This window comes from Diabrotica virgifera, chromosome 6 (assembly GCF_917563875.1).
Source record: "Diabrotica virgifera virgifera chromosome 6, PGI_DIABVI_V3a".
Classification (NCBI taxonomy): domain Eukaryota; kingdom Metazoa; phylum Arthropoda; class Insecta; order Coleoptera; family Chrysomelidae; genus Diabrotica; species Diabrotica virgifera.
Genome location: NC_065448.1, coordinates 195,517,604 through 195,589,692, shown reverse-complemented (window position 1 = coordinate 195,589,692; position 72,089 = coordinate 195,517,604).

The following is a 72,089-nucleotide window of genomic DNA, read 5'->3' as shown; positions in this document are numbered from 1 at the left end:
TTATCTTCAAGATATAAATCTAATCCATACATTGCAAATTTCTAGTACCGATCATAGGCGTCCGGTTTGGGTAGGGCAACGGTTATTTTATCGCATAACTTTTTTATCTTTAACTTTTATGCATTTCTGACATTGTATTATTAAATTGTGAAGTATTCTAGTACTAAAAGGTACTCTTGTTTTAAATCGGTAGGACACACCGTTTTCTAGAAAAATCGATTTGAAAATTTTTCACTTTCTGAATTACAAAAAAAAAAATTTCAAAAAAAAACTGTTTAGAAAGACGAAAACTGGTACATTTACTTATATTCCAGAGATAAATCGATTTCATTAATTGCGAATTTCTAGTACTGGTCATAGGCGTCCGTTTTGGGTAGGTCAACAGTTATTTTATAGCATAATGTTTTTGTCTTGAATTTTCGAGCATTTTTGACACTAGATTATTAAATTATGAGGTATTCGAGTACTAAAAGTTACTCTTACTTTATGTTGGTAAAATACTTCGTTTTTTGTTGAAAAGTTCTTTCAATTTTTTTTCAAATTCCAAAAACGAAAAATTTTCAAATCGATTTTTCTAGAAAACTGTGCATTCTACCGACTTAAAACAAGAGTACCTTTTAGTACTACAATACCTCACAATTTAATAATCCGGTGTCAAGAATGCATAAAAGTTAAGGACAAAAAAGTTATACGATAAAATACCCGTTGTTCTACCCAAAACGGACGCCTATGACCGATACTAGAAATTTGCAATCGATGGAATCGATTCACCTCTGAAAAGTAAATATGCAAACCAATTTTCGTTTTTCTAAATAGAAGCCTTCTGGAGGTATTTAAGAAAAACTAATTTCATGACGCCATCTTCAAAGAGCTCTAGCTCCCTTCAGAAGCATTTTCGAACTAGGTGAATTGGGTTGAATTGTCTTAAAATTATCTGAGGAATCTCCTGTCTTCGTTTGTCGGTAGAGTTTCTGGACACCCTGTATATAGAAGTACGTAGTGTGTTATGAAAAAAACAAACAAACATTGTCCAGATGTCACCGTATATAATGAATCAAAACAACAATAGACAAATAACACTATAAAATATAACAAAAAAAGAGTGTGTGTACTTTGTACGCGAGTAAGAAGTTATACTTCTATTATTATGATTCTAACGAAATAAATATATTTTAAACAGTTTAATTATATTTTTATTTAAATATTACACTAATTTTAATACTTAGAATAATACCAAAAAAAAATAGCGTTAGTATGTAAATTTTTATGAATTGTTGCCTCCGCGCATTTGCTTTTCCCTCGATGAATCGTATAAAATGTAAAAACGTCAGATTTTCTACACAAATTTTTAATTTTTATTTCATTATATTTTAATACCAATTATCCTATTCCCAACTAAGATAAATACATAACTGTTATTGTCACCGGTAAACTAAGTTAAGGAAGTCAAAGTGGAAATAAGTAGTGTGCTATGGAAAAAAATTGAACTATTAGAAGTATTAACTTCAAAAAGTCATCACGTGTCAAATTAAGTGTCAAATCAGTAAAACATAAAAAATCGTTCATTGATGGTTTGTTGCGGTTGGTTTCTATTAAATTTTATATAAAATTTATACAGAGTGAAATTCAAGATGATTCTTACAAACTAAGAAGCATTTGATATGATAGCCACATTCTTTGAATGCATAAGAAATGCAACTGTTGCGGCTAGAATATATGCAATTAAATATCCCCAAAGACGTCACCCCAGTAGTAGAGTTTTTCATAATTTCTTTTGATTTAATATATACGGTGACATCTGGAAAATGTTTCTTTGTTTTTTTTTCATAGCACACTACTTGCTTCTATATATTTTCACTTATATGACAGCAACAGTTATGTTTAAAATTTATACGTTTCTTAAGATATCTCGAGATAGAAAAAATGTATAGACATGCGGTTTTCGGTATTCTGTTGCTAATTTGTTCTAATTTTGTAATACAGGAAAAAATACATACTTGTATTTAATATTTTCCAAAGAAAAACTAGATTTCTAAAAAGAAAATAAATAGCGCCTCCTAGCCTGCATATTACGTAATAGGCTGTTTCCAAATTATAACTATTACATTGACGAAAAAGAGCTGTTTTAAACAAGACCAAGTTTGCAAAAATCGATTAAGCAGAACCGGACTTACAGCGATTTTTTCATAACAAGGTTCCCACTCACCCCCACCTCTTATTTGCACAGGTAGACTTAAACTTGTAAAATACAATATGCGCAGAATTTTATGAAGAATGCGATAATCGGATTTCCAGTGCCCTTTCATTAGGCAAATTTTGTAAAATTTCGATTTTTTAATTTTTGATATTAAATTACGCCCTCTAGCGGTGGACTTACAATTATAAAAATAATTTCCAGGCTTTTCTCGAGGCAACTTTTGTTATAAATTTTTTTTTCTCGAGCGCCATTCTTATTGGGACACCCGGTACTTACATAAATAAATTACAATAAAATTTTGGTTTTGAACAGTTTTATTCATGAAATAATCGCAACAAATTGCACTTGAACTCTAAAATTAATATAGAATTTTAGAGCTCTTGTGCAATTACTACTGATAATTTTTTCACTAACTATGTATTCAGTGGTTGTAATAATTTCTATACTGTACAACAAAAACTAATACTCAGTCGAGAAAAGAGGAAAAGTGATAAAGTGATTTTTTAATAATATATTGTTACTATGGAACGCTTACAATTTTGAACATCTTTAACAACAAAACACTTGGATCACAGAATATATCCTGCTGTATTCTCTGCTTGGATCTTCCATCAATAATTAACAATAAATAACTTTTTTTAAGTTCACGTCTTAAATCAATTATTTTATCAAATACACTATCAATATTATTTAATCAACAACTCAAAATATTCCCGATGCCATGTCAAATATTTAAAATTGTCACTGTCTTGTCACAATATTCTATTCGACTCGGTGCATTGTATGACAAAGATAGCGAATGTTCGATTTGGAAAATATCACCACGGACATATTGTCCATTTTTTTTTCGAATCCTGTAAAAACTGATAAATATTTTAAAAAATTTAAACGCAGAATGAAAGATTAAATTATTATCGAGAGTCGAATATCTCTTAGAATAAATAAAAAGTTTCTTTTGAATGAGATATTTGAAATTAAAAATCACACTACATTTTCTCTTAGTTTTTCACCCGCGTAACTTATTAAAAAACATTACAGAAGTTTTCAGGGACTTTCGGCCCTCGGTAAACGTAATCTTTCATTATGCGTTTAAATTTTTTAAAAATACTAGTTTTTTTAGGATTAAAAAAAATTAACCCCATTTAAACAACATTGGAGCCGAAACTACGTACCCATTCCCTTAAATCATTGGGTATTTAAATTCCCAGTAAGTAATTTATGGCTTGTCCAATAAATTAAAATAAATTTTTAATAAGAGTTTTCGCAATATATTGTTCCAAGAAATTTAGCTCTTTAGGAGGATAAAACATTTATGAAAGAAAATTCCCAGAATGGCCCCCGTTATATCAGACACCACAGGGCACGAAATAAAAAGAGTCGTTGTTGGTATAAGGTATAAGCTGTTCTATTTTTAGTTTATTTATAATAGCATATAGTCGGAGAGGTAGAAGCGGATTTTGTGCGTGATAAGTAATATGGAAAAACTATACGGGGATATGTTGAATTAGTTGTGTACATGACTTTCACCAACGACCGGAAACCAGAGTTGGGGCCGAGGGTAGTTATAAGGGGTCAAAGTGGCGGATTTTATTATTTTTTTTATGACGCTCATGATCGAGATAGTGCACCAAAATTTGGGAATAAGTAGGTCATGACGTAAATAAGTAAAATCTCTAGGGGCGGAACGCTGCGTGGCCGACAAAGGGGTGGCGGTAGGGGTGAATATGAAAAATATAAAGGGTTTTTTGCGACGTTCGTGATTGAGATAGTGGACCAAAATTTGGGAATAAGTAGATCATGACATTACTAAGTAAAATCCCCAGAGCCGGAAACCAGAGTTGGGGATGAGGGTAGTTATAACGGGTCAAAGTCGACGTTTTTATTATTTTTTTTTGTGACGCTCATGATCGAGAGAGTGCACCAAAATTTGGGAATAAGTAGGTCATGACGTAACTAAGTAAAATCTCCAGGGGTGGCACGCTGCGTGGCCGACAAAGGGGTGGGGCAGGGGTGAATACAAAAAATATAAGGGGTTTTTTGCGACGTTCGTGATTGAGAGAGTGCACCAATATTTGGGAATAAGTAGACCATGACATAACTAAGTAAAATCCTCAGAGCTGGAAACCAGAGTTGGGCATGAGGGTAGTTATAAGGGGTCGCCGATTTTATTATTTTTTTTGTGACGCTCATGATCGAGATAGTGCACCAAAATTTGGGAATAAGTAGGTCATGAGGTAACTAAGTACAATCTCCAGGGGTGGAACGCTGCGTGGCCGATAAAGGATTAGGGGTAGGTGTGAATATAAAAAATATAAGGTGTTTTCTACGACGTGCTAGATTGAGATAGTGCACCAAAATTTGGGAATAAGTAGAACATGACTTAGCTAAGTAAAATCCTCAGAGCCGGAAACCAGAGTTGGGAATGAGGGTAGTTTTAAGGGGTCAAAGTCGCAGTGTGTATTATTTATTTGGTGACCCGGCACAACATTTGTCCCCCACGCGGCGTTCCGCCCCTGGAGATTTTACTTAGTAATGTCATGATCTACTTATTCCCATTCCCAAATTTTGGTGCACTATCTCGATCATGGACGGCAAAAAAAACCCCATATATTTTTATACTCACCCCTGCCTACCACCCCTTTTTACCCCAAGCAGCGTTCCGCCCCTGAAGATTTTACTTAGTTACGTCATAACCTACTTACTCCCAAATTTTGGTGCACTATATCCATCATGAGCGCCACAAAAAAATAATAAAAACCGCGACTTTTACCCCTTATAACTACCCTCTTCCGCCACTCTGGTTTCCGCCTCTGGGGATATTACTTAGTTATGTCATGGTCTACTTATTCCCAAATTTTGGTGCACCATCTCAATCACGAACGTCGCAAAAACCCCCTTATATTTTTTTATATTCACCCCTGCCCCACCCCTTTCTCGGCTACGCAGCGTTCCACTCCTGGAGATTTTACTTAGTTACGTCATGACCTACTTATTCCCAAATTTTGGCGAGCTATCTCGATCATGAGCGTCACAAAAAAAAATAATAAAAAACGGAACTTTGACCCCTTATAACTACCTTCCTTCCCCACTCTGGTTTCCGGCTCTGGGGATTTTAATTATTTATGTCATGGTCTACTTATACCCAAATTTTGGTGCACTATCTCAATCACGAACGTCGCAAAAACCCCTTATATTTTTTATATTCACCCCTACCCCCACCCCTTTGTCGGCCACGCAGCGTTGAGCCCCTAGAGATTTTACTTAGGTACGTCATGACCTACTTATTCCCAAATTTTGGTGAACTATCTAGATCACGAGCGTCATAAAAAAAATAATAAAAACCGCGACTTTGACCCCTTATAACTACCCTCGGCCCCAACTCTGGTTTCCGGCCGTTGGTGAAAGTCATGTCCACAACTAATTCAACATATCCCCGTATAGTTTTTCCATATTACTTATCACGCACAAAATCCGCTCCCAGCTCTTAGACTAATACTGTTTTACTGAATAACACATTAAATCGACATCATTAGATATTACATAGTACGTACTGTTAATGTGTGTAATAAAATATGAGCATTAGTATTAAAAGTGTACCTAATAGACTAGTATTATTTAGTGAAATATAATCATTTAATTAAAAATCTTTAACATCGCACTAAAAACTTCTGTTGCAATTGATCTATTTTAATTAAAAATTAAAATTCAAAATCCAAATTAGTCCAGGCCGTATCGTCGCCCCCGTTAGGTAAATTATTCCGATTCTATTTTTTTGCACAAACTTACTCAAAAAGAGGTCCTTATAACAAATTCACAAAGTGCCAGCGGTACCGTGGTCGAAAAATTTGCAAAAATAATTTTTTCACTTCTTACAAATTTTTTTATATCATTTGAGTCATTCTGGGCAAAAAAGTCTCTTGTGATTTTTCTCTAAAATTGATTGTTGTGGAGTTATACGAGATTAAAGATTTGAAAAATGCAAAAATGAACATTTTCAAGGCTTAAAAACTCGGTTAAAAATTATTATTATGAAAGTCAGAAAAAGGCCAAATAAAGCGCCTCCTACAAGATGTTTTAAAAATGTTTGTCAATATTTTATTACTAAGCTGTTATTTTTAATTATTAACAATGAGCGCTATGAGCATATTGAGGTGGTCGTCAATGGTGAGTGCGAAAGAGATGCACCATTTCGGCCGTCCAATGTTGAATCTCACTTGTACTCACATTGACGGCCGCCTCAATATGCTCTTAGCGCTCATTGTTAATAATTAAAAATAACAGTTTGGCTTTAAACTTTTATTTGGTCTCTTTCTGAGTTTCACAATAATATTTTTTAACCGAGTTATTAAGCCTTGAAAATGGTCATTTTTGCATTTTTACAATTTTAAATAGCGTATAACTCGACAACAATCAATTTTAGAGAAAAATCACAAGATTTTTTTTTGCTCAGAATGACCCAAATTTAAATACAAAATGTTTTTTCCAAATTTTGCTATTCTAAATGTTTTTCTTTAATTTGGAACTTCCTTAATATCAAGGATTTTAAGTAAGCGTTCCTTCGTATTGAATTCTTTAAAAGGGCTAGTTTATTAAGGAATGGAAGGTCAGGGCTTACGGAGCTCATAAACGGAAGGGCATAATCATAAAGACAAGCATTAAGAGTAAACTGTAACATTTCGTAAAAAAAAGGAACGTTCTCCATTTTCAGATAATAAAACTGAAACTAGATTAACGTGTTTGGATTTTGTAAGTACATAGTAGATATCTTATAAAATTGCCTTTTCACTCATTTATTTTTTAAAGAATAGTAATAACTTCTATAAAAATACTTCAGGAAATTCAAAAAATTAGTATAGGGATTGTTTATCTTATCATTACTAAATTCATGTTGTGGTTTTCCGTCACCCGGGTCAGTTCGGCGGTGTCAACAAGCGACAGTGTCTATTCATCTTTAAAAGTATGTACAGTGGAACTTCGTTAACTCGGATTAATCGGGACCACAGCCGATCCGGGTTATCGAAAATCCGGGTTAGCCGGAGAAAATGGTAAAAATTAATAAAATACGGTATTCTTACACAGATAGTTGGCGTATTCCATGACGTATTTTTCCATCTATCCGGATAAGCGTGACTCAGTGAAATTTGGTTCACAATCAGGTAACATTTTATTCAGCTGCTGATTCTTGAATATTTGGTCCACACATGCAAAGCGTCGTCGAGAGTCTCATTTTTAGCTTTATTAGCTTTTCACCGATTGTCCAAACTGTCTTTTGTTATCATTTTTAAACAAAATTCTTCGATTTTAGTTCTATTTTTCTTCCAATCCAATACTGTAGATGTGTCGACACCATATGATGCTGAAGTTGTTTTTAAAGATTCGTCTTTATCAATTCTACCTAATGCTTCTAGTTTCTTTTCCGTTGCCACTACAACATTTTTAGGTTTTGTTGCCACCACGTAGACAAAAAAACACGCAAATACAAAATCTGAATAGATTTACGAACGATTACGGAACGAAAGCGAACAATACGACTGTACTACACAATATGGTCTCATTCGCAACAATGATTTGTTATTTAATAACAGTGAAGACTAGACCATTGTTTAAAAAATAATTTTTTAATAGTCTTTTAGTCTTTTTTAAACAATGCTAAGACAGTTTGAAATAAATAAAGGATACTACAGGAGCCTGTTGTTTCCAATGACCCCATAAAATGAACGCCGTGTGCCATGAGTCATTGTTACTATCGTACACTTATATGTAGTTCAAATTACACAAATACCCATTATCTCTCAAATAGTATATTACATACATTTTTATTGTTGAAATGTTTGTCTGATAAGAATCGGTCCGGGTTAGCTTCCGGGTTATCGGGGGCCGAGTCCACGGGGGGGCTCCACTGTACTCCTAATAATAAACTCATAATCTTTAAAGTTGCTTTTAAGTACGAAATATAACACATGATTTCTGCTAACTCTACAAGTCCGCGCAAAAGGCTTACCGACTGTTAACTCACGTTATTTTCATCCACACAATCTTGTGGTTATTTTGATGGTATTAGAATACTTATATTTTGATAATTTAATGTAGTAGCATATATATTAAAAAGACTTGTTTGGAATATTCCACATCTTCCGAAAAAAAAAGCTGATAAATGTTTCTTTCATTTTCCGTCTATCCTTTCATTTTCATTTGTGCACATATAACATTAAGGGAGTAGGCGCAAAATTTCGCGCCAATGTGTTTCGAATCCTGAGAAAATAATAAGTATTTTTGAAAAATTTAAACGCAGAGTACAAGATTACATTATTACCGAGGGCCGAAAGTCCCTTAGTTAGAATAACCAAAGATTTATTTTTGCATGAGATATTTAAAATTAAAAATCGCACCAAATTTTCTCTTATTTTTTTCATCCCTATAACTTATTAAAATAAACATTATAGAAGTTTTCAGGGACTTTTGGCCCTCGGTAAGAACGTAATCTTTCATTCTGCGTTTAAATTTTTCAAAAATACTGATTAGTTTTCTCAGGATTCGAAAAAAATAATGCATTTAAAACACACTGTCGCGAAAAATTGCGCCTACACTCTCAACAATAATATTTAGATAACGTAGATATTAATCTTACAAACGAAAAAAAAACTTAAAATGAAAAAAAAATTATAATGACTTAATTAATATTAATTGTTAGTAATAATAATACGTAGTTCCATTTTGATTTTCTTCACACAATTAACCACTCGTATTATATCCTATTTCTTTTTTTTAACTACTAAGTATACAGTTTAACATTATTTTTATGAATGACTACGAGTTTCCTATAATAATTTTTGTTTATAGTAATTTTAGGCGTTTCATCATCAATAACGCCATACGTCGGCCTTACGTGAAAAATGCATTAGTCCAAAATACCTGACTTTACATGAGAGGCAAAAAACTAACAACTGTGGCTAACTCCACTTATATACAAATAAATATAATGTGAAAAGTGCACAGTAAAATTCAACGTTTTTAGTAATCAATTTGTTTAAATATCAAACAATGTTATGTCATTTTAACCTATACACTGTAAGACCCGTTTACAATGAAAAGACGTTTTATTGTATAAACATCAGAATATCACCGATAAGTTTGAACGGTTTAACCACTAACACAAGCGGACTTGTGCAGATTTCATATGATTTTCAACATTAAAATGGACTTATTCATATTTCATTTTCACAATTTTAGCAAAATCCAGTAAACTATATTAGAACAAATTAGAGCTGTAGCTTTTGGATAATTCTAACAGATGCTATCAAAAGTCTAAAATTGAATATTTTGGACTTATTCATTTTTCATATTGGCTTCAAACACAAAGGGTTTAGTTTTGAATTCAACTCGTTCTTGACTAAGGTCTTGTTTTTTGGTTAAAATGTTATTTGACCGGTTTAAATTAATCTCCGATTGGAATTTTTTCAGATGGGTAAATGTAAAGATCTTTCTGTTGAACAAATCTCTTCTGTTACTGCTCTATTAGAAAATTCCACATATTTTATCCATATGCATAGTCAGAGATAAATAGCAAGAAAATGTGGTATTATATCAATCGTCAGCTATACAAATGGTTAAGTCAAAAAGTTAAAGAGAAACGTCCTGGTCAGTTTGGAAGGGTCGGTGTGGCAGAAAGCTTTCAGTCATCCCCAGGTGGCAACGAATTTTAAAGAATTTAACTGTAAAACACAGAATGGTCACCCATACAAATAAGGAATACATTGGAAGAAGGAGGGTGTTCAATATCGCTGGCTAGTGTACGCCGAAATTTGCACAGTATGGGGTTCAAACCTCGTAGGCGTGTTAAGGAACCAACATCACAAAGCTCAAAAAACGCTTCTTCTTCTTCTTCTTCTTCTTCTTCTTCCTCTTCTTTTTGTATAGACATGACTCTGTCTGTTTTTTCAATGTGCCTCTAGTAAGTTGCCGTTCCATCGTTTTCCTGGTCTTCCCACTGATCGTCTTGCTATTGGGGAACCGTCTCTCGTTGTCCTGACTATCATATTTGTTGTCATTCGGCTTATTTGCTCATTCCATTCTATTCTTCTGTTTCTTATCCAGTTATTAATGTTATACACGTTGCATCTACGTCGTATATCTGTACTTCTAGCTCTGTCCCATAGAGTCTTACCATCGATTTTTCGAAGGGTTTTCATCTGCGCTGTTTGGAGCAATATTTTTGTCATCTCTGTGTCGAGACGTGTTTCTGCCGCGTATCTCATTATTGGTCTGATGACTGTTTTGTAAATTCTGCCTTTCATTTCTTTTCCGATATTTTTATTTCTCTATATTGTGTCATTCAGGCAACCTGCGACTCTGTTTGCACTATTCACTTGATCTTCCACTTCTGTTTCGAGCCTTCCGTAGCTAGATAGTGTGATGCCTAGGTATTTAAACTCCATCACTTGTTCTATTATCTGACCTTCCAGCTCCAATTTACATCTTATTGGATCTGCTGTTATATCCATGCATTTTGTCTTTTGTGAGGAAATCAACATGTTAAGTTTTCTGGCGATTATGTTGAATTGGTGCAGCGTACGTTGTAAATCATCTTAACTTTGAGAGATTAGTATTGCATCGTCCGCATACCAGATTATTTTATTATGTTTTTCCCCCATTTGGTATCCTTTTTTAGTTCTTACTTTTTTTATTATTTCGTCCATGATCAGGTTGAACAATAAAAGACTCAAGGAATCCCTCTGGTCTTATCCCATTGCCGGCTTCAATTGGGTCAGTTAATTCAAAAAACACTTAGCTAAGCTATTTTGCAAAAAGACTGGACTATTGATGATTGGAAAAAAGTAAGTTAACAGAAACAATTATTTTGCAGGTTTGCCTTAGCGATGAAGCAAGATTTGAAATTATAGACGATAACATCAAATTTGTCCGAAGACATCCAGGGAAACATATGAGAAGGGATGTGTAATAAAAATAATTAAACATCTCACCTCATTATTGATCTGGTCTGTAATGAGTGGCAAAGAAATGGGTCGTTTATATGCACATATAAACATATCACATATCACACGATAATAGAAACCATGCCATGCATGAAGAGCGGTATAAAAAGGTCTTATATAAAAGATTGGTCCCAAAAATAAACGAACGGTTTGGAAATGGTCGCAAGGTTTTTATGGAGGATAGAGCATATTTCCATATGAATAAAGCATTTAAAGTTTCTTGATAGAGCCAGAAATTCCTGTATCATCAGGGCTCGGCAACTTACCAGACATGAACCTCTTCGAAAATGTCTTAGAGTTTTTAAAAAGGAAGTTGACTGCAGAAGTAATAACAAAAACGTTTAGTTGATATAGGCAAACATTTTTCATATGGAATCATAGTGATCATTTAAAAGAAATAGCAACAAGATGCATAATTAGCATGCCTAGGAGACTGGCTGTTTTTAAATTTGAGGATGGCTTAACAAAATATTAGTATTATATTAAAATTATGTCATAATTTCAATTTTTTTGTTCAATAAATATCTATTATACAAAAAGGTTAATACTTTCATTTATGTGTCCTCTTATTATGGTAGGGGAGCAAAGTATGCTAAATGTGCAGTCACTCGAGCGCTTTGGCGACCTATTGAGTTGTGAAGAGTAGGTCCTAAAATCAAAAAAAGTTAAGTAAAGTTTTCCATTTTAGTGGGGACTTGTTCCATTTTTAATTTAATTTTCCATTTCCAACAATCGTTTTTTAGATTATAGCGCCATCTATCCATAATTCGAAAATATGTCTCGAATAAAAGTTACTTATTTTTACGTAAGAAATCCAAATCTGCAATAAAAAAATGGAGGATCCCATTTAAGATTTTAAAGTAACCCCTCACCCCACCTCCGTGGGGGGTCGTGTTTGGTGCCATTCGATGGATTTTTCGAAAATATTGAATAAGTAAGTGTATTTTTCAGTTTTTAATCTGATCTTCATTTCGCGAAATATCGCGGGATTCGTATTTAAATTATTAAATTTACCCCCACCCCTCTCAGTGAGAAGTTGTGTTTGGTATCATTCGATAGATTTGTGAAAAATATTGAGGACGTATTTTTTTGTTTTTCGATCTGTCGTTCAGTTCGCGAAATATTCGCTTTTTTCTTTGGGACCCACCCATTTCCTTACGCTCCACTAAAATCGTCAGATTTTTGAAATATACACTGTTTTGCATGTACTTAACTTACCTTATTTTAATCTGACGGTTTCGAGTTTTTCTAAGGATAGATTTTTTTCGGCCCCCCTCCCCCTTAACGAACTCCCCTGCATTAAGAGCCAATATATGGTAGAGGTACATTTTCAGGGTACAAGGTTTCTCTCTATGTAATAGTCTGACGCGCCCGAGTAACTGCAAAAATCTTCGCTTGGGCTCCCCTACCATTATATAGCTAAAATAGTTATATGTGGAATTGATTATATACAGAGTTGGGATAAAGTCTGGAACCAAGTAAATATCTTTGAAACGAAAGGAACAATATTTATGAAACTTTGCATGCAAGTGCAGTGACGCAAAAGGCATCTGATGCCATATTTTTTGTTACTACTCTACTTCCGGTTTCACCGGAAATACCCTTAACTTATTTACTTTAAATGGGACACCCTGTATATTTTTGCAGATTTAAAAGAACTTGTTATTTTTAATTCATACATACCAAGTCTGGAAGAAAAAACTATTAAAACAAGAAATCAATCTCTTTACAGTTAAAAAATAGGTTAATTTATTTGCGTTAGACCAATGATATTAAAAATAAAAAAATAATTTCAAATGTTGAAAATGTTTGCTGTTCACCTCCTGACAACGTGTAAGCCTATAAATAAATTCGTGAGTCACTTTTTGCAAGATTTCTCCACGTATTAGTTCACATTCATCAATTATTATTCTTTGTCTCAAATCCTGCAAGCATGTTGGTCGCCTAACGTAAACACGTAATTTTAGATAACCCAAAGAAAAAATCTAACGAGTTGAGGTCCGGAGAACGAGCGGGCCACTCTATAAATCCTCTACGTCGAATCCATGGATTTGGAAAATTCGCTTCCAAAAAATGAAAATTCACCATAACCTATTATCATTAATATTTCAATACGATCTTTTCCACTTAAATGAACCATTTTTAATACAACTTATCTCTGTCAGTTAGTTCAGTAACAGTTTTACCTACTATATTAAATTCAAATAAGTCATGCAGTGCATGTAAACAACAATTTTAGTCTACAGTATAGATGGTACTCGTTTATTTCGTGTTACGTATTAATACAAAAAATTATCTACAGACACTTTTTAACAAATTTTCTCTACCAAATTTGCTATGTATGAATTAAAAATAACAAGTTCTTTTAAAATCCGCAAAAATATATAGGGTGTCCCATTTAAATTAAATAAGTTAGGGGTATTTCCGGTGAAACCGAAAGTGGAATAGTAACAAAAAGTATGGTAACAGATGCCTTTTGCGTCACTGTACTTGCATGCAAAGTTTCATAAATATTGTTCTTTTCGTTTCAAAGATATTTGCTTGGTTCCATACTTTATCCCAACCCAGTATATATTGTTATTATGAAACAAATTAAACCAGAATTTGCTAAGTGAGCCTAATAATATGAGCAGGGACTGTATATAGAGTGACAATGTAGCAAATAATCTTCACGAAAATAACAAACCCTTTTTATCTTTTAGAATAATTGCACATTACCTATATAAAGTCCATGGTCATTTTACTTGAAAGGTGCAGAAATAACATAAATAACCGCGACAGGTATTGTCACAAGATCCCCTTTGAAATAGCCCGTAATACGGCCTTGTCTTGGAGGGTGATAATGAATAGGGCACTCGGTTCCGGTTATGAAAGTGAAACTGGGTCAACTCGTCCATACATTAAGACGTTACTACACGCTATCTCTTACTCCTACCTGGGAGGTTCAACTAATCAATAACTATTATTACCGCTAAGTTTATCTTTAAATAGAAAATATTGCTTTAGTAGCGAAGTAAAGTAGGCTAAATGTGCAGTCACTCGAGCGCTTTGGGGACCTATTGGGTTGTGAAGAGTAGGTTCTAAAACCAAAAAAAGTTAAGTAAAGTTTTCCATTTTAGTGGGGACTTTTCATTTTTAATTTAATTTTCCATTTCCAACAATCGTTTTTTCCGATTATAGCGCCAGTTGTCCATAATTGGAAAAAATGTTTCAAATAAAAGTTACTTATTTTTACGTAAGGAATCCGAATCTGCAATAAAAATGGGGGCTCCTATTTAAAATTTTAAAGTAACCCCCCACCCCACCTCCATGGGGGTCTTGTTTGGTGCCATTCGAGAGATTTTTCAAATATATTGAATAAGTGTATTTTTCAGCTTTTCGATCTGATGTTCATTTCGCGAAATATCTCGTCCCCTCTCCGTGGGGTGTCGTCTTTGGTATAATTCGATTTTGACAGAGCACGTATTTTTTAGTTTTTAGATCTATCGTTCATTTCGGTAAATATTCGCTTTTTTCTTGTGAAACTTTGGGACTCACCCATTTCCTTACGCCCCGCCCAAATCGTCAGATTTTTGAAATATACACTGTTTTGCATGTACTTAACTTAACTTAGCTTAATCTAACGATTTCGAGTTTTTCTAAGGATAGATTTTTTTTCGGCCCCCCCCTTAACGAATGCCCCTGTGTTTAGAGCCAATATATGGTAGAGGTACATCTACAGGGTACCAGATGTCTCCCCATATTTTAATCTGACACGCTTGAGTTACTGCAAAAATCCCCGCTTGGGTTCCCCTACTATAAGAAAATAAAAATTTAAAGACATTTATAATGTTACAATGAATACAGTAGAGTCTCGGTTATCCGCCCTTCGGTTATCCGCCGTTCCGTTTTATCCGCCGCACCATTTAAGCAAATTTTTTTTTTGAAATTTATATAACTTTGAAAATATTAAAGAATGAGTAAAAATTTTTTAAGATAAAATACGCCGAGCAACAAGACGCCAGAGCTGTCGATATTATGATGCTACAAGATGGCGAGTATTGGCGGCAACAAAACGAGATACATCGGCAAGGCAGATGAAAATCGCTAGTTTTTTTCGTTCATCCCAAATCATTCTATCTACAATGTCCAATGTCAGTCAAAATTAAACTGATTCTCTTCTTATTTGATTATTTTTAAATTACGATTTTTTGGCATATATGTCACACCAGTAACGTCATCCATCTGGTCGTGATGACTAGCTTGTGCTAGCTCATTTGAAAGGCTATTTAATTCTCTATTCAGTAATAGAAACATTAACCCAATTATTTATACAGAGTGTCCAAAATAATTGGGTTTGAATTAAATTAATTGCCACAAAAAGAGGTAAATAATTTATGTAAATAAAATACATTTTTCTGTTATCAGATAACACCAAAAATGCACTTGCCTCTTGAGAGTTTAAACATTTAATTAAAGCGAAAATCAATGTTTATTTGTTAAATAAACAGTGTTTTCTGTTTTCTGACAACAGTATAATGTATGTATTTTGAATCAAATAAATTAAATACATTCTTCTTTTTGTGTCAATTATTTTAATTTAAAAATTTTTTGGGCACCCTAAGTATATAAATATGTTTATATTACTGAATAGAGAATTGAATAATCTTTCAAATGAGCTAGCACACGACACCTATTGTCATTTAAAAAATCATCGATTACGTCATCACACCCAGATAGATGAATCACTAGTATGACATATATATCAAAAATTCATAATTTAAAAATAAAAATCGACCTGTCTCGGGATTTTTCTCCAACATGTCCTATTCTTGAAAAAAAAAATTATTCCATAATTTTGAACCCCTCTGTAAAATTTACAAGAATAAAAAACCGCTAAACGCCGTAAAAATGAGTGGCGCATAAAATATTCCAGCTACAAAAGATCTGATATGAATATTACGTGGCGCGAAAATGGATTTTCATTTGATGCAAAACAAAATTCTAGTTTTATTTTAAAATATTTTTCCATAATATTTGCTAAATTTGAAGTAAACGCGCCACAAAAGAGTAACTTTGATACAGTTTGCATTTTAAAACTCTTTTGTGGCGCGTTTACTTCAAATTTAGCAAATATTATGGAAAAATCTTTTAAAATAAAACTAGAATTTTGTTTTGCATCAAATGAAAATCCATTTTCGCGCCACGTAATATTCATATCAGATCTTTTGTAGCTGGAATATTTTATGCGCCACTCATTTTTACGGCGTTTAGCGGTTTTTTATTCTTGTATCAGGAGTTTTTCAAAGTTATTTATAAATTAAATGTATGAAGTTGAATGCAATGTTCCCCTATTACTAGTGTTGAATTACGAAGTCGTGTCCCGCTGTCCCGGACAAGGCTTCTGGGCCATCCGAATTTTCAACGTTTTGGTAAAATTTTATTTTGAAATTTTGAATACGTTATTCTTTTAAGAATTCACATTAAATTGAATTGGTGGGACGCAAAAAAGTCGACAATGTCTGGAATGTAATATGTACTAATTTTTTTTCTTCTACGACGCTACAGCCCATATTGAGCCTTGGCCTCCTTTATTTTTTGCCTCCACCCTTGTTGTTTGTATGTGGCTGCTCTTCTCCATACACGGACTCCTAAAAGTGCTTGTGCGTCGCTGTTTACTGTGTCTTCCCAGCCCTTTCTTGGCTTTCCAACCGGTCTTTTTTCCAGCATTCTAGCGTTCAGTGCTCTTTGTAATACTAGTACAACATAAAAAATTTCCTTTTTTAAGAACGATTTTCGGATTGGGAGTCGAAACGTCAAAAACTAAGAAAAATGTAGTTATAATTACAATCAATTGTTGCTTAATCCCAACAAAAATATCATTGTCAACATAAAAATGTTAAATTATCACTAAATTGATGATATTAAAGTTCTATATTTGAAAAACATGGCCCGATTTTCATTGAAAAGTCCCGGATTTTAAGTATTTTTTTCAGCTTTGTCCCGAGTTCGACTGAATTGGAGTTGGTCACACTACCTATTACACGTCAAGCTTTATAAATGGTCACCTTTGTTGCATTATATCCCAAATAATCTAGTATCTATCGAATGTACACTAGATTTTTTTCTATTCGAAATAGATTGAAACAAAAATATTGAGATGGCCGGTAAATGAAATCGGATTGCCCGTTGCCACATCAAATTTAGCGTCGTAACCACTACAACTACATAAACCATTTCGGGAATAATCGTTAATTGGATTATACTTTTATAGCTTAATAACTTCTAAACGGCTTAACCGATTTTGATCAGTAAACATGAGTTTGAAACGTATTGACCAGTAGTATCTGATGGATCTAAGGTCAAGTATGATAACTGAAGCTATTACAGGAATTATTGATCTTAAGAAACCGTTTTTCCCACAGGAAATAGATTTTATCATACTTATGAAGCCTATAACCTAAAAATTCGAACTTTCCCGGATATAAGGTATACACCGTTAGATTCGTCTTGAGTCCTTCTACAAACGCTAAGTTATTGGCGCAATTCGTAGGTTGAAATGTTGAATAATTGTCGAAAAACCAAAATTTTCAAAGTTTAGTTTTTCAGTTTTTCAGCGATACTGAGCCGTGCGTATGTCTGATCCTGACAGCTTAGACACCATTTAAAAGCTTAACTCAACTCTATGGATTTGGTGTATTTGCGGTTTTCCTGTCTCTTCTTGAACCGAAGATATATACCCCAAAAAAATATGCTGTTTTGTACCTACCAAGTCCTATAGCTGGCTTATGGGTGGTCAAAAGTCACAAACTACACCGGTTCTAAATCGGTCCTGACCCCCTCTTCAAACACAGAGAAAAAATATCAAATGGGTTTAACTTTTAAACACACATACATACATATCCACAAACATTTTCTCTTTTTTAAATAAAAATTGAGTCACATTTCTAAGATCTATAACTTTTGAATGGTATAACCGATTTTCAAAATTAGACATGCGTTGGAAAGGTAATGATCAGTTCTATTAGAAGCCGCAAAGGTTGGACTTAATTTTTAAAATTTTTGGGAATTTTGGGGACGAGAACGAAAAACAGACCCTAAATAGGAAGGGCCGTAAAATCTACACCCTTGGACCAAAATCGATGATTGACATATAAATCGGTGAGTCTTTTTCTGAACTTTAAGATGGGAGTTGGCCCAATTTTCAATTCAGTCAGATTTAGAAAATCGAAAATTTCGTGTATAATATAGTGTCGCGTGTAGGGGGGTGTGGGTGTGCGCCACTGGCGAGAACTGCCGTTCTCTGGTAATGTTCAAAATTAGACATCAGTTGGAAAGGTAATGATCAGTATTGTTAGAAGCCGCAAAGGTCGGACTTAAATTTTCGAAGTTTTTGGGAGTTTTGGGGACTAGAACGAAAAACAGACCCTAAATAGGAAGGGCCGTAAAATCGACACCCTTGGAATAAAATGGATGGTTGACATATGAATGGGTGAGTCTTTTTCTTAACTTGAAGATGGGAGTTGGCACAATTTTCAATTCAGTCAGATTTAGAAAATTGAAAATTTCGTGCAAATAATAGTGTCGCGTGTAGGGGGGTGTATTTCTGAGCCACTGGCGGGAACTGCCGGTCTCTGGTAATTTATTCGATATAAAACTAACAGCTTCGATAACCACTAAATCGAAAACTATTAATTTTATGAAAAAAATTTATAATGAACATTTTTTGCTTATAATTAATATTTTTACCAGCATTTGCGGTCAAAATATAATAAAAAATTTCCACCCTCGAGATGAGGTTGGTTGTCACACCCCATGGTAAAAGCGTATTTCTGCATCATATAGATTTTGATCCTTGGACTATCCACTACTTATTGTCAAATTTTCAAACAAATCTATCCATTCTGTAAAAATTGCTAAGTGAAAAATTACAGTTCCTGGACTAATTATACATTTGGAGCTCTATAACTTCTGAACGGCTTACCTGATGTTGATCACCAAACATGAATTTGAAACGTATTGACAAGTAGTATCTGATGCATCCAAGATCGAGTGTGATAACTGAACGTATTACAGGAATTATTGAGCTTGAAAACCCGTTTTTCCCATAAGAAATAGATTTGATCATACTTATGAAGCCTATAACTTAAAAATTCGAATTTTCCCAGATATGAGGTATACACCATTAGACGCGTCCTGAGTCCTTCTACAAACGCTCAGTTATTGGCGCAATTCGTAGGTTGAAATTTTGAGTAATTGTCGAAAAACCAAAATTTTCAAAGTTTAATTTTTCATTTTTTTGCCTATGGTGAACAGTGTGTATGTCTCAGCTTGATCGCTTATGCGCCATTTAAAAGCTTAACTCAACCCTATTGATTTGGTGTATTTGCGGTTTTCCTGTCTTTTGTTAAACCTAAGATATATACGCCCAAAAAATATGCTATTTTGTATCTACCTAGCCCTCTAGCTGGCTTAAGGGTAGTCAGAAGTCAAAAATTAGACCGGTTCTGAATCGGCCCTCACACATTCTTGAAACACAGAAAAAATTATTCAGATCGGTGTAACTTTTCCACACACATACATACATACATACATACATACATACATACATACATATCCACAAACATTTTCCATTTTTTAAATAAAAATTGAGTCATATTTCTGAGCTCGATAACTTTTGAATGGTATAACCGATTTTCAAAATTTAACATGCGTTGGAAAGGTAATTATCTGTGCTATCAGAGGCCGCAAAGGTCGGGCTTAAATTTTTGAAATTTTTGGGAGTTTTGGGGACGAGAACGAAAAACAGGCATTAAATGGGAAGGGCCGTAAAATCCACACCCTTGGACCAAAATTGATGGTTGACATATGAGTGGACGAGTCTTTTCCTAAACTTTAAGATGGGGTTTGGCCCAAGTTTAAATTCAGTCAGGTTTAGAAAATCGAAAATTTCGTGTATATATAGTGTCGCATGTAGGGGTGTTGTGCGCCACTGGTGAGAACTGCCGTTCTCTGTGGATAATACGAGGCACACAGTTTGGATTTATGAAAGGCGTAGGTATCATTCCAAAGATGCAGAGATATGACTTGCGGCAATATCTACACCTGCTTTGTGGACTATCAAAATGCATTTGATACATTTTAACACCGAAAAATGATGGATGCTTTAACAAAAGCCCAAATGGATGATAGAGACGGTATAATACAAAATTTATACTGGAACCAATCAGCCACAATCGGAAAAATCTTGGAGATGATCCGACGGAAGCGATCCAGATTCTGCCAAGCGTTAGACAAAGATGTATACTTTTATCTACATTATTTACCCTATATTCACAGAAAATATTTAGTGAAGCCTTGGAAAATTGCGAACATGGAATACCCTAAATGGAAATCGCCTAAACAAAATTCGCTATGCAGATGCCACCGTTATTTTTGCAGACAGTTTAAACAGTTTACAGCAACTAATAAACAAAGTAAATGGAATAAGTGAAAGATTTGGACTACAAGTATACATATCAAAAACTAGTCATCAGTAAAAATAAAATTAGAGACGTCCAACTGTTATCAAGAATACCCAGTGAAACGAGTAAAACAATTTACGTATCTTGGAACAATAGTACCTAAACGAACAATGGGATCACTCACAAGAAAAAAAATGTAGAATAGAGAAGGATAGGAGTGCATTCAACAGCATGGCCCAACTATTTAAAAGCCACAACCTATCTGGAGAAAATAGTAAGGCTCCTACGATGTTATATCTTCTCAATATTATATAGACCTGGATCCCGCGTAAGAAAAAAAAGTTGATTCATAGCAAGCTGAAAATTTGTTAATAGCTTAACGGTGTCTAGTCGGACAAAAATTGATGCACGGGAACACTGAAACAGGGGAAGTTTTAACGATGGAGCATGATAAACGTGTCGTCCTGACAAGTTTATGATGCTGAAAAATAGCAAGTTGTTTTTAAGTTTATTTAATAGCCAACGTATCTCTAGTAGAAGTGACAAGGTGTGTTTAAATCGCTCCGTAGTTTCAACTCAATCCTTGGGTAATACGAGTGTTTTAAACGTTAATAAACTAATGGTGAATGTGCTTAAAGGTATAGAAACTGGTGAGAAGAATAAATAGTTTTTGAAAACTGTAAGTACAAAATATATAATAATATTTAATAATCCGTACAAACTTTTCGGATACCAAAGAAAAAAATAGTAAACAGTAAGTCATTAACTAGTTAATATAGAGGTGGAGGAACCTGTCCTCAAAAAGTTCCAAATAACTTTCGGTGTAACATTATATTATTTAAATTTAGTAGACAATATAGAGGTGGACAAACCTATCCTCGAAGCGTTCCAAAATAACTCTTGGTGTTATATTGTATTCGGCAATTCTGCCGCAAATTACGTAGATAATAATTGGTACTGAGAAGAACTGGGCCTCTGAAGGGTTGAACTGGACGAAAGTTATTATCGCATTACGCGAATTCGGATGAACACTCTATTCGCTGGTTTAAAATAAGTTCAGAAAAGAAATTTACTTATTGTTATTGTATTGTTATTGTATTCTTTAATTTATTTATCGTCTGTTATATTTCGTCAAAATAACAAAAATAAAAATTTAATAATACCATTTTGCCGCTACCTTATGTCTTTCCTTAATGTATAATATACCTTATCTATCCGAGGCCTACCTTTGATCGTTTATTATAAAATGCCCTGATCGGCCCCTGGGCGAGAAGAGTGTAATCCTTGTGTCAATCCTTGCCCTTTTTCTACAAAATTTGTAACTGGTTGTGTGGGTTTTACCTTAAAGTTTTTTTTTTTTTTTGTTAAAAGAGAAAAAAGAGAAAACTAGTTCGTGAAATAACAAGGAAAATGGAGAAAATGATGGAGGAAATATTGAAAAAACTGGAAAGCATGGAAGACAGAGACATCAGGATGGAAAAGAAAATAGATAGCCTACAGTCGGAAGTAGAAAATATTAAGAAAGAATACCGGGTAATCAAAGAAGAAAATAGAGAACTAAAGAAAGAACTGAAAATGCAAGAAAGCAGGATAAATGACCTAGAAAGAGAAATAAGAAAAAAGAAAATAGTAATCTTCGGGATTGGGGAAACAGAAAATGAGGATACATCCATTATGAAAACTGAAAGCCAGAAAGTTATTGAAAAACTGGATATCGAATTTGATGAAAAAAAGGATATAAGTGAAATTAAAAGAATTGGAAAGAAAACGGCAAATAAAACAAGACCGATGCTAATAGAGCTAACAGATTGGAATAAAAAAAGGGAGATAATCAAGGCAACTCATAAATTAAAGGGAACTAACATATTCATAGATGAAGACTACCCCAAAGAAATTCAGAGAGGAATATTACGAAAGCAGATGAAAGAAGCGAGAGAAAAAGGTTATAAAGCAAATATAGTATACAAAAAATTGTACATAAATGATGAAATTTATACAACAGAGAGCTTAGGTTGTGAGCAAGAGGAGCAACAAGTCGTAACAGATGGCGATAAGGAGTATAATGCAAGATCAAAAGCAGGAAGGACATACAGCGAAAGGTCTCCTGAGATGGGAAAAACGGAAATGTCTCCTGAGATACGCAACAAATACCCAAGAACAATCCATACAAAAAACTAACTGGCAAATCGGACGGAGAGACGTTGATGACGACCAAGCAAGGACATGGTACATCCAATACTACGAAGGAACAAATAAAGAGGTCAACCAATAACAAGGAAAATTATAGAGAGAAGAACAAGACAAGAGTGACAAAAGCTATTAAACTAGGAACCTGGAACATTAAAACTTTGTATAACAAAGAGAAGGAACTAGAAATGGAATTTGAAAAGGCAAATTTAGATTTTCTTGCATTGACAGAAACTAACAAGAAAGGTAAAGGAGAAATAGAGCTAGAAAATGGACATTTGTTATTATACAGTGGGGTTGACACAATTGAAAGAGCTGTATCAGGAGTAGGATGTATAATACACTCCAGAAACAGAAAGTTCGTAAAAAAGTGGGAGGCCATATCCGACAGAATAATGGTAATTGAATTTAAATGCAATGAACAAGACAAAAGTATAATAGTGGCGTATGGGCCGAATGAAGACGAAAGAGCAGAACGAAAAGATGTTTTCTGGGAAGAACTATCAATAACGACCGAAGGAAGTGAAGGATCCATATTAGTAGCGGGAGATTTTAATGGGAGAGTAGGACAGAGATATCATGAGTACAAAGCAGTAATTGGAATACATGGGGAAAAAAAGAGAAATAATAATGGCAAGAGACTACTCGACTACTGTCAAATACACAATTTAATCGTCACAAATACCTTTTATGAACACAAAGATATTCATAAGTATACAAGGGAAGAACCTAGCAGAGGTGAAAAATCCATAATAGACTATGTGCTCATAGAAAAAGAAAACAGAAGGAAAATCACTGATGTAAGAGTAAGACGCGGTCCAGAGATAGGTAGTGATCATTATTTACTCGTGGCAACAATAAAAGACGAAGTAACAGAGGATCACAACCAAAGAACAGTAACAAAAGAATTTAGAACAATCAAGTCATACAGATTAAGACACAAAACTTTAGCGAAAAAATATGTAAATGTTTTGAACGAAGAATTAGGAAGGAAAAATTGGGCAAACTTACAAGTGGAACAAATGTGGCAAACATTCAAAGACACAATTATTAAAACAGCAGAGAGAGTTTGTGGAATACACAAAAGCAACAGTAAACAGAAATTAACAGCACGGTGGACAGAGGAAATCAGAAGACACACGCGCAAGAAAAAGGAGATGTGGGGAAAATATCTAGGTAACCGAACAGAAGAAAATTATAAACAGTATAGAGAGCAGCGGAAAAGAGTTAAAAATATAGTAGTAGCAGCAAAACAAAAGTCCTGGAAAGATTTTGGAGACAAATTAGAACGCGATAGTAGAAGCAATCAGAAATTATTTTATAAGGTCATAAAAGGAATAAGAGGTAATAAACATAAAGAAGTAACATCAATAAAAGATCAGAATGGAGATCTACTGACTGATGAAGTTAGCATTATGGAAAGGTGGAAAGAATATTTTCAGAAACTACTACAACACGAACCTCACAACACAAATGAAGAAGATGAAGAAAGAACTGGCGAACAAGAAGTTGAATCTATACCAAACATTACAATGGATGAATTAACTGACGCGATTAGGAAGATAAAAAATGGAAAGGCACCAGGTCATGACCAAATTACGGCAGAAATTATCAAAAACATGGGTGATATTGGATTAAAAAGTTATTAGAACTATTTCAAATGATTTGGAGAGACGAACAAATACCTATAGACTGGGAGATTGGTCTGATTGTACCTATACATAAAAAGGGAGACAACAAGAATTGCAACAACTATAGAGGAATAACTCTGCTAAGTACAGTGATGAAAGTTTATGAGCTAATAGTAGAGAGTAGACTGAGAAAAATAATAGAACCAACTTTAGAAGAATCGCAAAGTGGTTTTAGACCTGGTAGATGTATACAAGATCACATTTTTACGTTAAACGATATAATAAATAAAAGATTATCTAGGAAGAAAAAAACTTACCTCAGTTTCCTCGATATGGAGAAAGCATTCGACAAAGTACCTAGATCAAAAGTATGGAAAAGTCTGAAGAACAGAAACATACCAGAGAAACTTATACGGGTAACTAAATCAATATACATAGACACTAGAAACCGTGTGATAAGTAAAAATATGATATCTGACCAGTTCAGAACAACTGAAGGTGTAAGACAAGGGGGAAGCTTGAGCCCGTTACTATTTATTACTTTTATGGACGAAATAATAAAAGAAACAAAAACAAAAGTCAGACCATTACACATAGGGTATAGAAATCTGAAAAGCACGGAGATAGCAGATTGTACATTTGCCGACGATGTAGTAATTTTAGCAGCGACTGAAGACGAGCTACAAAGAAGCGTAAAAACATGGAACACAGTTTTAAAAAAGTATGGTATGACTATGAACAAAGAGAAATCGAAGGTAATGGTAATAGCTAAAGAAAGAGAGGATGTGCATGTCCAGGTAGATGATACAGAGATTAGACAGGTACAATCATTCGAGTACTTGGGAGTAACCATTGAAGAAACAGGTAGACAGGGAGCTGAGATCAACAAAAGAATTGATAAAGTGAATAGACTGTACCACGCAATAGGAAAAACAATTATTAACAAGAAAGAAATATCGAAACATACGAAAATCAAGGTATTTAAGGCTATATACAGACCAGTACTTACATACGGATGTGAATCCTGGGTACTAAATAGACAACAGAAAAGTAAGATACAGGCAGCAGAAATGAGGTATCTACGCAGAGTTCAAGGAGTCACTAGAAGGGATAGGGTAAGAAATAACTACATAAGAGAAGAACTGAAAATCGAGACAATGATGGAGTATGTTAAAAAAAGACAATTAAGTTGGTGGGGTCATCTACAACGACTACAGAAAGAAGTACCAGTTAAAAAGATATGGGAAACGAAGGTGCAGGGAAAAAGAAGTAGAGGAAGACCGAGAGAGACATGGAACGAAGGGATGGCAAGGATTCTGGACAAAAAAGGAATAGCATGGAACGAAGCAAAGGCGATGGCACAGGACAGGAAACAATGGAAGAGATTTGTGCACTGTTAACAGAGCACACGTTAATACCTACACCCGAGAGGGTAGAAGGTCTAAAGATTATATATATATAATAGCCAACGTTATATAATATATGAAAAAATGTTTGTCCGACAAAAAGGTTGGGCATTTTAACGAGTCCGACACGTAGAACATATCACATCACAGGAACTATGTTGGTGATGAATAGCAGACTGATTTTTGCATGAGAGTTTAATGAAAGGTTAAAAAAGCAATTGGAAGTTCTATCGGACAAAATGAATGGGAAAATTTCCTAGTCAGACATTCTAAACATGTAAGATATAGACAAAAACGTTGGTGATAAATAGCAAGCTAATTTTGATTTGTTTATGTACAAATTATATTTTGTAACGCAAAAAGTTATATGTCGGACAAAAAGTTTGGGCAAATCGAAGGAAATAAATAAAAAATATTTTTTCAGAATGACTTAGTCACGTATTGATAAAGCTATTTTAGTTGTATATTATTATTTATATTCACATATTTGCATGTGCATATATATACATGCACACTCCAAAAACAGTGAGGTAAGTATCAATGCATGTATATGTTACAGTTCAAGTTGATTATCCAGTTGGAGTTGACTCCAACTAGTTGGAGTCAACTCTAACGGCTGGTTTCAGTAAAAGTTGATTATACATATAAAATGAAGATTTATATTCAACATTTACTAGTAAAAGTAGACTCCAACTAGGAAAAGTATACTCTTCCCAATGCCATTTAGTAAAAGTTGAGTCTGATTCACACAAACAGCCGATTCTAGAAATTAAATGTTACTGAATATGTTCAAATTAGTCTAGGCTGTATCGTCGCCCGCGTTAGGTAAATTACTCCGATTAGAATTTTTTGCACAAACTTACTCAAAAAGAGGTCCTTATAACAAATTTACTGGGTGCCAGGCAGTACCTTGATCGATAAATTGTTTAAACAATTTTTTTAGACAAATTCACATAAATAATTTTTTCACTTCGAACAATTTTTTTTAGATCATTTGGGTTATTCTGAGCAAAAAAAGGTATTTTGTGATTTTTCTCTAAAATTGATTGTTGTCGAGTTATACGCGATTTAAAATTTGAAAAATGCGAAAATAGCCATTTTCAAGGCTTAATAACTCGGTTAAAATCCATTATTATGAAAGTCAGAAAGTGACCAAATCAAAGTTTATAGCCCCCTCTACAAGATCCAGCAGAAATTTTTGTCACTATTTTATTACTAAGCTTTATCTTTAATTATTAACAATGAGCGCTAAGTGCGTATTAGGCGGCCGTCAATGGTGAGTGCTAAAGAGATGCACCATTCCAGCCGTCCAATGGTGAATCTCACTCGCACTCACATTGACGGCCGCCTCAATACAGGGTTAGTGCTCATTGTTGATAATTAAAAATAATATCTTATTAATGAAATAATGACAAAAATTTCTTTAGGAGCTTATAGAGGTAGTTTTAATCTTTGATTTTTTTTAGTTTCTGACTTTCATAATATATAATATCGTATGGCATTTTTGCCTTTCGGACAGTTCCGGCGCCAATTACATCTTTAACCCTGTTTCAAGTAACTAGTGTCGATGTACACTAGCCCAGGGAGACCGACTGCTTAACGTGCTCTCCGAGGCACGGTGAGACGGCTCGTGTCATTATTGAAAATGAAAATGTTTGTCTTTAGCAGGGCTCGAACCCACGTGCACTGGCGTATGAGGCCAGCGATTATGCCGTTACTCCACGGCCGCTCGCTCGACTTTCACAATAATTATCTTTAACCGATCGAGTTATTAAACCTTGAAAATGGTTATTTTGGCGTTTTTCAAATTTTAAGTCGCTAATAACTCGACAACAGTCAATTTTAGAGAAAAAAAAAGGCCCAACGGATTAAAAAAAAATTTGTACGAAGTGAAAAAATTATGTATTTTTGCGAATTAATCATTGTTTATCGCCAAACTTCACTAAAATCATTCATTATTGTACTCATTTGCCCTCATTTTCGGCAGTAAAGTAACACTTTGTTGTATTGAAAGAAGAATGTTACTTTACCTGCTGCGATAATTAATCAAATTAATCGAGATTGAATGTAAGTGGTCAATGGCAGCAATCGATTATTTATTTGAGTGAAATTAAAATTTATTTACTTTAATTATTAAAAATATTGTACAAAATTTATCTTATTATTAATAAAATTTAGGTCAAAAAGTAAAATTCTGTAATGTTTCGCAATTATATTCATACAAAATAAATCAAAACTTTACAGATTTAGTAATTAGGTAGGTATACCCTATTCCACGAACATACGCCTGTTTTGGATCACTTCGACAACGAATATTTTACTGTGCAAAATAAGAAGAACGAAAGTAAATTGCAAATTACACTGATGTTTATTGGAATAATTATTAGCGCCATTTACTTTCGTACTTCTTATGTTGCACAGTAAAATATTCGTTGTCGAAGTAATCCAAAACAGTCGTATGTTCGTGGAATGGCCCATATACAATATTGATAACTATCGATTAAACATCAAAACCGGCCATCATGCAAAAGTCATCTGTCATTACTGTCATACGAATTTTTATTTCGTCTAAAATTAAAAAAAATTCCTCAAAGTTGTAAATTAAATTTGTTTTAATGTTTTTTATGATTGACGATACAATTTTGTACGCACCACCTCAATACTCTTTATCGAACGCGTCTCTTCCTCTGCTCGTAATATTAGACTCGTTCGATAAAGAGTCACTTTACTGACTGACTTTACTGAAATTGGTTAAACAATTTTTCGACCGCGGTACCGCGTGACACCCTGTGTATTTGTTATAAGGATTGTTATACTGATGTATTTCTTTGAGTAAGTTTGTGCAAAAAATCGAATCCGAATAATTTACCTAACGGGGCGACGTTACAGACTATACTAATAAGTAGTTGAAACGGTCAAAACAAAGAAACGCACACTCATCAAAAATGCACCTGAGATTCTCGTATAATCAACATTTACTGAATCGATCCAGGAAGAGTCAACTCCAACTAGTAAAAGTTGATTTAAATTTTTAAAATCAACTTTTACTGCTCGTTTCAGTTGGAGTCAACTCTAACTGAGAATCAACTTGAACTGTAACATATATATTGCAAAACAATTATTTTTTTGGGTGCGAGTTTGTTCTAGATATTCTCAAAATGACAATAAAAAATGTCAAAGAACATGTGAAAGCAATCTCTTAGGGTTTTCTTAGGAAAATTTCCTACAAAAAACGTTGTACACATTTTTTTCCATACTCAAATCTTAACCCTATAAACAACATTGAAAAATGTGAAGAGTCTAAAACTTCGGTGCTTATAAGAATAGACGTAAATATGACACATTATGCTTAGAAGCATGTATTAGAAGGCTGCATTTGTCAGTGTGACTATTCGCGGTGTGCAAGTACTTGGAAGGGGAAACGAGAAACGACCCTGCGCGAGTCGCGGAGAAATATTGCAACTATCTTAAATAATTCATATTGTCAATTGAAATTGTCAAATTGACGTATATTTCATACCTTCTGTCAATGAAGCAGAAAAATTATATATTGCTCCACAATATTGATATGATATGCAATTATTATATAAAGGTAAATTTAATTAATTTTATTTTGCTTGCAGTACTGCTTTTTTTTAACTAATTTTATGTATTACATACAATTGTTGACGTTTTCATAACATAACCTGAATCTTATTTTTTCTTCTTATTATTTTTTTGGACTATGGCCTTGACAATTATCCAGTAACCAGGACTAATATAATTGGCCAATATAATTAAAAGTGCGAATTTTAGTATAGAGCGTAGAAATAGGGGTCGTTTTGCCGAACTTGCACGGTCCCAATACAAAGTAGTATTTGAAAGTACATGGTCTCTGAGTAACTGTTTGCCACGTGTGTTGGAAATTAAAATTTATATTAAGGCTATGGGTAAATAATTCGCAAATATTTTACGTGTATCTCTACTTTTCTGTCTTTACACGGCAAATTACGTGTAGTAAAATTCACACTGGTATGGATATGTAAACATTACTAGAATGTCATTCTACTTGAAAATGTCATCATTAATTTAAAGAGATGGGTTTTGAATGCTCTTGGATAACTGTTATTTTTATAATTGGAAATTAGTAATTCAGTTAATAAATGTGATAATTTTTTCACTAACTATGTATTCAGTGATTGTAATAATTTATTTGTACAACAAAGACTAATACTCAATCGAGAAAAGAAGAAAAGTGTTAAAGTGATTTTTTAATAATATATTGTTATGGAACGCTTACAATTTTGAACATCTTTAACAACAAAATACTTGGATCACAGAAAATATTATCCTGATGTATTCTCTACTTGGATCTTCCACAAATAATACACAATAAATAACTTTTTATTAAGTTCACGTCTTAAATCAATTATTTATCAAATACACTATATTTCAATAATATTTAATCAATAACTCAACATATTCCCGATGCAATGTCAAATATTTAAAATTATCACTGATTGTCAGTGTCTGACTGACAATATTATATTCGGCTGAGTGCGTTGTAAGCAATGAACTGTCAATACGGATGGAATAGGCACGAAGACAATTAATGCAGCCACGATACAAGAGAGAGGTCCTAGAGAGAGACAGACAAGGTGCTGGAAACTTTGACAGACCGTGTAATTTGAGTTGCCTATATCAACTTAAATCGGGGAAATATAAAAGTAAAATTCTAAATATAAAAGTAACATAAAAACATAATCAAGGACTTCTTCACTTTATATAAAACACTAATCTAGTCACTAATTTAGTATTTAAATAGTTTTAAAATTATTTAACTCCCAAATACTTTAGGAAAGTAGGTATTTGTTTTGATAAATACAAATAACAATTCTGAAAAGTATTTAAACTGATTTAAACACCAAGTATGGTACTCTGTACTCTATTTACTCTGTAAATACAAAAAAGTATTTAAATTTTGAAGTATGTACTGCCAATAAGCCCCGAAAGTTAAAATATGAGTTCCATTCAACGAACTGTCAATACTGATTCAATCGGGTCCATTTATATAGGCAACTCAATTACACGGCCTGTCAAATTCTCCAGCACCTTGTCTGTCTCTCTCTAGAACCTCTCTCTTGTATGTTGGTGGCAATCTCGCTTCACTATTTGAATGGGGCAGGGCCATTCCATCCGTATTTGACAGTTCATTGGTTGTAAGCCAAAGATAGATTTGGAAAATATTACCACGGCATTGTGTTTATTTTTTTCGAATCCTGAAAAAACCAATAAATATTTTTGAAAAATTTAAACGCAGAATGAAAGACTAAATTATTACCGAGGGCCGAAAGTCCCTTAGAATAAATAAAAAGTTTATTTTGAATGATATATTTGAAATTAAAAATCACACTAAATTTTCTCTTAGTTTTTCACCCCTGTAACTTATTAAAATAAACACTATAGAAGTTCTCAGGGACTTTCGGCCCTCGCTAATAACGTGATCTTTCATTCTTCGTTTAAATTTTTCAAAAATACTTATTAGTTTTCTCACGATTCGAAAAAAATGAATCCCCATTTGACTAGTATTGTAGCCGAAAATAAGTACCGATCGTCTTAACTATGGAGTGTTTTTGTGTCTATTTTTGAGTATCAACAGTTTAAATTTTAAGTCGCCAAATCAAAAGTGAAACCATTCAACGGAACATTTTTGAGTAATTTTCGAACATTTTACAAAGTTAGTAAAATACTTGGTCATCAATTCAATGAGGTTCAGTTGCCAGATAATTGTGAAAGTTCTATTGAATATCATTATTCGTGCTATAATGCTTTGCTTGATTGAAAAAGGGTACCTAAATAAATTATAACTAAAATTGTATAACTCAATTGTAATTTTTCTCAACTTTCTACAAATGAAATAATAATGTAATTAATATGTCACATGGCAAGAAATAATTTGCTGCCAAAATAAATCGATTAGTTTAAATTTGAAGTTACGATTGCAATTTATTATGAATTATTGTCAAAAGTGACCGTTTTTCTTGAATGGAAATGTATTCATAGACATAAGGGTAGAGAGGTAATACAGTGCAAAAAGTCGATAGGTGGTCTATCTATCTCTTTTAACCAAGCGATCCCGCGCATATGGCAGACAAAGATAGCTAGACCACTCAATCCATAATATAATTTGCCTGATCTACTATAAATGTATTACAGTGAGCTATCTAAATGATGTTGGCATAAATCGAAAGATATCGATTGTAATTGATTGCAGGTACTTTTGACATAGAATAATCACCCCTTATTGAAATTTCAAAAATTACTTTTTTAAATTGTCCGACTACAAAATCTACCCCTTATTTTTTTCTGACAACAGTCATTCTTGGTAAGGAATAATTTACTTAATAAAATTTCGTCTTTGTCGGAAAGCTATTTATCACCAGCATTTTTGTCTATATCTTACCTGTTTAGAATGTCCGACTACGAAAACTTCCCATTAATTTTGTCGGACAGAACTTCCAATTGCTTTTTTAACCTTTCATTAAACTCTCATGCAAAAATCAGACTGCTATTCATCACCAACATAATTCCTGTGATGTGACATGTTCTACGTGTCGGACTCGTTAAAATACCCAACATTTTTGTCGGACAAATATTTTCGCATATATTACATAACGTTGGCTATCGAATGAACTTAAAAACAATTTGCTATTTTTCACAATCATAAACTTGTCAGGACGACACGTTTATCATGCTCCACAGTTAAAACTTCCCCTGTTCCACTGTTCCCGTGCATCAAAGTTTGTCCGACTAGACACCGTTAAGCTATTAACAAATTTTCAGCTTGCTATTAATCAACTTTTCTTTCTTACGCGGGATCCAGGTCTAATACTACGGAATTGAATCCTGGACACTCACAAAACTTTCGAGATGTGGCCATACAACGAAGAACGGGGAAAGAAAGAGAAGTGATGTATACGATTAAAAGAAGAACATTAGAATATCTCGGACACATAATGAGAAACGGCACTAAATACAGATTACTGAAAAGAATCCTTTAAGCAATTGTTCGGAAAGCCAGGAATTGGAAGAAAAAGAATATCATCGTTAAAAAACCTGAGGAAATATTTCTCCACAGCAACACCTAATCTATTTAAATCATCCGTTAATAAAATAATTATAGCCAGAATAATCGCCAATATTCGAAACAAATAGGCACCAAATGAAGAAAAATATATAATTAACCTATAGACCAGTGCATTTATCACAAAAAACTCTGAAATAAATCGATCTTTAAATACAGCACCTAGAGGCTTGCAACTTTTTGCATTGTGTTCAGGAGGATGTCAGAAATAAGTCTACTATGGAAAAATGGGTACTGGAGTTTCGAGGTTTTTATCATTAACTTGATGTAAACAGACTTCTCGGGTCGTTTTTGGGGTTTCGGAAAACAATTGTGCCATCAGAACGACACCCGGAGTACCAGGTCTCTAGGGCCACATCATTATCTGGAGTTTCGAGTGATTTCGGTACTAAATTGTTGCAAACAGATTACAGAGGGGTTTTTGGTATTGCTAAAAACGAATACGCCATCAGAACCGACTTCCGGAGCACATGGTGTCCACGATCACTTCTAAGGACATTATCATCTAGAGTTTCAAAGGTTTTTGGCACTCAATGCATGCAAATAGATTAATAGGCGGTTTTTGTGGTCGCTGAATACAAATACTGTCACGGTTTTTTTTAAACTTTCACAATTCATTCAGATATGTTAAACTGAAAGATATTTAAATATTTTAAACCTCCCTGGTTACGCCTATGGTAGTTCTTTTAAAAAAGGTGCTTCGTTCGCAAAAAGGCTCTGTTCTGTTGATTTGATAGGAATAGTTTGCGATTCTAGAAATAGGCTGTCTTTCTCTCGTTCACAGGTTGAGCTTAGTTGAGCACAGTTCTTGTCACGTAACTGAATCAATCAGTGGTTCCGTGCTTGAATGGTTCGTCTGAGTTGGAACTCAGATGGAATGACATTAAGCAAAGACGGATGACATCCGGTCTGTCCATTTTGATTCTTGTCTTGACGACAGTGCGAGGATTGCAAAAGTTAAGTTGTGTTTTGCTGATCTAGATTCATCCGCCATAAAATAGTTTGGTTTTACGAAAAACCATCGTCTAGGACGGATTGGAACCTATGAATTTTGTGTGCGGATGAATAATTTCGGTTTAGTTACTGTGACATAACCTCAGCTTGAGACACGTGAGTATCTTAAAAGATTTTACTATAATCAATAGTTTTGGGCGTTGTTGTACGCTTAGACTAACGTCTTGTGTCTTTCCTAGGCTAGTCCAACATCTGAGGCTAAGGGAAGGTCCTGGTAACCACCCCTATTCGTTGGCCACATACAATCACAGGTAAGTATCTTTAAAGCTATTACTAAGCGTATAATTTCTTGTGTTTCTCCTGTCTTGCCCCTACTGACAGTGTCTTTTCTCTCCTTGGTAGGCCAATTTCCTGAGGACACAACTTGGGACTGGTGGCTGTCCTAACACCCAATACCACCAGAGTCATAACAGCTGGAAAACCCACCTACGACCCCGTGAGCAAGAAGAGGAAGCCTACTATAACCTCTATTTTTATATACATATAACATCTATAACTGTGCCTATACCTACTACTTTGTTCAGACCTAAGTCCTTCCTGTTACCCTCGTTGTAAACCAGAACATAGCGCTATACGAAGGTATTAATTTTAACCGAGTAATTACAGTGTATATAATTTCACAGGTAGATTTACAGAAGTAGGTATTTGACACTCCATGGTATAAATTATTCATTTTAAATTTTATTACTAGTAATAATAATATAGTATGGTTACGGTATATTATATCTGATTCTTGCTGAACGTGGGTACATTTCATTCATCAGGTTGTATTTTATGTGATAAGTTAGGGTCTCTTAAGCCTTAGCAGGACTTTATATTTATTTTATAATTAGTAGTTTCAGTAGTCATACATTTTCTTATATTTTGTTGCAATTCCCCTATTTTGTTTCATTTTAGGTTTTTCATTTATGTTCAATAAATTTCTGTAGTTATAGGTTGTTTTAATGCTCAGAAATAACCGGGTCACCTTCTACTAACCCATAATCAATCCCTGATATGAGATAGAGAGATTGACTGAATTTTGTATTATATATTGTGGAATATATTGATATTCATTTTATTTGTTCAGTAACATCTCTCGATCGTTAATTTTTGTAACAATACGCCATCAGAAGTGACCCCGGACCATCTGTTGCCAGGGCCTCTGATAAGACATGTTATCTTCTGGAGTTTAAAGTGTTATTGGGCACCAGGTGCACCTGGCCTCGGTTCTGATGGTGTATTCTTGTTCAGCAGTCCCAAAAACCCCGAGTAATTTGTTTGCGTCATTTTAGCGCAAACAATCCTTGAAATTCCAGATGACGTTCCTTAGTAGTAATCCTGGCCACTAGGTGCTCCGTTGGTCTGTTCTGATGCCGTATTCGTCTTCAGCGACCTCAAAAATCTCCGAGTAACAAAATCTGGCCCATATTGCACCTCTTTTGACATGTTTATGGACTTTTTGATGCATTTTATACACTTCTAAATGCAACTGTGCATTTTTTTTCCACCAATTTTTCTACAAAAGACTTTTTTCTTGAGATAATCTTCAACGTAATGCAAATAGTTGCAAGTTTCTAGGTGCTGTATTAAAAATCGATTTATTTTGTGATAAATGCCCTGGTCTATAAAAACAGCTGAAGACGGACAAGAGTTTGCAATTGTAGTAGCCAATCGCCAATTTAAGAAGAAGAATATTACAAGGGGTGGCATAAAGTGGTCCTCAACGATACTAAAAATAATAAACCAATTTAGCCTGACATCTCACATAACAAGATATTGTCTTAAGTACAAGACACATGTCAGAGATGATTAAAAAAGTTTGGGCAGATTACGTAGTTCCCTGTCTATGATTCGCGTTCAAACATTTACTGAAAATTTATACTGCCAACGAGATTCCCGAATAGTATGAGGATTTTTACTTGTCCAAGTAATATAATGGAGATGTGCGAATTATTTATCTCATCCCTTGTAAATTGAGCTTCATCAGTAAATACAATAGGCGAGTATTATTCGAAATCCACTTAGCGAATTGTAATCGAGGGATTTCATCTCTTAGATGCAATCGTTGTATTTTGATTTAGGAAATGTTCCATTTTCTTTTAAATAGTTAAACACTGTTCCAAAGATTTTAGTCAGGGCATGTAGAACTGAAAATCCCGGAATAAATCGATTATTAAATACAGCAACTATCAACTTACAACTTTTTGCATTTTCTTCGTAATCGACGCAAGTAGCGACCACAGCTTAGATTTATGTAAAATAGGAATCATCATGAAATATGTACTTTACACACAAGAGAGCAGCACCAACACAAACAATTAATATCAGAGTTGATACGGAATCCACGGAATACTAATACAGAAAAATAATATCGGAGAAGATTGCTGCGAATAAAATATTAGAAAATGATAACTTCGAGGAAAGCTGGCAAAAACTCAAAGAGAACATAATCAACGCAGCAACACACCTGAAAAAAAAAACGAATTCTAACGTGTCAAAAAAGAAAACGCCATGGTTTATAATGGAAGTGAAGATAAAATGTGAAGAAAAGAAGAAAGCCTTTTTACAATACAGAACAAAACAAACACAACAGGCATACAACCAGTACAAACGAATCAGAAATGAAACGAATATTTTAGTCAGACCAAAATTTAATCCAATCTTTATCTAATATATTATTTTCTTACTCTATATTTTGTTGTATTTTAATATTTTAATTTCACAAAAATCAAACTAATTTTATTATTGTTTGTGAAATATTGTTTAAACAATTGCATATGTTTAAAAATAATAAACTTTTATTCTCTAAGTTAAAATATATGAACAAAGAAAAGTTTTTGCCAAAAAAAGTGTTATTTCAAAGGATAGAATATGTGTTTTTATTTTGCAATAAACAAATTTATTTATTTATATCGAAATGTAGTAAAAATTAAAATGTATCAATCATTATCAAAGGAATGCCCAATCAGAGCAAACTATCCGCTGTCCTGCGCGTAGCACCAATAATTAATATGTAATTAAAAAAAAATTCTGACGCCGTCGTAGTTAATCGATTTTAGTTTTGCAAATTGCAAAGGTACAGTACACTTCTATAAGCAAAAAAATTTCAACTTGCTATCTGCTTTATTTTCAGTCCTGTAACATTTTGAAAAATTGAATTTTTTTGCGAAAGCTGGATTGCAAATTTTATTTTGCAAAATTTATTGAACCGATCTTAATGAAATTTACAGTATTGTTTAACTGTATCATAGAGTTTTTCTGGGTAAAATATGAAGGTCTTAAGTCTAGCATAAGTGGTTAAAAACGTAAAATGCAAATACTTGTTTTTGTATGGTTTTTTTCGCAATTATTGCTATTTTGCAACAAGGGTGACTATTTTTTAAATTGTTAACCAATTCTATATCATAGGAAATTTAATTATTCAACTTTTATGTCAGTACAACTTTTCTCGGAAATGAATACTTTTAAAGTTATAATCAAAAAACTAGGAAAAAAATAGAATTTTTCCTTCATTTTTTGACATTTTGATTATTTAACAATGTTCCGGACCTTTTTGAAAGGGAGGATAACTCAAATATTATTATTTGAGTTATTTTCAAGCAATTTCTGCAAAAAAATTGAGTCACCTTTCAACGTTCAAATGTACTAATATTTTTACAGATGCGCCCTGGTCTAAATACGTAAAATTATCTTAAGTGTGTGACTCATCAAACTGATTAGTCGAAAATCGCTGCATTTGGTGGGTCTGCTTTTGTTTGGTAATGTTAAACGCCGTCCACACTCCCGCCGAAGTGGATCGAGGTTCAACAAGTACGAGAGTGTAGACGGCCACCTTGTGTAAATTTGCCTAACTTCGTTTTACTTCCGAAATGTGTCGGTCTGGCGCGTCCGAGTCAAAGAAATCTTTGTCGGTATCGCACCGCTTGAATGTAGAAAGGCACTTCGGACTTGGGTCAACTTTGGCGAAGTAACTTTGCCGAGAGTGTGGAGCCCGTTTTATAAACAGTGATTTAAACCAATCAACTGGTATTTTTCCTTCGTTGTAAATTTTTTTAAAGAATGTGGTAAAGTATAGGTAATATTTTCCTCGTCCAAAAGTTCAAGTAGCTCAAGGGATTTGATCTGGTCCAGGTGCTTTATTGTTTTTGGCTTGCTATATTGCTTTCCTGACTTCCCACTTCAGTACACTGGGACCTCTGTCTAGTTGATTGTCACAGGTAGTAAGTATTTGGAGCATTTTCTCGAGAAGCATCGTCAAAAAAGTCACTGATGTATCTCTCCCATTCTTTGCACTGTTGTTCGTGATCACAAATTTTTCCGTCTGCGTTTTTAAGTATGTGAGTATTTTTCTGTTTTTTAATTCCGGAGGTATATTTAAGTTTCTTGTGGAGGTTGAAACTGCCATGTTTTTTTTGAAGGTTTTCTATTTCTTTACATGAATTCTCGATCCAGGATTCTTTGGCTTGTTTAATTTTTCTTTTTATGGGTTTGTTGATTTCACGGTATTTTTAGAAAACTAATAAAGGATACCAATTGGGAGAAAAACAACATAATCTGCTATCCAGACGATGCAATACTAATACCTCAAAATGAAGATGATTTATAACGTATGCTGCACCAATTTACTATAACCGAGAGAAAATTAACATGTTAATTTCCCTAAAAAAGACAAAATGCATGGTTGTAACAGCAAATTCAATAAGATGTAAATTAGAGCTGGAGGGTCAGATAATAGAACAAGTGGTGACATAACAGTATCTAACTGCGTAAAGCTCGAACCGGAAGTGAAAGATCAAGTGAATATAGTAAACAGAGCCGCAGGTTGCCTGAATATCGCAACATGGAGAGATAAAAATATCGGAAAAGAAACGAAAGGCAGAATTTACAAAACAATAATGACATACGCGGCAGAAACACGACCTGATACATAGGATAAAAAGATTACTCCAAACAGTGGAGATGAAAAAGTACAGAGCTAGAAGTACAGATATACGAAGGAGATGCAAGATGGGGAACATTAGTAACTGGATAAGAAACAGAAGAGTAGAATGGAATGACCACAAAAGCCGAATGACAATAAATGTAGTTGTAAGGACAGCGACAGACTGTCCCCCACTACACCGAGAGAACAATTTCTTTTCTCCTAAAACACTTATTTCTTTGAGCTATCTTTCTTAAAAGTTACCATATCATATTAACTTAAACATACCGCTTCACATATAAAGAAACGAGTTTTTTAAACACAACTCAATAATTTCTTACAGATACATAATTTCTTCAATACTAAGAAATGCATTAATGGTTACATTTTAATTTTTTATCCTAAAGTTTTTGTTTCTTAAATTGAAGAATACAAATATTTTGCAGTATAAGAAATATATATATATATATATATATATATAGGGTGAGGCAGATAAAGGGCCTATTAGAAATATCTCGAGAACTAAAGGCAACAGAATCATGAAAATTTAAATTAAGGGGTTTTGAAGACTGATCTATTTAATGAAGATATTTTCATCTATTTGGTACTTCCGGTTATACCGGAAGTTGCTTATAACTTGGTTTTTTTAAATGGGACACCCTGTATATTTTTACATTTTTGGATTCTACTCGATTTTTTCTTTCATAAATTATAAGGTTTTGTAACATTACACAGGGTAGGTTAAAAGATAGTTACGTTTTTTTTATTAATTTCGTAGCAATATTCACACCCTGTAGGATTGTAGTAGTTTGACATAATAAACTCTATTTATGTTCAAATGTTTTTTAATATAGTCTACTATTGTTAACAATTATTATTATAGCTAAATTTTTACTTTTAGTATACAGGGTGGGCCGAAACTCGGAATGAGTATTTTCTGAGTTTTCTTAAATGGAACACCCTATATTTTAGTATTGTAATGAAATGATATTTCATGGTACTTTTTTACTTCTTAAGCATTCCCTATACCTAACTGCTTTAATTTGTGCTTAATTGTTAATCGCACCAACAGTCTTAATTTCGATGGTATTTTGATAGATCAACCAATATTGGCAATTTTAAGTATAAGTCTAGATTAATATGTATTTATTTCCAAAAAAATATTGGTGATTGAATATTTTCACGGCCAACCTAATACAATTTCACATATTTTGTGTTGCAATTAATGTTTGGCTTGAATAAACCATAACTCATAAATTAAAGCAGTTAGGTATAGGGAATGCTTAAGAAGTAAAAAAGTACCATGAAATATCATTTCAATACAATACTAAAATATAGAGTGTTCCATTTAAGAAAGCTCAGAATATACTCATTCCGAGTTTCGACCAACCCTGTATACTAAAATGAAAAATTTAACTATACCAGTAATTTCTAACAGTAGTAGACTATATTAGCAATCATTTAAACATAAATAGAGTTTATTATGTCAAACTACTACAATCCTACAGGGTGCGAATGTTGCTACGAAATTAATAAGAAAACGTAATTATCTTTTAACCTACCCTGTATAATATTACAAAACCTTATATTTTAATGAAGAATAAATGGAGGAGAATCCAAAAATGTAAAAATATACAGGGTGTTCCATTTAAAAAAAACGAAGTTACAATCAACTTCCGGTATAACCGGAAGTATCAAAGAGAACAAAATATTTTCATTAAATAGTTCACACCTCAAAACCCCTGTAGTCCAATTTTCATGATTGTCTTACCTTTAGTTCTCGAGATATTTCTAATAGGCCCTTTATCTGCCTCACCCTGTATATATGTTAAGTTAATCCATATTTATATTTGTAAACAAGAAATTTTCTTGCAATCAAATAAATATTTTAAACCACAAGAAATAATTCTTCAGAAATACCCTCTGTAGTAACTGTGGTTATTAAATAAAAACTTTATCATTAATGCCGAAGTGTTACTTGCAAAGAGATTTTCTTCAACAAAAGAATTGTGCAGTAACCATTATTCACTATTTGTGATTTAATATCAGTGTTTGACAAGATGGCGAGGCATTAGTTCATTTTCATAGATAGATTTTTTGTCAAAAGTAAATTGATTAATTTAAGATGTAATAATAATATTGTTGCATATCCGAATATGTAGTTCTAAAAGAAACATAATAGTATCTTTATATGCATTTCAGATATCTATATTGATGGACAACTCTGAAAGAAAGTATCTTATTCTAACTGGGAAATAAGCCACAATTTAACTTAAAAAATGATTTTGTTGACGTTTCGACTTCTACCTCTGGGAGAATAATATATCTAATATAAAGCTTCAGAACAATATTGAAAGGAGCTATTAACCAACTATAGGGGCTTCCATAAATCGTAGAACTGTATACAGGTAAGTTCCTTTATAAAAATGTGTATACTTAACTTATGTATAAACTACAATATGTTTCTTGAATGTATCGTCTTCTATATATACAATCCTACAATTCAACGTCATATCAAACATGGCGTTGTGCTTTATTTGTCATAAAGAAATATTAGTTAGTCTAAAAAACATCTTAACGATTAAGAACTTTTATTGCCGAAAACTGAATAAACTAATAGGTATAAAATAACTTAGATGTAAACTAATAATACTTTCCTGTAATAAAATTTCTTAATGATTAGGTTTACTGTCTCTTTTAGATTATATAAATAAATAAAATAACAATATACCTATGTCTGCTTCAATGTTTTACATTTCTTGTATTTTTCTTCTTATTTTAGCTAAACAATGTCTATTGTGTAATATTATACAGATAAATAATTAATATTTCATACACAAAAAGAAAAAATTAAAATAGCTGGTGAGATAAATAAAGCCATGTTTGAACTAAATATGATTAATTATTATTTGTTGAAATGCCAAGAAATGTTTTTGGATTGTAGACTGTTTTACTGAGACCTACCGTTCTTATACCAAAAAATTAATAGTTTTTATGTGGGCCCGTGTATTTGTTTTTTTTATTTCCTTTTGTCAAAATAAGTATGTACTTTATAAAAAATTTTTATTAAAATAAGTTTACTCTTTCTCCATAACGGTTTTGTTTTAGGTAATTGCTGATATACAAAGTTCTATTAACAAAAAGAAGGAAAAATTAAGGAAGTTGGATTTGCCTCTCCATCCTTTTATTATTGTATAGAAGCCAGTGGTTGAAAACTGGAGAAATTATTTGTATGTATAATATCTATTATTTTATTATCTAATAAACAATAATTTTACCTTAACAGAATGATTTATTTCGCCGTATGTAATATCACTTTATTTTTAAGAAATGTAACTTAATTCTAAATATAAAATTATATCTGCGAAATATAGTTCTTAACATTAAATACATTAATAATTAATAATGGTAAGATAACAATATTCCTTAATAAGAAATATTATTGCTCAGAAAGAAGAGTTTTGTAATGCCAAGAAAATATATTCTTATGCCAAATATAATTTCTTTCTGACAAATGGGTTTGCAGTTTGCAATAAAGTGATAGTTCAATCATGTTTAAGATATATTTCTTTGGGTATATTAAAATTTATTTGAAATATTTTAGAAAATTTTATCTTACCTACAAAGATATATTTCTTAGGCAATATGCCAAGTCGATCTTTCTTAAATATTAATAAAGTTTCTTTATGTCAAGAATTTTTTTCTCTCGGTGTAGGAAGACGATCAGTGGGAAGACCACAAAAACGACAATTTACCAATTTACTCGAGGCACATTGAAAAAACATACAGAGTCATGTCTATACAAAAAAAAAGAAGAATATAAAAAATTTTACAAAACAAATTAACTTTTATAGAGTAAACTTTGAATCAACTCGTATAACTCGTAAAATATAAAACGTTTTCTCTGTTGGCCTTTTCTGCGTAAAAGCACTATCGATCTTTGGCGCTACTAATTAATTTTGAAAGGGAGAAACGGTGAGAAACTATAATGGATATCCGATGTTGTCTCTCTTGGTGGTCGGCAAAGGTTTTTGTTCCATTTTTTTTTTAATCTTGATAACATCAAACAATAATTAATAGTGTCTTGTTATAGGGCAACTCTGTGTTTACACTTTAGACAGTTACAAAAGCGAACACATTAAATAGGGTTTGTTCCTAGATTGTGAGTTAAACCTCAAATGTGGTAAAGCGTACCCAATTAGAGAAACGATTTAAAGCTGTTGTTTATGCTTCATAAATAAGGGTTAAATATACATAACGTTTAGAACGCAGTAGAAAAATATATCTTTTTTAAACGCTTTTTAAACGCTTTTCTTTAATTCAATCGTTTGGATCAAATTTTTAGACGTTGATTTGACTGCCTTTTTTCAATGCAAATAAATGAAAATTTGTAGATATGTATACAGTGCTAGTCAAAAGTCCGTACCCCCCCTCGTATCTTTTGAACGGTTATACTTATAATAATGAAATTTGGAGGGAGGAAATAAACGGACGTAGGCGTCTTATCTAGTCATGACAGGTGACGTAATAGTGACAGATGACTTTACAGCGCCACTGTGACAGATAATTTTAAATGGGACCTTATGGCAAGTGATACCTCGTTTGAAAGGTATTGAAAATACCTATTCAGTCATACTAATTTTGTTTCGAGTTTAAGATTATTTTGATGAATAAATGAAATAATATAAAACTGTAGCTTCCCATTTAATTAAAAAAATTCAAACCTCCGCCTATGGTTACTTGTCAAAAAGGTTGACGTTGACGTAAAAACTACTAGAGAACTGGAAAACGTCAACTTTTTTGATAAAAAAACCATAGGTGGACATTTGAATTTTTATTAATTAAATGCGAAACTACAAGGTTAGATTTATTTAATTTATTCACCAAAATCAAAATCAAATTAAATCCAAAAAAATTAGTATGACTGAATAGCTATTTTCAAGACCTTTTAAATGAGGTGTCATTTGCCATAAGGTCCCATTTAAAATTATCTATCACAGTGGCGCTGTAAAGTCATCTGTCACTATTACGTCACCTGTCATGACTAGTTAAGAAGCCTACGTCCGTCTATTTCCTCCCTACAAATTTCACTATTATAAGTATAACCGTTCAAAATATACGAGGGGGGGTACGGACTTTTGACTAGCACTGTATAGTCCAGAAAGCCACTGCACATCCGCTAGGAAAAATAGTCTAATTCGGATTGTTTGCAAAATCTTACTCAAAAAGGACTCCTTTTAACAAATTTGTATGTTGCCAGGACCAAAAGGTGGTCAAAAATTTTTTAAACGTTTTTTTTTCCTAAAATTATTTTTTTTGCATGGAAAAAGTTTTTTAAGTTTTTTGGATCATTCCAAATAGAAAAGGTCTTTAGTGACTTTTTTTTAAAAACGATAGTTTTTGACATAATAAGCGATTAAAAATTGAAAAATTGCGAAATCGGCCATATTAACCCTCAAAAACTATGTGAAAAACTGAAAATTTGAATGTTGAATGTTGAAACTCCTTTGTTTTTTAATTGCTAATCAAGCGTGCGCGACACTATTTTCCACCGACAGTATGGTGCAAATGAAAGGAATAAATTCGTTATTTCGTAAACCAGCGACTTTAAAGAAAAATTCCGAAACAGGTCGATTTTTATTTTTAAGTTATGATATTGTGGCATATATGGTATACTAGTGACGTCATCCATCTGGGCGTGATGACGTAATCGATGATATTTTTAAATGAGAATAGTGGTCGTGTGATAGCTCATTTGAAAGGTTCTTCAATTCTCTATTAAGTAATATAAACATTTACATAATTATTTATACAGGGTGTCCAAAAAATTTTTATTAAATTAAATTATTTGACAAAAAAAGAAGTAGAAGGACACCCTGTATAAATAATTATGTAAATGTTTACATTACTGAATAGAGAATTGAAGAACCTTTCAAATGAGCTACCACACGACCCCTATTCTTATTTAAAAAAATCATAGATTACGTCATCACGCCCAGACGGACGACTTCAATAGTATACCATATATGCCACAATATCATAACTTAAAAATAAAAATCGACCTGTTTCGGGATTTTTCCTTAAAATCGCCGGTTTACGAAATAACGAATTTATTCCTTTCATTTGCACCATACTGTCGGTGGAAAATAGTGCCGCGCACGCTTGATTAGCAATTAAAAAACAAAGGAGTTTTGAATATTGTATTGCAAAAAACTCTTCGGGATTTTATCAATCGATGTTTAAAGAATATTTACCTACTTTGGCAATATTCAAATTTTCAGTTTTTCACATAGTTTTTGAGGGTTAAAAATGGCCGATTTCGCAATTTTTCAATATTTAATCGCTTATATGTCAAAAACTATTATTTTTAGAGAAAAGTCACTAAGACCTTTTCTGTTTGGAATGATCCAAAAAATCTAAAAAAACTTTTTTCCATGCAAAAAAAATAATTTTTGGAAAAAAACAAAAAAAAAAAACGTTTAAAAAATTTTTGACCACCTTTTGGTCCTGGCAACATGCAAAATTTGTTAAAAGGAGTCCTTTTTGAGTAAGATTTTGCAAAAAATCCGAATTAGAATATTTTTCCTAGCGGATGCGCAGTGGCTTTCTGGACTAATATGCATTTGCAGGAAAATTCAATAATTTTTTTTATTTTTATTAATTGTTTAAATAAATAAAAAAGATTTTAATGGAAAATGCTTAAATTCTCTTATTTTTTACAATGCAGAAACTTGAAACTTTTACAGATTGTAGCTAAATATTTGAACTATACAAAACTTCACTTTTTAAGTTAATTTTATACGATATGCTTCATAAATAAACAATAAAGTATCAATTTTTTTGCCGATTCCGACTACTTTTTATATTTGTACATTATGTTTATAAACATCCTAAGCGGCGACGATTTTGAACGCTCATATCTTTGTTTATATCAACATCGGCGCTTATTCGTGTCAAATTTCAATACGATACTAAACAAAACTTCAACCAAAACTTGAATTCAAAAAATTCGTGTTTTTACCGTAGTCTTAAAAAAACCACCGGTAGAGACGTTTCGTGCTACAATTAACATTAGAATTCGTAATTAGCGAGAAATTAACAGGGTCTACACCATGCAATAGTAAAGCATTAGAAGAGATGGAAAGACTGCGAAAACTGTAATAGGTGTAAATAATGATTTTGATTTACGAAATGTACGATTAAATTATAGAAAATGTACAATGTATGTATCAAATGTTGAAATAAATGGTAAAAATGTGTCTATCATATACATCCTTTTTTAAACATGACGATACCTTTTAATATTTGAAAAGTGTAAGACTAAAAAGTAAAAAATAAAAAAGTATGAAAAAAAAATTTAAGAAACGCTTTTCTTTAGTTACAAGTGACTAAAGTTAAAAATAAAAAAAATCAACTAAAAAGCAAAAAATAAAAAAAAATTAAACTCGAAAGATTATTCAAAAAAAAACTGTTAGACAGATTAAATATACAAAAATCTCACACATTCGTTAAAAAATTGAAAAAATCTAACACATTGGTTAAGAAAAGCGTGGGGCGCGTCTTCACCGAATAAACGGTTTGAGGATATATATATACTTTTTTACTTTTCGCGCACCACGCTTTTCTTTAACCAATGTGTTAGATTTTTTCAATTTTTTAACGAATGTGTGAGATTTTTGTATATGTAATCTGTCTAACAGATTTTTTCGAATATTCCTTCGAGTTTGAATTTTTTACATTTTTTGCTTTTTAGTTAATTTTTTTATAATATTTTTAATTTTAGTCACTCGTAACTAAAGAAAAGCGTTTCCTAAAAATTATTTTTTATATTTTTTTATTATTTATTATGTAGGTATTATTTATTTTATGATAGATTTTTGTAATATTTTTTCTTAAATTTTTTGTGTTTGAGTATTCTTTTTTGTCATATGTATAATATCAAAATTCAATAACTATGTGACATAAACTACTTTACTTTAATTCTGTGCAATTTTTTCAGTTGTAATTATTAACTATCGTATACTTTCAAAATTCGAGGCGCTAAACTCTAACTGTAGCCCGATCAGAGAACATAAAATTTTACGAAAACCTCCAAAAAATAAAGGAAGGATGAAAATTTGGGAATAGGCAGTTAAAACTGTCTATTATTATATAAGAAAAAGTTTACAATTCTATATCCCCTCCATTTTTCAAAAATTGGGAAATACGGGGTGAAAAATATTTTCTCGGGGGTGAAAAAATATACGTTCAAAATAAGTCATAAATTGTCTAAAATGACTAATTCTAAATAACTTTTGTTCTATATAGTTTTTTCACTAAGTTAATACTTTTCGATTTATTTGCGAGTGAATATGTTCATTTTTAACAAAAAAAAAACATGTTTTTGGACGTTTTTTCGCAGATAGCTCAAAAAGTAAGTATTTTAGCGAAAAAAATATTCTAAGCAAAAATTTAGCTTATAAAAAACTAAAAAAATGATGTATACATGAGGTCTATAAACCCAGTAGAAGCAGAGTTGTAGCTAATGAAAAGCAAGTTATTCTTCGTCAAGTTCCAAATCGAATATTTCATTTTAAAATAACCCAAAAACGGAGCTCTTTTCGGGGAAAATTCATTACAACTTTTTTAAAGTTTTTTTTTTTATTTGAAAAAGAAGTCGCATTCATTAAAAGGTTATTAGCGACGGAACAAAATATAAATAACAAAAGTAAACAACGACATATTGTACAAAATGTTTATGGATCTTAGATAATTAACTATATTGTCATAGGAACAGTTTTGACCTAGAGCCTCTGATAGAGCGTTTGGAATATTGTTGCGCTGTCTTTCTTGGTCATATTTACTACAACTTGTTAAAAAGTGTTTGACTGTTAATCGAACGTTACACTGATCACATATACAGTTGAGTCCGCGAGTCTTTACCCGTGCGTCATTAATACCTGAAGAGATAAAACACATACTTTTTATCTAGCATCATTCTCTTCCACGCATGAAACTCATGACAAAGCAGCTGCCGTTTGTTAGTAAGTAACAACACATGTTATTTTTATGAACCATCTAGACTCAGTGCATTGAAAAGAGATAGGTACACAAAAAGACGATTCGGTATGTTTTCATATTTTAAGCACAATTTGTTTGACGTTTCTGCTTTGTTTACTTTTGTGGCTGTCAATCAGTTGAATTTTTTGCGGTTTTTGTCGAATTTTTGCGTTTTGAAGTTTCTTTATATTACACAAACAGTTGTTTTCACACCTAATTTTATATTGGGCTTTGAAATTTTAAGGTAAATAATTATATTTTGGCAATTAATATTTAAAACATACAAAGCTAACGTCATTGACACAGTAAAGAAATGATTGTGTTTACATTTCCGTCAAAGTGAATAAAATAACAAAAATAAAATATGTTACTGAATTTTTTTATAAATTGTTTATTTATTTATAAATCAATAATAACATAAGAATTTATTAAGCTACTTCAAATGTAGCTGTAATTCTGCACAAAAATTTTGAAGCGAAACTTACATTTGACATTCTATATATTATGTGATAACGTCAGATTTTATAATAAAACCCGTAATCGGAACAGTAGCCACTTTCTGTCAGTTGTTGTTGCGTGAAATAGATTTCCGACTTATTTCGTATGCTTTAAATGATGACGCACGGGTAAAGACTCGCGGACTCAACTGTAGGTAGATTTTTCTTTGTTGAAAGGTAAGAGCGCGTTAACCTGGTGTGTACTAGACGTAAACGCGCAACCACAATTTGTTGTTCTCGTCTATTCCGCGACGGTGGAATCCACTGAGACACATTATTTTTGATTTTATTCAGCTTAGAATTATTTTGAGATCACTCATTTCGCCACAAACACAACACTTTATTTTTAAAATAAGCTTTTAAGTCACTGGAAACACACTTGCCTATCGGCTCCGAAAAATCACTTAAAATTGCCTCTCGTGCAGTCCTGTCAGCTTCTTTATTTCCTGTTATTCCGACGTGTGAGGGAACCCATAAAAATTGGACGCTTCTTCCATGTTTATGAGCTTGGGACAGCTGATATTTTAGCAACTTTTCAAAAGGATGTTTCGGAAAAATGTGTTTTAATGTGTTTAGAGAGCTAAGAGGATCTGTTATGATCAGGGCTTTTGTGAGTGTAAGCTCGTTAAGAAGTTTCACAGCACGGTATATGGCGTAGAGTTCAGCTGAATATGTGTTATATTCTGGGGTTAAACGTAGAAGAAGATGGTTTTCTGAAGAAACGATTGCTATTGCTACACCACCGCTTGCACGACTTGCATCTGTACGGTCTTTGCGGAAGCAAGTGAAATATTTTGAATTGTACAACTGATTGGTCTTTGAGTTTGTCTCCTGTAGACAGATAATATCTGGAGAATATTCAGATAAAAGAAGCTGTAGCATAGGGAGACGATGGAAAAATTCATCAATGTTCCATTGAGGTATTGAGTTGAATATTGTTAACAGATTCGGAGTTAGATGATACTGAACAATTGTCTACAGAAGAATCACTGTCTAAGTCAGAAATATCTTTCCCTAAATGGTTGTGTAGTTTCTTTTGAAGCTTTGTAAACTTGGTTTTTCTAGATCTATCATTTGCATATTGATAGCTGCTTTGTAAAAGATGGAGTAAACCAGCCATATCAGTTGTAAATTCTGTAACGACGCTAATAGTGTCGGGGGAGCCTTGGACATTATCAATCAGTAAGGACAATTGGTGGTAATTTAAAACGAATCGTGGGGTATGATTATCAATAAAATCTTCAAGAGTTTACCGTGTAGATGGGACTTTAGATGAGCGCGGTTTTTTTGGTTTAGAGGATTTGGGTTTTGCAAACAGATTTTGTGATGAAATTGCTGAGTCTGAAGGAGGCGTATCGACCTCACCAATACTGCGTTTCATGGAAGAACTTGCGTTTTTGCAAGTGTTATTAGAGTTTTCACTTAGATGTTGTGGCTTTATTACATTTGGAAGTACTGGAGCAGACTCATTGGTAGTGACAGAAGTCGAGCTTGAAGTTTTGTTTGTAAGATTGGTTGAAATGGTTGTTTCAGAAAATTGTGGTGATGTATCAGTTTTATTAGAGTTTTCTGCAGTTATATCTAATAGAAGAGGTGCTAATAGATTGGAGGATATTGCTTCCGAAGTTTGTGGAAACGGTATTGCCGCTGAATGTGGTTGATTGAAAGTGTTGCTTTGAGTAGGAGCATTAGTAATTTCTTGGTCATGGAGATTTGTAGGTGTAGGTTCTAACATTAAAAGTAAGTGAGTTACGCTCAAAAAATTGCTGGTCTTTTTTATTTTTTGCTAAAAAAATCGCAAAAATCACCTCCTAATTAGCTTCTTAAAAAAAATTAATCATTAGCGCTTCACAAGTTACTTTACTTATGTATTGTTTATATTATTTATAAGTTTCATTGGTTCAAAGTGCAAAATGTAATTTTTTTATGGAATTAACTTAAAAATTATTAGTAATACCAAAAATCTCAAAGAGAAATAAAATGTTCGTCTTTGCTTTTCTGAATATTGGCTGTTAAAAATTTGCCTAAACTCGTGATTAGTTACTCTTTTAAGCCATTTTAACTAAGTACAGCTTTTTCAAAAATATACACTTTGAACCGATGAAACTTACAGTTCATATAAATAATTCATAAGCAAAGTACCTAACTTTAAGTGGTAATGATAAAATTTATTTGTGATGCTAATTAGGGGGTGATTTTCGCGATTTTTTTTTACCAAAAAATAAAAGGCACCAACAAAATTTTGAGCGTAACTCACTTAATTTTAATGTTAGAAGTTTTTTTAAAAAACAATAATATACCTGTTTTTAAACACTTTAAAAAAGTTAAAATTAATTTTCTCCAAAAAGTGCTTCCGTTTTTGGGTTATTTCACATTGAAATATTCGATTTGGAATTTGACGAAGAAGAACCTACTTTTCATTAGCTACAACTCTGCTTCTACTGGGTCTACATACCTCATGCATACACCATTTTTTTCAATTTTTTATAAGCTATATTTTTGCTAAAAATATTTTTTTCGATAAAATACTTACTTTTTAAGTTATCTCCGAAAAACCGTCCAAAAACACGTTTTTTTTTTGTAAAACTCGCGAATAACTCGAAAAGTATTGACTTACCGAAAAAACTCTATTGAACAAAAGTTGTTTAGCATTAGTCATTTTATCCGATTCCGGTCTTATTTTGAAGGTATATTTTTCACAGAGAATTCACCAGGATATATTCTGTGATCCGAGTACATGTTTTGTTTTTAAAGATGTTCAAAATGTATTTAGGCGTTCCATAGTAACAATATACTTATTATTTAAAAAATCACTTTATCACTTTTCCTCTTTTCTCGATTATTGGTTTTTATTTTATAGTATATAAATTATTGTAATCACTGAATACACAGTTAGTGAAAAAATAATCATATTAATTATCTGAAATAATATTTATAGCGATTACACAAGTAACGGTTGCCCAAGAACCTTCAAAAGCCATCTCTAAGTTAATAATAGCAATATCATTGTCAACTAATGTTTACATCTCCATACCAGTGAGAATTTTATTACATGTAATTTGCCGTATAAAGAAAGAAAGAGTAAGGATAGTCGTAAAATATTGGCGGCTACGCAAGACGAACCAAAAAGCACGAAAATGTTAGTTCTGAACAAAATCAACTATTGTAATTCATCCGAATTTTAAATTTAATTTTTAATTTTAAATATATAATACCAACAACATGTTTCACTTCGATGTTAAAGTTTTTTAAAATTTGGTTTAATAGCGCAAACCAATGGTCCACTGCTCTTTTCTACTGGGAAGCATTATCCTGTTTTATTTGATGCTTTAACAAGTCAAGTATTCTATTATATTATTATTTGCCTGTATGTGAATTAATAATATAGTTGATAGTTGATAGTTGATAGTTAATAAATTTAGCTATTATCACAACCTAGCTTCAATGTTTTCGTTAGGCTTCTCTTAGTGGGGTAGAAAAATGATGAATTTGGATGAATACAGTAAAAAAAGATAAATCGCTGTAATACAGAGAAAGGTAACAATGAAAAGAAGCATTACCAACTAAAAATTATATAAAGGAAAACGGTGGTGCACCAAAAACATTAAAAATTAAAGTATAATAAAAAGCATAAACCCGTGGCAAAAGTAAAAATACAAACTAGGAAGATTTAAGATAAAACAAAAGTTACCTTCTAAAATATCCAATGAGTCTAATAAAGTATAAAAAATCAAAAGATCCTACTGGCCGTGAGCGAATGGATATTTAGTATGCTCTCAAATAGAGCAATAAGCATACATGTAGAAGACGTTTCGGTTAAAGGGATGGTTACGGAAGGATGTCCACAGGGGGGGGGGTGATGCTATCACCACTCGTCTGGAACATACATAGTTCTGGATACCCTGGTTGACCAACTCAACAAGAACGGTTTCTACACAATAGCATATGCAGACGATATAACCGTCTTGCAACGAGGTAAGTTTCAGAACACACTATGTGAGATATTACAAGTTGCTCTCAGACTAACAGAAAGTCATGGTGTAAGGAACACTCACTGTCCATAAATCCAAAAAACACAGAGATGGTTCTCTTCACCAGAAAAAGAAGAATCGCTGGCATAATACCCCCTTGGATTCTAAACTGCAGTCTGAACTTCTCTGAAGAGGTGAAATACCTTGGTATTACTATTGACAGAAAGTTAACATGGAACTCTCACTCAGATAGTAGAGCTAAAAGAGCATATATTGCCTATGAACAGTGTCGGTGAACGGTCGGGCGCATTTGGGGCCTTTCACCCAGGGTGGTCGCCTTGATCTACACTACTGTCATTAGGCCAATGTGCTACAGGCTACAGCGATCAACAAACTAAACCATATTCAACGGATGGCTTGCCTAAATATAACAGGTGCCATGAAAACAACACTAACTGCTGCAATAGAGTTGCTCATTGGCATCACCCCTTTAGACATACATGTCAAAGAGGTGGCGTTGATGACGATGATGAGAGTGCACTCAGCAGGTGCAAACCTTGATGTAGAAATGGTCAGCGGCGGCTCGTGGCCTAAAAAAGTGGTGAAGATGAGGAAAGTCTGCCGGACCCAAAAGAAATTTCGGTATACTTATACCTATGACGCGCCCAAATCTCATTAAAAATTCTTTAAAAAATGTTTAGAGTTTAGGGCCCTAACAACTTGAAAACTTTTTTATGGCACTTATATTAGAGACGAGGTTGAAGAGATACTTAAACAAAAAAGCAGTATCTATGTATTAGATAGATTAATAAAACTGACTTAATTAATTTTTATAAACCAAGTCGAGTCTTTGATCGTTTATGGAAGCAAATCTATCAATGATATCTTCGTAGAAAGGATAAACTAAAAGTTTTTAGCCTTTTTAAGCAGGAAAAACTTCTCTTTCTACAGATACGGTATTCGATGGAATTGTCAGTATTAAACAAAACAAATTATAGGCTTCTGTAACAATATCTTTAATTGGTTGTAATTTTATAACCATTTCTTGCAAGTTACCATTTTTTAAATTTCCGTCAGCATAAAAAAGGCAGAGCTCTCTTTTAAGTCTTTGAGTTTTAGTAAATATTTGCCAAAAACTCAAAATAAATTTTGAAAAGCGTCGGAAGGAATGATCAAACTGTATGACCCAAACTTTGTTGTATCTGCTAAGCTTATTCATCACAATCACAATTCACAAAGAATTTTAATTCATCACAATCCTGAAAATGTACATTAGTCCAGGGCGGATCTGTTTTGAGATGGACGTTGAGAGGTGACTCAAATTTTTTTGCAGAAATTGCTTGAAAATAAATCAAACAATAATATTTGAGTTATCCTTCCTCTCGAAAAGGTCCGGAACATTGTTTAAATAATCAAAATGTCAAGAATTGAAGGAAAAATTCGATTTTTTTCTTCGTTTTTTGATTATACCTAACTTTAAAAGTATTAATTTCCGAGAAAAGTTGTACTGACATAAAAGTTGCGTAATTCAATTTACTGCAATATAGAGTTGGTTATAAAATTTAAAAAATAGTCACCCTAGTTGCAAAATAGCAATAATTGCGAAAAAACCATACAAAAACAAGTATTCGCATTTTAGGTTTTTCAACCATTTATGCTACACTTAGGACCTTCATATTTCTCCCAAAAAAACTTTATGATATAGTAAAACAATACTGTAAATTTCATTAAGATCGGTTCAATACATTTTGCAAAATAAATTTTGCAATACAGCTTTCGCAAAAAAAATTCATTTTTTCAAAATGTTACAGGACTGAAAATTAAGCAGATAGCAAGTTGGATTTTTTTTTGCTTATAGAAGTGTACTGTACCTTTCATTTGCAATTTTCAAAATTAAAATCGATTAATTACCACGGCGTCAGAAAATTTTTGAAATAAAGAATAATTTTTGGTGCTACGAGCAGGACAGCGGTGTTCGATTCACACAGGTTGATTTCCACGAAAATTTCTTCTAATCTTTATCTAATATATTATTTTCTTACTCTATATTTTGTTGTATTTTAATTTTTTAATTCCACAAAAATCAAACTAATTTTATTATTGTTTGTGAAATATTGTTTAAACAATTGCATGTGTTTAAAAATAATAAACTTTTATTGTTTAAGGTAAAATATATGAACAAAGAAAGTTTTTGCTAATAAAAGTGTTATTTCAAACGATAGAGTATGTGTTTTTATTTTGCATTAAACAAATTTATTTATTTATATCGAAATGTCATACAAATTAAAATGTATCAATCATTATCAAAGGTCATTGGAATGCCCAATCAGAGCAACCTATCCGCTGTCCTGCGCGTAGCACCAATAATTAATGTTTATTTAAACAAATTCCTGATGCCGTGTTGTTAAGCGATTTTAAATTTGCAAAATTGCAAATGAAAGGTACAGTACACTTCTATATGCAAAAAAAAATTTCAACTTGCTATCTGCTTTATTTTCAGTGCTGTAACATTTTGAAAAAATGAATTTTTTTTACGAAAGCTGGATTGCAAAATTTATTTTGCAAAATGTATTGAACCGATCTTAATGAAATTTGAAGTATTATTTTACTGTATCATAAAATTTTTCAGGGTGAAATATGAAGGTCCTAAGTTTAGCATAAATGGTTGAAAAACGTAAAATGCGAATACTTGTTTTTGTATGTTTTTTTAACAATTATTGCTATTTTGCAACAAGGGTGACTATTTCTTAAATTTTTAACCAATTCTATATTGTAGGAAATTTAATTACGCAACTTTTATGTCAGTGCAACTTTTCTCGAAAATGAATACTTTTAAAGTTATAATCAAAAAACCAAGGAAAAAATCGAATTTTTCCTTAATTTTTTGACATTTTGATTATTTAAACAATGTTCCGGACCTTTTTGAGAGGGAGGATAACTCAAATATTATTATTTGATTTATTTTCAAGCAATTTCTGCAAAAAGATTTGAGTCACCTCTCAACGTCCAAATGTAGTAATATTTTTACAGATGCGCTCTGGTCTACATCCATTCCCATTCAAATATATTATATATTAAATAAAAAAATTGGGTAGAATTTGCATTCGTGCTCATACCATCATCACACCTATAGATCTTTTCAAAGTATTAATAACGGTCATTGTGCTTTCTTTGTCAAAAACAGAATTAAAAAATTATTCACTTCTTTTATCACGTATTAATTGACGAGTCCTTTTTATCTAGTTTAAACAAAAATGAATATCGTAAGGACGTTTTTTTTAAGAACGTGATATAAAATATCTGTTATAATATTAAACATGTCGATAAAAACTGCTAAAAATGTAAACTCAAAATCATTTAAATCTCATAAAAAGCCTTTAGCCAGCTGAACTGATTTGCGGTCTTCCATCTTCCAAAAAAAAAAAAACGAATATTGCCCATCATAGCACGCATCCAACTAAAATTTTAATAGGTGAATACGGCGGACTTATTTTTAAATTCACCTGCACTTGCTAATTTGGGTACTACCAGTGCCGATATGATGACGTCACGTTGCCATGACAACCGTTGACGCTTGTGCAGCCGAGAACCGAAATTTCATCTACGTCTTCATCTAACTCTGCTCGAGTCATAGAAGTCAAACGACACAGGTCAGTATCTGACCGTCAAGGACCTACAGTTTTAATTTTTGGATTACATATTGAAATTCTTTTTTAATTTTTGGATTACATATTAAAATTCTTTTTTAATTTTTGGATTAATTAAAAAAAATAGGTTTATAATTAATTTCAGTATTTAGATATAATAATGCTACTTATATTTTTTTATTTTTTTTTGTCTCGATTTGATTATATTTTTTGGTGAAGATCACCTTCACCTACTTCACCTGGCCGGCCGCCGCTGGAAATGGTACAATTGAGATGTCGTTTCTGGCGGGGTGAGCTGGAGGCATTGCCCCAGCTACACGCGGACATGGATGCGACTCAGTTAAACCTACGTTTGTCTTCGACAAACTCTACAAAATAGAAACAAGACAACATAGGGAGTCAAACGTGGCAAATGCATATTGCATCTACACCGATGGCTCCAAAACGGAAAAAGGCTCAGGATGCGAGATATTCTCCAGATCACTGAACCTTAGTATAAAATGGGGTATGGGCAAAAATGTTAGCGTAGTTCAAACTGAACTCGCTGCTATCTTCATAGCCGCAAAAGAGATAACCCGGAAAGGTATAGCCGGTAAAACCATAATAATCTGCACAGACAGCAGACAAGCGCTACTAACCCAATAGCCCAAGCTTCGGATGGTAACAACATCATCCTGAGGTGGGTGAAATGGCACGACGGAAATAAAGGCAACCGCATTGCTGACCACCTATCTTAGGACCTGGTGATCTTTTTGGCTGGTCAACTGCAACAATCGCAAAGATTGACGAATGTCACTCTCACACGCAAACCGTGAAAAGATGGGAAGAAGGGCCAGAATGTAGACTTGCCACGGTAACACTAAAGAACCTTGGGAAGTCAGCACCAGAAATGTACTTGAGAATGACCAGGAAAAACCTACGCTAGACAGTTGGTTCTTTAACTGGCCATTGTCAACTAAGAAAACACCTCCACACACTGGGGCTAGTAAACACACCTCTGTGCAGGAGGGGTGAACGATATGACGAAACTGTCAAACATGTCCTATGTGAATGTCCGGAGTTATCGTCAATACGAGAGTATGCGTTCGGCGAGCCTTGGCCTACACCTGCCGACATAGGGGAGATGTCACCTGGTGATTTGTCCGCCTTCCTGGAAATGGCAGGATGGATAATGAACTAAGGACGACAACCCTCTGGACAATGGGTCAATTGTGGCCTAAGTACTGTGGGACTTGACTCACCCTCCCTACTCTACAGATACAGAGATACAATGAGCAAAGTAAATAATACGATGGCGACCAAGAGCAAATAAACGAGGCATAGCAAGACCGCAAAAAAATGGATCAATGACATCGAAAAACACAAGGGGGACCTATGTCCAGGACTGGACCAGAAGAGGCTTCTAAAGAAGAAGAAGTTACATTCTACAATAAATGAACATTTAATTGAGTGTGCCAGGAAGTACCCAGCTATTTATGATGTCCATGCTGGGCGGACTGCACTTAACTTTTTTCTTCTTTCATCTTCAGCCAATCTACAGCTATCCCTAGCAATTCCATGTTTCTAAAATTCATTTTTTAAACCTACTCAAGACATTTTCAAATAAATCTATAGTGGAACCTCGATAAGTCGGATTAATCAGGACCGCGGCCAATCCGGGTTAGCCGGAGAATATAATAAAAATTAATAAGATGCTATATACTTACAGGTAAACTCCATTATAATTGCGAAAACATGAAATACATAAATATGGAAAATACGTCTAAATTACCTACAGTTGTATAAAGTATTTGTTCATTTCTTGGTAAAAAACTCAGTCAAACCGAAAAAATGTTTGTTTTGTCTGATGAAAATCGGTCCGGGTTAGCCGGACTTCCGGGTTATCGGAGGCCGAGTTATTCCCGGCCGAGGCCGGGGTTCCACTGTACTTAAAAAACCGTGCAGTAGCCGAAAGCGAGCCTTAATCAAACCCTGTGTGGAGCCCAGTTGTTCCACGGCCCGTATCGTACACGTCCCGTCCTAACATAAATCAGCTTTAATGAATATGTTGTGTGAGGCCGCTGAAAGACTAATCCGGAATTGCGGAAAAGATGGACCTGATAAAAAATAGAACGCTATAACGTTTTTTCACGCAACATCTCTTTATAAAAACATTTGCCTGAAAAACCGTCTTCATAATTTGAATTTAAAAACATATTTTACATGTTTAATATCAAAGTTGAAACATTATGTTTTCGAACATGCAATAGACAGTATAGACACTCTTTCACAAGGTTTCCGTACTCGGATAACTAATACGTCCTACGCTAAAAATTTAAAATGCAAACTTATCATGAAACGAATAGTGCAAAGAACACCAATTTTAGCAGGTATTGAAAATGTTAAAAGAAAATTAAGGCTCTTTTAAAGTATTCTATATAGCGAAATTTACTACCTATTTGTATTAAGTAGATATTCTTTTTAGACAAATTTTTTATTTTTGCTTCCAATACCTAGTCACTCGAGTATAAAAATAACTTTTTTGTAGTAAAGAATGGGCCATAGCTTAACCTTAGATTCCTGAGGTTAAAACAGATCGATTTAAGCTAACTGACCTTAGAACGAAAGTTGATAATAACCGAAATACAGGGTGTCAAAGTTAAACTTGTATTTTGTTTATTCTTGAATATTTCCTAAGAGGCATAGGATAACAACACGAAATTCGGTAAGCGGGGGATTTTTGGGAGGAGAAATCTATATTCGCCACCAAAAATTATGTATTCGTCAAAGGGCGCCACATACGTCTTTCGGCGCTCATTTAATACGTCGATTTTTTTTGTCCCCCCTCTGCATACTTTTTATATCAAGACTTGTATTTTCATAATATTTTTTCTTAAACTTAACTGTTTTCGAGATAATCGCATTTTAAATCTGCGATGCAAAATTCAATTTTTTTCAATTAAATGTAGTTACACCCGAAACATAAACTTAAAACCATAATAATTGCGCAAATTGTCATGTTTATATTATTGCGATACATTTTTTACATATATCAGAAATAATTGTAAAAGAAATACAAATACTAACATATTCTAAAATGATATTTGAATCAGATTATTACGCTTAGATCGAATGACCAATAAAAATAATAAAATAAATTTAAAAATTACATAACAGTTTCGAAACGCGCTAAATCAAATAATGTTCAAAATGTCCTGCATTTACTTCCATACACTTTTGACATCTCTTTATAAAATTTCTTCTTACTAGAAAAAGATTCGGATTCAATATTCCAATCTCGTTAGCAGCATCCACTATCCTTTGCCAAAGCTCATCTCGTATATAAATCACTGGTGCTGAATAAACAAGATGTTTCATATATCTCCAAAGAAAATGTCTAACGCCCATACCAATAGACACGTTGCACGATTTTGGTCTTAGCAACGTGTCTCAGGATGTCTCAGTAGCCATAAATTCCAAAAAAGAAGAAAAGAAGAAAAAAGAAAAAGGAAAAAAAAAAGAAAAAAAAATAAACCTACGCATTACTATACCCTTCCTCGAGGCCCTTACGAGTGGAAAGTTATGTTGCAAAATGTTTCATCAAGTTATCACGAAAAAGGAAAAAATGTTAGATTTTTTCTAACGGCGCGACTGCTCGCTGGTTAATCTTATTACAGTGAACTCTCCCTTGAACGGACAGTAGTCGTTCCTCAAAAAGTATCCGTTTAAAGGAGGTGTCCGTTGAAGAGAAAAAAAAATATGTTAACTTAGATCTTTTAAAAATAAGTGCATGTATGTATGTATATTATAAAAAGAGATACTAGGTTTAATATTACATTACACAAGTTGTGGATGACCACGCAGCATTGTCTATGAAGATTGAATATTGATTTTTTTGATTTTCTCTCTGCATTCTTCTATTAAAATATTATATTGGTACAAAATAGAATTGTGATTCTATCTTTAGAAGTCTTGCCTCCAATGCCCCTTTCTCGTTTCAGGGTATAAGTTTTCTTGGGTAATACTCTAAACTCTAAAAAATAATCCCGTCTCATCTGCGTTAATAATAGGTTTGTTTCAACACAACGAAAACCGTCCATGTAACGATCACCGTCCTGCGCAGGGAACAAAATAACCCATGGAACGCACGATATACAGCCACAGAATGCATGGAACGTATTATTTTATAGTAACGTGATCGTTACATGATGGTTCTTCGTTGTGTTAGAACAAAACTCGACGCTTAGTTCCCTTGCAACTTCTAATGCCTTTTCTTGAATAATTTTACCAAAAACAGGAATATTTTTAAAACGCACTTCACAAAACCAATCGAAAACAATTATTTATAGGTCTAATGCAGTACCATCGGTTTTCAAAAATTTTCTTTTCGCTTCCAGGTGACCGTTCTCAGAAAACTGATTGATTAAATTACTTTTATATTTCAAAATTTCACTGGCTTGAGGATTTTTAATTCCAAATTTTTCAGCTAACTTCTAACATTAATTTAACTTACGCTTCTCTCCATAATGAACCACATCGACTTTTTCTATCGAATTTAAAAAATCTAATAGACACAAAATTTATTATGCAATTTAATTCAAAAATAATTTTTTTAAGGAAACACTTATAAAACTACAACGACATCTATTGCAAATGCTTAATCAGACATTCCGGTTAAAATTCTTAAATCCTTGTTGCAGTCAAAACACAATTAACAATTTCCTGGTGTCGCATTTCGTTTACCGACCAACAAAAACATTAAATTTTTAAATACTTATGTAGTGTTGATAACGTTAACAGTATCAAATATCATTTCGTGGACATCTCTATTGATTTGAAATATTAAATGTATTATATTATACTGAAGTTTTATATTGTAAAATATTTGTAAAAAATATTGGAAAAAATTTTTAATTTTTTTCATTTACTGTCCGCATTTTCACATCATTTACTGTCCGCGTCCGTTGTTAAGAGTGTCCGTCGACGGGAATTAAAGGGTACAGGTTCATATATCGCCGAATAATTTTTGTTTTAAAAATCGTCCGTATAGAGGAGGTGTCCGGCGAAGAGAGGTGTCCGTTAAGAGAGAGTTTACTGTAATTACTATTAATCTTACTCACCGTCAGGAAATTCTGAAGAGTATAAAAACTAGAAAACTGAAATATTTGGGTCACATTATTAGAGGAGAAAAATATGAGTTGCTGAGAATTATTATGCAAGAAAGGATCCAAGGAAGAAGAAGCATAGGAAGAAGACGCATCTTCTGTATGAGGAACCTTATAGAATAGTTTAACTGTAGTTCATTACAACTGTTCAGAGTAGCCGCCAACAAAGCGACCATAGCCATTATGATATCCAACCTCCGATAGGAGAAGGAACTTTAAGAAGAAGACCATCAGGAAATAAAAAGCAATAAAACTGGGGCTTAAGAAAGAGCACTATGAATGATCTGAATATTCGTACTTTCGGAAACGTTTATTTCTTTTTGTACGAAATTCTACAATGCAATAAGAGAAAAAAATTAAAATGTGTATGAATGTCATATCAAAAAATAATAAAAAAACTTCTTCTTCTTCTTCTTCTTTTGGTGCCTATTCTTTTCGAATATTGGCGATCATTCTGGCTATAATTATTTTAATAATAATAGATTAAAATAGAAGTAGGTTGAATGCTCGAATATATGGAATTTATTGGAATAAAAGGCAGGTTTCGAGCATATAGTTTAATCAAATCTTGCCCAAGTATGCTTTCGCTAACTTAACATCATCAGGGGTATTTCGTCAAAACAGGAAGATATCCCAGCAAAATGTAGATAACATTTGTATGGGAAGAAAGTAATTTAAAAGATTTAGCAACTAATTAATAACATTAAATACACACTGGACAATGAACAAACAGATCAAACATTAATTAAAATTTGCCGGATACTACATCTTGGCAAGGAAAATGTAAGAACCACCACCCAGGTTCTTACATTTTCCTTGCCAAGATGTAGTATCCGGCAAATTTTAATTAATTTTTAATCTATTTGTCCTTCGTCCAATGTGTGTTTAATGTTATTAATTAGTTGCTTAATCTTTTAAATTACTTTCTTGCCATACAAATATTATCTACATTTTGCTGCGATATCTTCCTGTTTTGACGAAAAGTCCCTGATGATCAGTGGCGTAACTAACGCCAATGCAACCAATGCGGTGCATTGGGGCGCAGGCCTTAGGGGGGCGCCAAAAACTGACAATGACCTCCAAACGCAAAAGAAAAGTAAAGACTTTTTTTGACGAACTTTCTAGTGACTACGAGTTTAGTGATCCTCTGCATTACTTTAAAGTTAAGGTATTTTTGAAAGCTGTTAATATTCTTATTTCACAGTTAAACGAAAGGTTTAAATCTATGGTATGTATAACTGACAGGTTCAGTTTTTTAAACCCGGATAATTTATTATATTTTTCTGACGAACAACTTCTAAAGTCAGCCTCTGAGTTTTGTAAAAAATATGAATCTGATGTGACTCATGCTTTGACCAATGAAGTAATTTGCTTTAAAAATGTTGTCAAAGACGATATCAAAAGTAATAAAATAAGCAAAATCAGTCACTTGGCTGATTATCTATTGATTAGGAATAATTTATTGATTAGGAAATTTATTGCATCAAGTGTCCCAAACGTAAGTACAGTATTAATAATGTTTCTTACATTACCCGTAACTGTGGCAAGTAGTGAAAAATCTTTTTCTAAACTAAAAATAATAAAGAACTACTTGAGGAACTCTATGTCCAATACTAGACTGTGTGATCTTAGTGTAATTAGTAATTAGTATTGAACATGAAAGAGCTCGGTCTTTAGATGTAGAAAAGTTAGCAAGACTGTCCCTAGAAACAAAGAGCCGCAGAGGCTTTGTCAGGGAATAGGAATTAACGTACAGTGTTGTTCCTATGAGCTGTAGGTAGGTTTGACTATAAGAATGCATCATCTAGTAAAATTAATCAAAGTTTGAGAAACGGAACATAAACATTATATTGTTGCTTGCGATATCATGTATACTATATTGTATAGGGCACCAAATAAATTAAAAATGTTGAGTAAAGTAAGTAGTGTATATTTTATAGTCCTAAAAAGTACATTAATTAATTGTAATTATATAATGTGATCCTTACTTCAGTTATATTATTGGTATTTGGAAATGTTCAGTAACTTAAAGGGCTATCCTAGTGTAAAAGTACGAAATTCATATAAGTAGTTTTTTTGGGAATTTCTAATATAAAATGTACTGTGCCAATTGTTTTGAAAATTGGCATAAGCATGTATTATAAAAAGAAGTAAAACAATTTTCATTAAAAAATATTAAAAATTAAACGATTTATGCGCCAGATACTGGCACCGTGAAAATAAAAAACATAACTTATTTCCTATCTACACCATCAACTATGATTTTTGAAAAATATTAAAATTTGGGAAAATGACGAAGTGTTGATTTTTTTTTAAATTAGCTAAAACATTTGCAGTTTCAGAAACCGCCAAATTGACATTTTTTATCCGATCAAATACCCCTAGTTGATGGTATAGAAAATAACTTATATTTCAATAATAACTTTCAAATATAACTATTTTCAATAATAATGTCATGTTTCAGGGTCTCTATTAGTCCCAATCACTGCAGCAATGGAGCTGTTTTTATTTTCACGGTACAATGCTCATGCAAATTTTCAAAACAATTGCTACAGTTCTTTTTATTTTAGAAATTAAAAAAAGTATGTGAATTTCGTACTTTTACACTAGGATAGCCCCTTAATTTTACTTTCAATTAATTTTTTGAATAATAACTTTTTAACAATTAACTTTAAAATTACTGTTATATTTCTTTGTATAATCTTTCTCTGGAGAAATGTCGTTGTCAGTTTCGTTGGAGGTTGGGGGGGGGGGAGGTGGAGAATAAGTCTGGGAATAGGGGCGCACGAGGAATACTTGCATTGGGGCGCAGGTCAGACTAGTTACGCCACTGCTGATGATGCTAAGTTAGAGAAAGTATACTTGGGCAAGATTTGATTAAACTACATGCTCGAAATCTGCCTTTTATTCCTATAAATTAAATAGATTAATTGTTGTGGATAACCATTCTCTCAGGTTCTACCATGCCTGTTTTTGTTCAGTTGTAATTAAAAATATGATTTACTAATGTTTATTTATCATTTATTGGTACAATAGTAACATTAAAATTACGAATACCTAATTTTATTTCATAAAACCACTTAATTTTTTTGTCAATTGTGATTTTTGACTGGGGTCATTTTTGACCCCCGTTGGTCATTCGTGTGTTACAAAAAAGGTTGGTCGTTGGAAGGTTAAACATCGGATTAAATATGTAGTTTTACATGACGGTGCTCCACCTAATAACCCCCGTGAAGTGCAACAATATTTAAATACTGTTTTTCCTCACCGATGGATGGATTGCCCAACTTAGAAATAAAGAAATTTTAAAATATACTAATAATTAGTCGCCACAGGTTTAACAAACAATTATTTTTCAATATTGCAATGTTTCTTACATACAATTCCACATAATAGACGGTATTTACTTAACATAAAATTGGAACATGAAAGGCGAAGGGAGTTCGTCTTTGACCCCAAATTCAGAAAATATTTTTTTTTTCGTAAAATATAGGGAATTTTTTTTATTACAAAATATCAGGGTATCTGGAATGATAATAAAGTCAAATAAAAAAAATATTGAGTTTAAAATTGACAATATTTCTGAATTTATTAAACAAAAACATGCATTGGGGTCAAAATTTACCCCCTTTGTCATCCGAAGGTTAAAGGAACATTTTCTAAAAGTTTATACAAATCGTTTCGAAGAAAATTTAAATAGTCGTGTGCGTTAAGTCTCTCTGGAAGTTCAAAAGGACCAACGAAATTATCCCAAACCAACCACTGATTTTAAACTCCTGTTAAAAGTGCCTAGACAGCGTTGGATTTGGATTTTCGTCGGATAAAATATGGCATTTTTTTCGATTTATTACATTCCTTCTGGCGAATGTTGCTTTATCCGCAGAAAGAATTTTTGAAATCAAATCTTGATCCTGTCCTTGGTTATTTAAAATACTTTCGCAAAAATTTATTCTGGGCAAAAAATCACGTAGCAGAGTTTCTGAAATGGGGTAGGTATAATGAAATGAATGAAGTTGTTGTTCGTGCAAAATACTCAACATAGTAAATGTACTCAGCCCAACATTGCCAGCTAATCAATGGATTACAATTCCTTAATTTGCTTCCACAGTGTTCAAAACGTATTCTTGTTGAACAATCCTTACTCGTGGTCGACCATTTCGATTCTGGGATCGAAAACTACCTGATTTTCGTAACCTTTTAAAATAATCTGAAAAAAATGTATATCGGGTTGCCATCGAGTCGGTTGGCATACGTGTGAGCATCATATCTAGCAGCATCAAGTTCATTAAAATTGTGTTGTGCATAAATTGTCACGATATCGGTCATTTCACTATTTGAAATCAAGTTATGACGTGGCATTCATGCCCCTCGCACTCTAGTAAAAAAATGTAATCGTATTTAGTTTTCTTCCAATTTTACAGAGGCGCTGATGTCGGCATCGTGATTGGTGGAACATGACTTTTGACAAATCTTGCACTGACTAAATTTTGTACGGGATTTTCGAGAGGACGCGTGCCACCAGAGATCCTGCGCTATCTTTGTTATTATTTTGTGTTTGTAGATTGTTTGTGTCACCATAAAAAGATATTTAGTCGTGTTTTTTGATATTTTTGCTATTTTGTAATCGAGAACCTTTTTAAAGGTAAGTTTTTTTGATTGTAAGGTAGAGATTTTCTGATTGCAGGTACCTACTCTTTATCCAACAGTTTTAAAATACACATTTTATTGCGCGTTTTGTTGTTATGTCTAATGGCTCCGATCAGCTGTTGTGTGCAGACGGTGGAAAAATTCAACAAGTAAACATATATTTAATCCAAATTAAATACTCATATTTCTATGTAAAATGTCACATTATTGTATAAATAAATAATTAAAAAACAAAAGTTGTTTGTGTTTTACCTTTATTGACCACTTGAGTAAAATATTAAATATTGGAAGTACCGTATGGAGGCTATGATTTACCCAAGTAGCAATTTGTCGACGCGACAACGTTGTCTACCGCGTGGCAACGTTTTCTTACAACGTTGTTAATGCCTAGAAGACGACCCTATTCTGCACTGATTTGGTGGACGATTTTTGAGTTGTCTTGACGTTGCCTAGGCAACCTCCTGTTTAAGCAACATCGTTTCGTAAGCGTTGCATAAGACAACTGAAGCGACTATAAAAAGCACCTGCGCGTGCAATGGTTGCTCAAGGAGTCAGACTAGTTATGTTTTTTTACCTATATTTAACACCTGTATGGTGAATGCGAAAACCAAAAAGTAAACTGTTTTGACATCGTATTGGGTATTTAAATTTATATAAATACATAAAGGACTTATTACCTGATGTGAAATTTATAAACGCATCTCAGATTACCGTCAAATATGGATATTTCACCTTTAAAAAACACACGCGCTCCTTTTTTATGACATTTTTGACAAAAAATATGCAAATTTAAAAAATCAAATTTTAATATAAAAGTCAAAATTTATGTTAAAGATGTTCTGTATAAATTTAATGTATTGATGGTGCTTTTAAAGGTATCAGAAAATGCCTGCATTTTTTATATTCTGTGTTTTCATTTTTTTACATCCCAAAAATCTCAAGTAAAACCAAAATGGCGCATTAAACAATATTACCAATATTAATAAAAAATACCTTATAACCAACCTTAGACGGATAAGACAACTTATAACATTTTTAAGTCGTTGCGATTGTTGAAAAAACTGAACTGTGATATGTAGTTGTCACAATGGTAATAAATTAGTTGCCCGTATAACTAAAGGTTGTAACATCGTAATGTCAGTCGGGGTAGGGGACGTTGGCCGAAACAACTGTAAATGCTCTCGGGCAACGTTGTATACAGTGCATTTGTTTGTACTGACAACCAATGCGTCGAAAAATTGCCACTTGGGTACCTAGCATGGAGGCTAGATTACGCTACCCTTCCTATCCAATCAACAACAAGAACGTTTAAAATTTCACACCTATCATGTCGAAGCTACAGACTTTTTATGTAGAGGCCAGGTTTGTAGTATCCTTCCAAGTAACCAGGTGCTGAAATGGTGCTGAAATACGTGGCATATTTTTTGAAGAGTAAGATCGCGTTCTACCCAATCACTTTTTTCTATGGTGGCATTTCATAATTAAAATTTCATGCTACACAAAAGTACAACTTGGAATGCAATGCTGGCATTAAAAACTTATCTAACTGTTGAAAATGACAGCTGCAATGACATAACTATGACAACTTGCACAGTGATTATTGTTACAAGCATAGAGGTATATATTAACATAGAGTGAGCCTACCGTCCGCGCTTCCTGACGACAAGATCTCGTGGACTGGTTTGCGGTATCTCCTTCTAGCACATTGTATCGAGAAACTAAGATGACATTAAGTGTGAGTATAGGCATGGCATGGAAGGGGAGGACTGCTGTCGCAGCTTTACTATGCGTAAGAGTGAAACAACACTGAGCCAAATAAATAAGTTGGCGTCGTCACTTCGCTCTGAATGACACTCAGGGCCAATTTCTCATATCGAGTTCAACTCCAGTTTAACCTGAACTTCTAGTAAACGTCAGTTTAAAGTCAAAATCGTCTTTCTCAATTCTCGTTCAACCGACGGCAGTTTAAACTTGAACGATGCTTGAACGGTGGAATTCGGCCGTTCAAAGATTTCAGAACTCAGTTCAGATGATTTCATGGACTACGCATGCGTTGTATTAACACGAAACGCTATCATAATATAAATATATCCTATTTTATTATATTAAGCCTAACGATAAACGATAACATTATTTGTGTTTTTATAATATTTATTTATAATTATTAAAATGACTATTTGACTATAAATACTTAAATTTAACTTTATTCAAAAACAGCATAAAAAAGGTAGTTCAAAATGGCGACAGTTTTTTGCCTTTTGCCATCTATTGGCATTTCTCGAAAGCTGTAGAACGAGCACTGACATGAACGCGCAATGAGAAATGCATTCCAAACAGAACCGGAGATCACCCGTGAACCCGGTTCAACTGAACCATAGATTAACGCAGGTATGAGAAATCGACCCTCAGTCTATGATAATAATATATAGGGTGTCAATTTAAAAAGTTGCCACCCCTATAATTTGGTCCCTATAGAAAATCTAAAAATATACAAAAAAACGTCAAATTTATTTGTGAGGGGGACATTTTATAGATCAGTTTTTAACTAAATTACACTAACCCTCTAGCGGGGCGAACACAACCCCCAAAATCTTTAATGGGAAGGGGGGTTGAGTGATACCTCTTTTTAAATGTCGTTCGATTACCTTTTCAAAAATACCACATATATTATATTTCTTTTCAGATTAAATATCGAGTTCAGAACTCCAAAAATTATTTTTGAGTATTGAACTTCAAATTGAATTTTTTTTTGGGTGTTGAACTATTTAGAGTAATTTTTTTAAGTATTTTTGTAAAAATCAAGTAAACCCGTAACGATATTAAGTATAGAGTTCAGAACTCCAAAATTTTTTAGAGTATTGAGTCCAAGATTTTTCCAAAAGTAGTGAAGAGAAATATGACATGTGGTATTTTTGAAAAGGTAATTTAATGACCTTCAAAATGAGGTATCAGTCGGCCCCCCTTTCCATTAAAGAATTTATGGGTTGTGTCCGCCCCCGCTATAGGGTTGATGTAATTTAGTTGAAAACTGGTCTACAAAATGTCCCCCTCACAAATAAATTTGACGCGTTTTTGCATATTTTTAGATTTTCTATAGGGACCAAATTATAGGGCGTGGCAACTTTTCAAATTGATACACTGTATACAGTGATGAGCGCACTAATAACCGGTAAAATACCGCAAAAGATGGAAAACGTATTAAGTTGTGAGATAAAAAAAATGAAACTAGTAGAGTTGGGAAATTTAGCGATATTAACCTATAAATTTACATTATATTAATTGTTTCCCATCTTTACACGTATCAGAGGAGTATGCCAAGTAAATCTGTCACTGTGACAGTGGTAGTGGCCAAACTCTTCCAATACATCTCAAGGTGGGAAACCATCAACATAATGTAAATTTATGGGTTAATAACGCTAAATTTCCCAGCTCGATTAGTTTCCTTTCTTTTTATCTCACAACTTAATACGTTTTCCATCTTTTGTGCAATTTTGCCGGTTATTAGCGCGCTCATTACTGTATAAGTATATGGTTACAAGTTTATTTTTCAGGTGTACCTACAAGGAAAGGCAAAAAAATTAATTTTGCATCGTAGATTTAAAACGCGTGTATCTCGAAAACGGTTGAATTTAGTGAGATAACTATAGAATACCTTTTTCAAGTAAAATTAATAGGGGAATAAAAGGCTGGATCTCCAAATTATGTAGAGGGGGGGATAAAAAATATTGAATGTATTAAATGAGAGCTGAAAAAGTTATGTGTCAGCCTCTGAGTAATACATAATTTTTAGTAGCGAATTTGAATTTTTCGCCCCACAAAACTCCCGCTGCCAGGAAATATTCAAGAATAAATAAAATAACAGTTTAACCTTGACACTCTTAATTTCGGTTATTATCAACTTTTGTACCTGCTAAAATAAGTTAGCTTAAATCGATTTATTTTAACCTCAGGAATCTAAGGTTAAGATATGGCCCATTCGTTACCAAACACCCTGTATAAGTATAAGAATAAAATTAAAAGACATGATCTTCTAATTCTATTTTATTTGCAATTTATGAATTTAATTAATTTTTTTCGTATATTTACGCTAGTTTATCCTACAGTTTCTGTCTCTATATTTTTTACCTCTACTTTTCTATTAAAATTGTCCTACTAATATTTTCTAATAATTTTTTTACTTCATTTTTGCTTAACCATGTTCTATAAATTTTTTCATTTATGACTCATTTTTATTTTATTAGAACAGGCATGGCAACCTTTTTAAGGATAGGGCCTGATAAAATAAAAATATATTAGGTAAAATTATATGTAGGTAGCCGACAAAAAAATGTATCCAGCAAATTGTTATATATTGTTCTGACGCTATTGTTTCGTGGTGACCTAATACAATTTATTTTTATTCGGAATAAGCCAAAAGTTTACTTAACAAAAAGTTTATTGTGGTTTATTACGTGAAAATGGAAATGTCAATATAAATTTATTTTAAAGTAAAATTGTGGCTTATTCCAAGCAAGTAAATCAAATTTTTATAAGCGATAAAGTTTATGTTGTTTTTAATTATTCATTATGTTAACCACTAGAACGGTAAATAGATTAACAAAAATCACGTTTTTGAGTCTTGAAAATCGTCATGTTTGTTTTGTTTTAAATTTTTTAAGCTCGAAAACGATCAATTTTTTCAGACAGATTACAACAAACCTTCTTGTTCCCAATGACCCAAAGAACCCAAAACAACCTCTGCCGGGCAGAAAAAATTGATTTTTATAATTTGTTTTAAGGGGATGGGTACGTATTTTCGGCTGCAATGCTATTCAAATGGGGATTAATTTCTTTCGAATCCTGAGAAAGCTAAGTATTTTTGAAAAATTTAAACGCAGAATGAAAGATCACGTTATTAGCGAGGGCCGAAAGTCCCTGAGAACTTCTATAATGTTTATTTTAATAAGTTACAGGGGTGAAAAACTAAGAGAAAATTTAGTGTGATTTTTAGTTTCAAATATCTCACTCAAAATAAACTTTTTATTCATTATAAGGGACTTTCGGCCCTCGGTAATAATTTAGTCTTTCATTCTGCGTTTAAATTTTTCAAAAATATTTATTGGTTTTTCAGGTTTCGAAACAAATGAACACAATGTCCGTGGTAATATTTTCCAAATCTATCTTTGTCTTACAACGCACTCAGTTGAATAGAATATTGTCAGCATATTGTCAGTCAGACAGTGACAATCAGTGATAATTTTAAATATTTGACACGGCATCGGGAATATTTTGAGTTATTGATTAAATAATATTGATATATAGTGTATTTGATAAATAATTTATTTAAGACGTGAACTTAATAAAAAGTTATTTATTGTGTATTATTTGTGGAAGATCCAAGCAGAGAATACATCAGGATAATATATTCTGTGATCCAATTATTTTATTGTTATAGATGTTCAAAATTGTAAGCGTTCCATAGTAACAATATATTATTAAGGCCATCGGTACATAATTGGCAAATATTTTACGGCTATCCCTACTTTTTTTTGTCTTTGTACGGCAAATTACGTGTAGTAAAATTCACACTGGTATGGATATGTAAACATTACTAGAATGTCATTCTACTTGAAAATGTCATCATTAACTTAAAGAGATGGCTTTTGAAGGTTCTTGGCTAACTGTTATTTGTATAATTGCGAATTATTAATTCAGTTAATAAATGTGATAATTTTTTCACTAATTATATGTATTCAGTGATTGTAATAATTTATATGTACAACAAAAACTAACACTCAATCGAGAAAAGAGGAAAAGTGTTAAAGTGTTTTTTTAATAATATATTGTTACTATGGAACGCTTACAATTTTGAACATCTTTAACAACAAAATACTTGGATCACAGGATATATTATCCTGATGTATTCTCTGCTTGGGGATCTTCCACAAATAATACACAATAAATAACTTTTTATTTTTTCACGTCTTAAATCAATTATTTATCAAATACACTATATATCAATATTATTTAATCAACAACTCAAAATATTCCCGATGCCATGTCAAATATTTAAAATTGTCACTGATTTTCACTGTCTGACTGACAATATGCTGACAATATTCTATTCGACTGAGTGCGTTGTAAGACAAAGATAGATTTGGAAAATATTACCACGGACATTGTGTTCATTTTTTTCGAATCCTGAGAAAACCAATAAATATTTTTGAAAAATTTAAACGCAGAATGAAAGACTAAATTATTACCGAGG